At 41.7% G+C, this 72,089-nt stretch overlaps 2 protein-coding genes across 2 annotated transcripts; both read right to left on the minus strand.

The window, feature by feature from the left end:
• Positions 1–22,479: 22,479 nt before the first annotated feature.
• Positions 22,480–26,219, minus strand: LOC129761273 (uncharacterized). The gene is made up of 2 exons (XM_055758986.1): positions 25,437–26,219; positions 22,480–25,380 (listed from the first exon to the last, which is right to left on the minus strand). Exons 1-2 carry the CDS (start codon positions 26,217–26,219, stop codon positions 22,480–22,482), a joined length of 3,684 nt encoding a protein of 1,227 aa, XP_055614961.1.
• A 1,147-nt stretch (positions 26,220–27,366) lies between these two features.
• Positions 27,367–30,113, minus strand: LOC129761274 (uncharacterized). Its single transcript, XM_055758987.1, has 2 exons — positions 29,331–30,113; positions 27,367–29,274 (listed from the first exon to the last, which is right to left on the minus strand). Exons 1-2 carry the CDS (start codon positions 30,111–30,113, stop codon positions 27,367–27,369), a joined length of 2,691 nt encoding a protein of 896 aa, XP_055614962.1.
• Positions 30,114–72,089: the final 41,976 nt, after the last annotated feature.

A 72,089-nucleotide genomic window follows, 5' to 3' on the forward strand; every position in this document is an offset into this window, starting at 1 on the left:
GATGACTTGTTCCCAACGAGATGCCAACTTCATAATACCTCTGTTATAGAAGTTCGCTTCCTTATTGGCAAAAAACTCGGATAGCCAATTTTCACAGGCCTCTTTTGTGGCTAACTTCTGACTACCTAGCTCGTTCGCCATGGACAAAAACAGGTGGTAGTCACTTGGTGCAAGGTCCGGACTATACGGCGGATGCAAAAGAACCTCCCATCCGAGCTCCCGGAGCTTCTGCCGCGTCACCAAAGAAGTGTGTGGCCTGGCGTTGTCCTGATGGAAGACAATGCGGCCTCTGTTTATCAAAGATGGCCTCTTCTTCATGAGTGCTACCTTCAAGCGGTCCAGTTGTTGGCAGTACAGGTCCGAATTGAGCGTTTGGCCATAGGGAAGCAGCTCATAATAGCTTATTCCTTGACAATCCCACCAAACACACAGCAGAACCTTCCTGGCCGTTAATGAGGACTTGGCCACCGTCAGAGCCGCTTCAGCGGGCTTCGACCACGACCGTTTGCGCTTCACGTTGTCGTAAGTGACCCACTTTTCATCGCCAGTCACCATCCGCTTCAGAAACGGGTCGATTTTGTTGCGATTCACATGCGTCGATACGGTCAAAGATGTTTTTTTGCGTCAACGTGTGTGGCACTCATACATCGAGCTTCTTTGTGAATCCAAGCTTCTTCAAATGGTTAATAACGGTTTGATGACTTATCCCCAGCTCTTGGCTGATGCTACGGCTGCTACTATGCTACTATGCTTTCTCGGCTAATTAAGCGATTTTGTCGCAATTTTCGACGACAGGCCTTCCGGAGCGTGGCGCATCTTCGACGACCTCTACACCAAAACGAAAACGTTGAAACCATCGTTGTGCGGTGGAAATGGAAATTGTATCGGGTCCATAAATTGCACAAATTTTAATGGCAGCTTGAGATGCATTTTTGCCTTTGTCATAGTAGTACTGTAAATATGTCGGATTTTCTCTTTATTTTGCTCCATATTTGCGACACTATAACTCACGAACGACTTAACCAAACAAAACACTGTCAAGGACTATATAGCGCGCAAAAATACCTTTCCAACAAGCTATAGTATGACTCGATACAATGAATACAACTAGAACTACGCGCTTACAACGACACCTCGCGGAAATACCGCAGGACTTTTTTGACAGCCTAATATGTAATACGCCATTTTGGATTTGCATTTTTCATAAATAACTGTGATCTACTAGTCAATCCCTTTCATTTGATACCCATATTGATGGGGCTTTGAGAAAATATGTAATCCGTCATTTTGTAGCGGTCTCCATCTTGGATTTTCAATATCATGAAATATGCAGTTTTATAATGACTGCAGAGATAAAGCTATTTTCCAAATTTCAGATCAACCGGTCAACAGGAAAGGGGTAAAATTTCAATTAATGTGGTACAGCGCCATAGACAAACATGTAACATGAGCTGAAAACCCGTAATGTGTAGCATATAAACAATTGCTGAGGTTATTTCCTATCAATGTGTGTATTTGAAATCAAAATCCGTTCATTAATTGAGGAGGTATTAGCGTTCAAAAACTGAACACTTTTCACACCGAAATATTGAAATGGGCCCCTATATTGAAAGGTTAGACGTAGTCCTACGTCAAAATGTTGGGTGGCCTTTGGATATAAAAGATCGATGTATACTACAAACAAATCTACAAGAAAAAAATTTCGATTTTCTCGAGTACAAAAAAATCGAGGGGTTGTATCCAAGACACGACCGCTTAGGACGTAGGACTGTGCAATCTTGTTTTGTTGGTTTATTATTTCGGATATTATTTGCTAATACGCCGAAATTTAATAAATAAATCTTGAGTAAAAAATTTCGGGGACCCTGAGAAGGTTCAATGGCTTGCGTGGTTTCATAGAATCATTTCGAGCAGCAACGATTCTTTCTTGCCTTTGCGAGAACAATACACTAATTGGTCATATGTCGCAATTTGTTTCTTTATATCAATGCAGGCAATGCACTGAGTATATAACGAGAGGCATCTTCCGTGTATCGCCATTCAACAAGCATCAAACACGCGTCTCACAGATGCACACAGTTGCAGCGATAAAAATGAAACATCGAATCACACTTTATGTGAAATATTCGCTAGCGTTCACAGCTCTAGGGGAAACATGAAGCACAAAACGAGCAGAATAAGCGTCCTTTGTTGTTTCGGGCGCAGAAAGATTCTGAGAATTTTCCTCAGAAAAGATGCAACACATATACGCTAGCGACAGCTTACTTACTATGCAAAGGTGGAGTTTACTTCGCGAATATTCTCTTTTCGCTATCCCCCTTCGTTGCTTCTATTCTAGCGGCTGCATAAGTTGCCCGATATTGACAGCTCTGTGCGGGAAAGCACACAAATGGACAGAACAAATGTATGGTGAAATGGTAATGCTTCCAATTTTCATAAATTTCAACCATATACACACTGTGGGATTGCAATGTATAGCATATCAAACAAATCTTAGAAAATTCCGATTCGATTGGTATGCAAACCGTTAAAATCCGTTTGCAGCAGAAATAGTTATTAACGTTAACTTTATTTCATAAAAACGGGACCTGTTTTCTGATTTGACACCCTTAATGTAAGAAAGTCCTACGTCCTACGTCAAAATCCTACTTCAAAATCGTAGTCCTACGTCAAAATCGATCCGAAAAATTGGAAATCGGAATGGAAATGATCGATCTTCGAATCCTGGACTCCGTTTAAGTAGTGCGGATTCCAAATTACTGAACAATATTCCAGGGTTTAGCGAATTCAAGCACTAAACATAGATTTAAGATAGTATACATCGGTGAAATCCTGCGCATAATGGATTCAAAAATACGTAAAGTTTTCCCAACCACGTAGTTGACATGTGTTTTAGAGTTTAGTTTGCGGTCTAAATACAATCCCAGATCTTTCACGCATTGTGACGCATCAATAATAATAATGTGCATTTGCTTGCATACGTCATACGGTTTCCACGAAAATTTCTAATTATTATTAGATATACAGTCAATCGCAAAATTACCTGTATACCTCGTGTTGACAGGTAGCGTCAAATGTCCGGAGTACAAGAAAGCGACGGCGAGTTCGCAGTAATGGAGGTGACCCAGATCAACCTCAAACATTGCGACATATCACAGCAATTATTGTGGCAGTCAACCATGGAAACTAAGTGCGACGTTGCAATGGTCGCAGAACCATAGCGAGTTCCTCGCGACAAAGGTAACTAGGTGGTGGATAAAGCAGGAATGCAACACTGGTGATGGGAAGGTACCCCATCCAAGAAGTGGTAGAGAGCTCACAGGAAGTTTCGTAGTTGCTATGTACCCACAAGATGGTCAGCGGAGCAGTTTCACCAGATGCTGGACGAACTCACAGATAAGATCATCAGCCGAAAACATCATTATCGGAGGGGGTTGGCCTGAGAAATGAGGTAAACTAGACGCTAAACTTTACGTCACACTTCTGAACATAGTCACCAGCAGCACCTTTCGAAGGGATTGCCATGAGTCCATCATTGATGTAACTTTCTGCAGTCCATCACTGGTGGAAAACACGAAGAGAGTCTCGCGAGAGCAGTCGCCGAGTGTAGACGTGCTTTTCGGCCGCTCCGTCTTTTTTGACGTAGGATTACGTCTTTCGGGAACATATTGGGGTTCAAATTGAAAATCGAAAATCGAGTGCATCGTGAAAATTGTCCAATTTCAAACGCTTATTACTCTGTCATTTCATGATGGATTGATGAAATTTTTGAGTCAATCGATTTCGGCATTCCATAAAAAAAAATTATATTGAAGAAAATAATATATGTCATGAAACTTATTATCGAACAATTGAAAAATCTCAACCCCTATCCTAACGGAAATACCCACTTCTCATTGGTCGAAATTGACGACACATGCGGCTGGTCTCTAACGGAGACAATAAAACCAAGCTGCCTGGGGGAAATCGACCTTGCAAATACATGAAAATAGGGGAGCTATTGTTCCTACCGAAATGTGTTCCCTAACAGAGACATCAATACCAAGCTGCCTGGGGGAAATCGGCATTGCAAATATATGCAAGTCGGGGGCATTTTTGTGTTGCAAGTAAAGTGAGTAATAGGATTAATTCTAGCAAATGAAATTTAAATTTAGAACTTTAATGTTGGTTGCTTGGTGAAATTTCATATCAATGACCGATTGTGTATTGTGAAAGATTTAGCACAAGTGTAAATGTAATATTGTATATGGGAGCAGTTGTGTTAAAAATGACTTGATATATGAAACGATTTATTTAATTTTTTATAAATAAAAACCAAGGTATGTTCCCGCTTGAGAACGGATTGTTCGCTGTCTATTTTATGTTCATTTTCATCCAAGTAAAGTTTATACGGCGAGAAAAATTGGAAAAGTGAAAAAATATTAGAAAAGGTGATTTATCATATGCTCCACATATAGTATTAGATGTTGTTAGTCCAAATAAAATTCGCATTGGGTTGAATAAACACTCCGAAAGTAAACATTATAAAAGAAAATTATTTTTTCCATTTCAAATATGTTTTCTCTATATTAAAGTAACATGTTTTAACTGATGAGAAAAATTGATAATTGTCTTCGGTATTGGTAATTATCTTATATTACATTGGTGAGTTTTGTTTTTTTTATTTCATCCATACATATCACAGGAGGCATCTCGTCTAGGATCACAGAGGCCGGTTTTCATCATATCTCGTTCCAATTCGGTATCTTTTATCTGATACGCACCATCCAACGACTGTTTACCATCCTTCTGTCATCATCACTCGGTAAACACTGGTAGAGTGAACAAATAATACCCAACAACCAAACAAATCGACCCTTTTCAGGGCCACCAAATAATCATCAAAGAGTTTAACGATGTAATTCTTCAAACATATTCAAAATCAACAGATAACCTAACGAAATCCTACGTCAACTATGCGGTCGTGTCTCGGACACAACCCTTCTGTGCCTTTTTTTAGTTAGTTTTTGTTTCAAGCGTCTGCAGTGTGGAAAAAAATTGTAAGGGGTTGTATCTAGGACACGATTGCATATTTTTGAGTAGAACTACGCAATTATATTATGCAATCCACTTGTTTACCACTTCGAATATTTTTTTAGAATACATTGAAATGTTTGTAGATTATGTTCATGGTTACAAATATATTTGATGAACGTATTTTACGTTTGATATGATGCCTAGGTCTACAGAAATATGTGAACGGAAGAATTGTCAAACGATCATTGTATTTTACATTTCCCTCTGAAATTATTGCACATCTCATGTTTACGTAGTTCTTGAACCGCGAAAGTTCATTCACCTCTAGTATCTGAAATGGCGATTTTCCCAGGCTTCTCTGTTTTAACCGTTTGAGTGCGGAGCAAATTTTGTTAGCATATGCCAAAAATGCGGATGAGTTTGGGTATATTTAAAAAAATACTAAAGAGCTTAGACATCCTATTAGGTCACATAAGTTTTGTTAATATGAAAAAAAACACATAAAAAGTGAGGTTTATAAAATTTACTAACATAAACTCCCTTATAAATGTACATAAATAATTTTTTTTAAATAATGAAAAATAATATTTAAACAATTGCATTCAAAATTATGGTTTGCTGCACAAAGTGCGTGAAGTACTCTTGAAAAAATGTCCTCGAAAGACGAAATCCTACGTTAAGTAGTGCTGAGTCAAAAATAATAACATAGAACAAGAAAAGCGCTATCGCGCTCCCCGCACATTTCGCATACAACAAGAGGAGTGCTATCGCGCTCCCCCGTACTCAAACGGTTAAAGTTCGTTTTAGGGAAACATATTCCGGTCTGCATAACGACAAGTGAGTACAAAAGTACTCAACACCAAAAAATACCCCCGACTTGCATGTATTTGCAAAGCGGATTCCCCCAGGTACATCAGTTTTGAAGTCCGTGTTAGGGAGTTCAGTGGGAAAAAATACCCCTGACTTGCATTTTTTGACAAAGCAGATTTCCCCAGGCACATTGATTTTGAAGTCCGTATTAGAGAAACACAGCTCGGTGGGAACAGAAATACCCCCGACTTGCATGTATATTTGCAGGGCGGATTTCCACAGGTACATCGATTTTGAAGTCTGTGTTGGGGAAACCTTGAATCGGGACAATCAAAACTTGGCAGTTGGTTATTCAAGTGTTCATCTCATGAAAAATAACATTTTATTAATTGTGATAGACGCGTAGAAATATTTCCTATTAATTGATGCAAACATCTTTCTGATCTGTTAAGAAATGTTCGAGTTATAAGCATTCGAAATACGGGTAGGGTTAGCACACAAATCGGCAGAACAAATGCATGGAAAAAAAAGAAGTTCTTCCAGTTTTCTTGAATTTAAACCGTTTAGATATTAGTGAATTGTAATGTATAGCATATCAAACAAATCTTTTCGAATTTCGATTCGATTGGTATGCAAATCATGAGAATTCGTTCACAGTGAAAATAGTTATTAACGTGAACTTTATTTCATAAAAACGTGACCTGTTCTCTGATTTGGCACCCTTCCTGAAAGACGTAGTTCTACGTCAAAAAGAAGGCTGTTTCGAAAACAGTCCGAAACGTTTGACCGAAGAAACTTCGATAGGTTGTGAATATTCTATCGAGCTCTGTGTGTTAGATAGAATTCACTTTCATCTGCATTAGAGAATCAAGCAAATCTAAGTTTAACGTTTCGGTGTGCTGAGTAAACCAACGCTTGGCTGTGTGTGTGCAGATATTGGGCTGCATCGGAGCGTAAAATCCGCTCCAAGTTAACGACACGAAGAAAACAACAAGGATAAGTCCCATTACTCTATTTTTTCTCGTTTTCAATGTCTGTATTTCTATGCCTCTCTATCTCTCGCATAAAATGGAGTGTGGCCGTACGAGCCGTATATGGTCGTGGGATTGCAGCTGCATGATACATACGAGTACATACGATACTTTGATTGTACGATGGCTGGCGAGGGGAGGAATTTTTGACGTAGGACTACGTCTTTCATTTCTATACCGGGGTGTAAAACCAAACTTTCGAGAACGAAAGCGTTACGCCGGAGACCGAGATTTTGAGCGTTAATAGCTCCTAAACAACTGAACGAAATGGTATGATAAACACTTCATTTGAAAGATAAAATGTCTACGTCTACGTCTACGTCTACGTCTACGTCTACGTCTACGTCTACGTCTACGTCTACGTCTATGTCTACGCGTCATATACTTGTTACTTTTTCATCCAAAAACTTGTTTCAATAGTCCTAAAATTGCTTTCAAAACAGGCTATTGAAATCAAAAATCGGTATATAAGCGAGCGCCGCTCGTATACCCACTCAGTTATGATTGAACAGCGATTGGAGCATGTTGTCGCTGTTGTTGTGAAGCTAATTTCGTTTATCATGAAAGCGCTGATGAACGGTGTCACCAAGAGCCTGTTTGTGCAGCTAAGGCCAAAAGGGAATCCATCAGGAGGAGAGTGATGCCACGGTTCCGCTTGAAACATCGGAGCAGCCACCACACACACACACATACACGCGCGGAATTCTCGTTGCTATCATCGTTGCTGAAAAATAATCTGCCAGTTCCCCTGGGAATTGAAAAATACATTCATGCGAAATAGTTTATTTCAATATTTTCTATCCATATAACACTGCAACCAAATACATTTGGTTTTGTTATTTTTCAATCAATCGCAATTAACAGGAAAGCTTCTGAATATTTTTTTCCCCATCAGTGGAAATTTTCATATCCAATATTGGATGCATAACATGAAAAACGGAAAATGTTTCACATCGCGAAAATCAAGTCATTTTCGAGCGATTATTTGCTTTCTACTCATATAATGCTGCGACCAAATACATTTCGTTTTTGATCTTTTCAATCAAGTGCGATCAACGTAAGACCACGTCTTTCGGCAATTTATTAGAGGTGCAATGAATCTTTAGGAATTCCCGCTCTCGCGCACTGACAAACAATGTTTACTCAACAATTTCTCAAACTAGAAATGGGTGTTGTGAGAAAGGATTAGCGAACGCGAAAACGACAAACGGGAGAAAGATACGTTTGGAGGTTGAAGGAAATTGGCAGAAAACTTCGTCATTCTATCATTCAAATAATGTGATTAATACCACATCGTTTTGCCAGAAAGAGATTATTAATGCTCAAAGGAGGAATCGAGTCCTCCGAGGAAATTACCCAGCGCAAATTAGAGTCGACTATCGATTGCGGCATTCGTACACAAATAATTTTATAATGCAGTTTTACCAAAGTGATTTATTCGGATATATTCACTACATCATGTCATGTATTTCATATTCTTCATTAAGAAATCCATATCCATGGCACCTACCGGTAACGAATTATTATCGAAACCACGATTTTCGCTAAATGCTCCTTTCAGTTCGGCCTGTAAAAAACTTTTCTGTACTCTAATCCATCAAATTTGGAGCCCTGAAAAGGGCCGTTGATTATCTTTCGGTGGCAAGGCACCACGAAAGCAGCTCGGATAAGCGCATCAGCCGCAGGAAGCGTGAAGAAGCCACATCGCTATCGACCGGGAACTTTGCGTGAAATTCATCGCTATCAGAAGTCGACCGAATTGCTGATCCGCAAGCTACCTTTGCAGCATTTGGTTCGTGGAATTGCTCAGGACTTCAAAACCGACTTGCGCTTCCAAAGTTCCGCGGCTATGACGCTGCAGGAGGCTTATTCGAAGATACCAATTTGTGTGCTATCCATGCAAAACGCGTCACATCATGCCCAAGGACATCCAGCTGGCCCATCGTATCCGAGGAGAGCGTGCTATATTAGCTAAGCATATAATCAACGGCCCTTTTCAGGGCTCCAAATTTGATGGATTAGAGTTCAGAAAACAGGAAGTGGGTTATATCTATGGTATAACCGCAAGGGTGACGTAGGACTATCGTTGATTTAGAGATCATTTGTATGAAGTTGAATCTGAATTCATTCTGAATGAATTAATATTTGGAGAACTTCGAAAACGAGAGCGTTACGTTGGAGGCACAAGGTTTTATGCATCCAATATTGGATACGGAAATATCCTACTAATGGGGAAGAATAATCTTCAGAAGCTATCCTGTTGATTGCGATTGATTGAAAAATCACAAAACCTAATGTATTTGGTCACAGTGTTACATGGATAGAAAACATTACAATAAACTCTCTCATATGAATGTAATTTTAAATTCCCAGAGGAATTGACAGATTATTTTCAGTAACGATTAGATATTTCCACATTTTCCTCGATACTGGAAGCCCACCAGTGGTTAATGCTAACTCGATAACCATCTGTTAATAGCACTTGATTGAAACATATTTGGTCACAGTGTTACATGGATAGAAAACATTCAAATAAACTCTTTCACATGAATGTATTTTTAAATTCCTAGAGGAACTGGCAGATTATTTTCCGGATCTTTCTCGATCCAAACGGAAAGAATTCCGTGCGTGTATGTGTGTGTGTGTAGCGGCTGTTTCGAGATCTTCCCGGGGAACCGTTTGTAGCATCACTCTCCTCCTGATGGATTCCCTTCTTGCCTAAGGTGCACAAACAGGCTCTTGGTGACACCGTTCATCCGCGCTTCCATGATAAATGAAGAGCTTCACCACAACAGCGACAACATGCTCCAATCGCTGTTCAATTAGAACTGAGTGGATTTCCAAGCGTCGCTCGCTTATATACCGATTGGTGATTTCAATAGCCTATTTTGAAAGCAAATTTAAGACTATTGAAACAAGTTTTTGGATCAGAAAGTAACAAGTATAGAACGCGTAGTCATTTTATCTTTCGAATGAAGTGTTTATCATACCATTTCGTTCAGTTGTTTAGGAGTTATTAACACTCAGAATCTCGGTCTCCGGCGTAACGCTTTCGTTTTCGAAACTTTGATTTTACACCCCGGTATAGAAATGAAAGACGTAGTCCCACGTCAAAAGTTTTTTACAGGCCGAACTGAAAGGAGCATTTAGCGAAAATCGTAGTGTCGATGATAATTCGATACCGATAAGTGCCATGGATATGGATTTGATAATGAAGAATATGAAATATATTCTTCATTATCAATATATTGACATGTTGTAGTGAATATATCCCCATATCGAAGAAATCACTTTGATGAAACTGTTTACCGTTTGTCGTTTTTAATTGTTGGGAAAGGGCATTATTTCTGCTGACTAAATTCCTTCTTTAAGCGTGATTCATTCTGCCTCGGATCAACGGAACAGTATGATAATCATTTCATACAAAAGATAAAATGTCCAAGAGTTATATGATTGCTATTTATTGAGTCGAAAAATTGTTTCAATAGCTTAATGATAGCTTCGAAAATAGGTTATTGAAATCATTCGTATCCGTATGTAGCGCGCCCACTTGGAAACCCATTAATCTTATTGGAATGTGAGATGGGGAAGCTCATACTTACGTCTATGCATTATGCTGTACACTACAGACTTTTTTGACGTAGGACTACGTCTAACCGGAAGATATAGGGGGTGAAATGGAAATCTAGGCACTGAACAAGTAGGAAAAAATGCAAGATTTGGAACGCTTATAACTCGAGCATTTCTCAATAGATCGCAAAGGTTTTTGCATCAATTGATAGGAAATATAGGTGAATAGGAAAATAGATGCGTATCTATCATAACGAATAACATATCATTTTTCTTGAGATGAATAATTGAATAATTGTGAAATATCAAGCATTGTCCAAATGCACTATGTGCCCATTTTTGATTGGTCCATTTTGTGCTCCTCAAATCATACCGACCAAAACGGGCAACCAGAGCAGCAGCGAAATAGAATGAAGCACGATTGGAAAGGATTTTTGTGCACCCGTGGCCGAGTGGTTAGCGTCATAACTAACATGTGTTCGGGTTCGATTCCCGTTCTGGTCGGGGGAATTTTTCGTCAAAGAAATTTCCTCCGACTTGCACTGTGATCACGCGTATTTCTAGAGCTTGCCACTCAGAATGCATTCAAGGCGTGTTATTTGGCATAGAAATCTTAACTAAGTACTAATAAAAATGACGCAAGTAATACTACGTTGAGACGGCGAAGTTCCTCTAGGAACGTTAGTGCCATTGAAGAAGAAGAAGACGATTGGAAAGGAAAAAGAAAAAAAAATGAACGAAACATTGATCGCAGTCTCACACATGCGTAATTCTCGAGCCAGCCGGTCAGCTTAAAAATCCCTGCTCCGCTGCCGTAACGATCATTCTCATCCAAACCGTACACCACATCGGTTCGCATCACAACACATCAACAAACCAACCCAAGCAGCCATGTCTGGACATGGCAAAGGAGGAAAATTGAAGGGAAAGGCAAAATCCCGCTCGAACCGTGTTGATCTGGAGTTCCCCGCAATGGTAGCTAGGCCGAGTGCGTTAGTACCAGTGCACCAGTCCACCTAGCCGGCGTTATATAGTTTCGGCCGCCGAAGTGATCGAGTTGGCTGGTAAAGCTGCTCGCGACGATAAGAAAACCCTCATTCAGAACAAAACACATCAAGACAACAACAGGCAGTTGCAGCGAGTGGCGAGTGGCAAACGTAATCGCAAAACGGTAGCAGGTAGCAGAAGAAAAAAGTTTGTTCTTTATACAAACTGCTTTGGTGGCAAATCCAGAACAAGGCGGCATCGAGGGCGTTCGAAATGGTTTTTTTCAAAACCACGAGTACTAAGTTTTCTAAATTGGAACCATTCCATAAAACACGGCGCTTATCAGGGCCACTAAACCTTTCAAAAAAGAGTTTACGAAATACAGTTCAATGCTTTCTAAAATAATATCCAAAATAATAATAAAACACAAATTGATTTTTTCATAATTTGTTTGCCAGGATATGATGAGTATGTGAATTTGGCAGTTGTTCTGAGCTTATTGATTAAATTTTTTATTTTTTTAATTTTTTTATTAAATTTATCACCAATTCTTAAATTGCTTCTAGATTGAAAGTACAGTAATTTACACTTATCTCGACATTTAGCTAATTGGACGGACTTGTAATGCGACATATTTAGTTGGACATTTTTGTAAACATAGAGTTCGGGGTCCAAATTATGACCCCACATTGAAAGTCGACACTGTACCACTGTCATCGCAAATGTTCAATTACAGGTTAAAATTACCTCCAATCCGACACTGAAGCCGGGTTCAGACGGTGCGAGTAAGCATACGAGTCGGTCTAGTCAGTTGCTGCAGTGCAGCTACTCACACCGTGTGAACACATCATGCCAGTTAGTGTCATGTGTTTTCCGGCGTGCGAGCTACTTCAAAGTTTTTTGAATTCACTCGCACTCGCATCCCTCAAAACGTCAAAAACAAAATTTAGTGTTCGAATCAGGGATGCCAAATGTAAAGAAATGTCTCTATTTTTAAGATAATTGAAAATATACGAAGATATTTATAGACTTTACAATTATTGGAAAAATAAATAAAAATCTCATAGTTTCTAAACGAAATCGTTGTTATTTTGTTTTGCACGCTGGCGGGCACGCTTTCTTTTTGAGATAGTTTTCTTGAGAATCTCTAATATAGAATCATTATCAGGCACAATTTTCATTCAAAATTCACACACAACTTGCAAAAAAAAGTATTGATCTAAGAAACAGAATACATATTCGAATTAAAAAAGGACATTTTCATTCATTCACTTGCAAATCTACTATCATTTTTATTTCACGAATTGGTACAAGCTGTTGGCAAGGCGAAATAAATAAAATTTTAAAAAATATTTTAGACTGCCATTTATAGCATCACATACTTCCGGAATTATCTTAGCTATGAATGCTTTCGAGATTCTAAAACATATCGACAACAATCTGAACGATATTCCAGAAGAAAGCCACATCAATGTCGTTTTTTGATTTCACTCTTGCAGGTATAGCACCTCTCATGAGTGTATCATGGCGTTGTATTTTTGGACCAATGAATTCCAACAGTGTTTCCACTTATTCAGGTGTTTTTCTCAACACTGCTCTGTACTCTAGAGGATCATCATCGTAGAGTACCTTCAGTATTACTTTTGTTGCTCCTTTTCCTTGCATCCAATTCCTAGCCCAAATCCTTTTGCCCTTCTGCTTTTTCGGATAGTACCTTCAGTTCGAAGAAATTCAGCTCAAAGTGTTTTTATACACGGTCAGCGTGTATTTCGCGATAAAAATGTGTAAATGTGTAATAAAAAACTGTCAATAGAGAACTCGATTTGGGATCAATCATCTGACAAATTCGGACCTGATTGCTGTTTCTGACTATTTGATGGACATTTGAAAAATCATCTGGCATCCCTGGTAAGCCAATGCAGTAGTATCTAGTTTCTCGTCAGCAGCTCACACTGTGTGAACGGACAAGGCGAGTCAACCAATTGTCAAGCGAGTTCACCGGCCCAGTAGCTGCTCACTGTAAAGTCAGCTACTAGCAACGTATAAATGGGCCTTGAGTGGTGGTAATGCGACGTGCCATTGAATGTAATTTACTGTAAAATATGTCACAAGCTGGATGGGAAGAAATTTCCCAACTATGAAATCTGTGGCGAGTGGCAAACGCAATCGCTAAACAGAAAGGTTTAGTCGAACAAGATGGGGATATCGAGTGATAACAAAACAATAAACTCTTTAGATTGAAGATAATTTTGTGATCCTGAAAAGGACCCTTTTTAGCCTGCATGTGAATCCAACGAGCGAACAAATCGTAATGAATGTATTTTTCTTTCTTTCTTTCTTTGTTTTTAAGAGGCTTTAAACTTTGAAGTTCATTCGCCTCTAGCCCAGTGGAGAGCCACAATAAAACCAGCCCAGAGGGGACTGTCGAAAGGGAAACCAAAAAACGCAAAAACACAACGCCAAAGGTTCTTTTCAGAACCACCAACATGTTCATAAAGAGTAAACAGTACACTAATCCATTTTTCAGGTAGATAGGTAGGTATTCACGTAGGAGAAGAAAATAAAACAATATATTTAAAATATATATTTAAAAAAATATATATATTTAACAATATTTAACTGTCCCCTTTGTATAGTCCAACGTCACTCCGGTTATGTCCCGACATTACCCACCCGTCTTTTTCTCCGTACTGATTAAGAAGCCGACCGAACTATCGGTCGACAAGTCAGTCTGCAGTCGGCGGGGGCTCTTAATTTCGTTTTTGCAGGCCGAACCGAAAAAATTTCAGTCGAGTTAACTCTTTTTTACAGTAATGCTTTTGAATCCGGACACTTTGCATTACATTCAATATCATACCACAGCCATAACATTTTTTTCATGTTGAATTTATGCGATTAATAGTTGCTAATATAGTTACTGATAGTTTCTTGATAGTTACTAATCAATCGCATTAATTCAACATGCAGAAAATGTTGTGGCTGCGGTATGGTATTAAATGTAACGCAAAGTGTCCGGATTCAAATACATTACTGTATACTTACTTCGATGTTATTCGTTTCTCTCTCAGGGTAAGCAACGAATATAATAAGGGTGGGGTTTAGATTCTATACTTTTATGGTTTATAAAATGACGCTTCCTTTGCTTTCGTTCATTTCTTACTCTACTCTCGCACCGTGACGACTCGTTTGTTTGGGACCAAGCAGATAGCTAGTTAGTCATTCAGTGGTAAGGCACACGAAAGCAGCTCGGATAAGCGCACCAGCCGCAGGATAGATGAAGAAGCCACATCGCTATCGACCGGGAACTTTGCGTGAAATTCATCGCTTTCGGAAGTCGACCGAATTGCTAATCCGCAAGCTACCTTTGCAGCTTTTGGATCGTGGAATTGCTCAGGACTTCAAAACCGACTTGCGCTTCCAAAGTTCCGCTGTTATGACACTGCAGGAGGCTTATTCGAAGATACCAATTTGTGTGCTATCCACGCAAAACGCGTCACATCATGCCCAAAGACATTCGAATCCAAGGAGAGGGTGCTATATTAGCTTAGCATATAATCAACGGCCCTTTTCAGGGCTCCAAATTTGATGGATTAGAGTTTAGAAAAGTTTTTACAGGCCAAACTGAAACGAGAATTTTCGTGTGGATGCCATACAGCATCGAGAAAATTCCGGAAAGATCTAATCGTTGCTGAAAAATAATCTGCCAGTTCCCTGGGAATTGAAGAATACATCCATGCGAAAGAGTTTATTTTAATGTTTTCTAATTATATGGCGAACACAGCGACCAAATACATTTGATTTCGTAATTTTTCAATCAAGTGTAATTAGCTGGAAAGCTTCTGAAGATTATTCTTTCCCATCAGTAGGATATTTTCGTATCCAATATTGGATGCATAACATGAAAAACGGAAAATGTTTCGTATCGCGAAAATTATATAATTTTCAATCGATTATTGCTCAGTCGCCGAAATTTTCATACTCAGAGAGTTCATTCTCCTCTAGTTTGCCTTCCAAATTGCCATCGTAAACCACACCTTCTCTCGATTCAATCACGCACGAAAAGCATACTGAAATGATATTGTGGTGGTGAAACCGATTCATTTTTCGTGAGGCGTCGTGCACAAATTACGTAACGCGATAAGGGGGGAGGGGGTAGATGTTGCGTTACTTTCTGTTTATTAGAGATAGGAAATTGCGTTACGAAAGGGGGGGGGGCGGTGAGAGGTGGTTCAGAATTTGGATTTTTAGCGTTACGTAATTTGTGCACGACACCTGAGGACATCGACAAGACAACATCGTTACTGAACGAGCTGAACGGCGAGGGATCGAGGGATTCATTACCTGGCCTGACCTGACCTGAAATGCAATCAGTTTGTTTTAACTGTGACGGAGCGCAGAAAAGCCGATGCTGATACTCTCGTGACCAAGAGAGTATCAGCATCGAAATACGGTTCCTCGGGAAGACATAGAAGCAGCCGCCACACACACACACACATACACGTGCGCAACTCTTTTCGTTTGCTGGTTATCGAGAGGAAACCTGGAAAGAAATGATCGTTGCTGAAAAATAATCTGCCAGTTCCCCTTGGAATTGAAAATTACATTCAAGCGAGTTTATTTTAATGTTTTCTATCCATATAATACTGCGACCACATACATTTGGTTTTGTGATTTGTCAATCATGTGCAGTTAGCAGGAAAGCTTCTGAAGATTATTCTTCAGAACAAGGTTTTTTGTATCCAATATTGGATGCATAAAACCTTGATGCTCCAACGTAACACTCTCGTTTTTGAAGTCACCCAAATATTTATTTATTCATTCATTCAGGATGGATTTAGATTCAACTTCAAACAAATGATCTCTAAATCAACGATAGTCCTACGTCACCCTTGCGGTTATACCATAGATATAACCCACTTCCTGTTTTTTTACATAAATATATATATATTTATGTCATTTTATTTTTGTTTTATACAAAGTTTTTACAAGTTAAGTGAACATCTTATGCATTGCATCTTAATTCTAGCTTAATAAATTGCATTATTAATTGCTCGTTTTATTTGATTTTTTTTTATTTGAATGCTAGACATTCCTATTTCTTTTTTTAATTTTAAATACAAACTACCTACTTAACCTATCCTTAACCTAAACGTATGAAATTACTGTACAGATTCCGGACAATCAAATGTTCGGAATAGGAGCACCTCTCTCCAAATTTTTGAATATATTTATTTGTGGAATTTCACTTCCAGGGTATCCAGGCAGGCTCTTTCGTGAATCTCTGTTGTTCTCGTCCAGGGGGGCAGATTCAGAAGTATCTTGAGGAATGCGCTGGAGTTTCAGTTTGTGTGTCCGGGCACAGCCGTTCCAGACTGGAACCGCATATACAATTGCAGGATAAATGATCTGTTTATAGACAGTCATCTGATTCTGAAGAAGTCTGAAGACAAAGTTTAGAATTTCTGTCAATCAACGAATACAACGACCGGAGCAGAATATTACATTTCGTGACGATTTTATAATCGTGAGACCTAAAAATCAGATGACTGTCTAGAGTAAGTCCTAAGTAGATCACTTCTCTGGACCATTCGATAAGTGAGTCATTGAACCGAATTCTTACAATATCAGACGGAACAAGTCGACGAGATCTCGAATGGGGGTATAGAATAGCCTGAGTCTTCACCGCATTGATAACAATTTTCCAACTGGTATAATACGCTGTTAAGGCATCCAGCCCACCCGGCAATTTGCGAGTCAGAGCACCGATTAAGCGGCCTTGAAACAAAATCGCAGTGTCATCGGCAAATTGGGACAATATCCCATGACCGGGAAGCGATGGGATGTCCGCAGTATAAATGTTGTACAGAATGGGCCCAAGGATACTTCCTTGGGGCATACCTACATCTATATTGAAATGCTCTGAGCACACATTACGAAGGCATACCCGAAATGTCCTATCAGAGAGATAATTTCTGATGATCTTAATAAGATACATTGGAAAATTGAATCGTTGCAACTTGTACACTAGACCATCGTGCCACACATTGTCGAAGGCCTTTTCAACGTCCAAGAGCGCCATTGCTGTCGTCTTGGACAACTTGTTCCGCTGTATAATATTGGTAACTCTAGTGAGTTGATGGATGGTAAACCTTCCCTTACGGAAACCAAATTGTTCCTCAGGAAAAATACCATGCTCATCTGCAAAAGCAAGAATTCGACTTTGAATGCATTTCTCGAACAACTTAGAGAGTGCACAGAGCAAGCTGATGGGCCGATAGCTCTTAGGAATAGAAAGATCTTTCCCCGGTTTCAGAACTGGTATAACTTTAGCTAGCTTCCATACTGAAGGAAAGTAGCAAAGCTCCCAGCATCTATTAAAAATTTTCGCCACAAACACAAATGAGCCATGGCTCAAGTGTTTGAGCTCGATATTGAAGGTGTTGTCGAAACCAGGGGCCTTTATGTTCTTGGAAGATTTGATAAGTGCTTTCAGCTCATCAGCCGTGACTCTTGATTTCTCCGGAATTAAATTTTTCGATTGATCAACCATGGCAACCCCTTCAGCGATAGCCTGCTGATAAGGGCTAACGATGTTTCGTCCAAGATTGTGCGACAACATAAACTGTTGCCCCAACGCATTCGCTTTTTCAGTGGAAGTCAGCAAAAGACCACCTTCATGTGAGTCCCTTGACGAGAACAAGGGAGGAATTGGTTTAGGTCTCTTTTTCAATATTTTTGTTAAAGACCAGAAGGGTTTAGAGTGGGGAGGGATTTGTTGAAGTTTTCTATTAAATTCCTTTTTTTGTAAGATCTTTAAACCTTTCCCGGATTACCCTGGTCAAATTATTGAAAGAAACTTTTTTATCACTGTAGAGTTCTCCTGATGAATCCAAACATGCTATCACAAACTCCCAGTATATTTGCAGCCGCTCACACCGATTGTTATTGAATTTCTGTCTAGACAACCTCTCCTGCTTCGTTTGCTCCCTACACGTTGTCTCGCTCACTCTTGACCAATCTCTTTCCCCGGTCGTGCATGGTTTCCAAATCACCATTCATCAACTCTGTTTAGTGCAAAATAAAAACTGTTATTTTAAAAAACACTATTTAATTATAGCAAATAATTGTTTAATTTATAACGGAATTGATTGTTAATAAAGAGCTTAATAAAAGGAACCGTCTCGACGACGGACCGATCCCGGCGACGTGTAGAGAATGTACTGTCGGTGGATCAAAGTCCAAGCGATGTCCAGTCCAGCATCCAGTACGATCGACCTCGATCATGCTCGTAGCCTCACGTTCGTGAATTTTATCTCCCTCTCTCGATCAAGTCGGTATACCAGCGCAGCCGTTGACCACTCGCATTCGGGATGAACGCAGGCCTTCTTATGTGTGTGGGATGTCACATTCATAGACGTCGCGACGTCGATGACGAGTTGTTTCGACCGATGAGTGGCATTGTGGTCTATTTGCGTTTTATATGCAAACATCCTGCCTCCCCCAGAAATAGCCATTTCTGGACGTTGCTGCTGAAGTACGACGCTGCTTTACAGGGCTTAGTTCTGTCGCTGTTGCCCATGGGATGCTCGTAGATTCCGCCGTCGATGTCCGCCTCGGTTAGATGATTGAAGAGTACATGTAAAAAAATTAAGACCCGGTAGATCCGGAGGAAACTGGTAACGCATTGGACAGGTCCTTACCTTGGACCCAAGGATATTGGGCCTTGTAATTTCAATTTCTCTGGTAACTTTTCAGTTTCGCCGTCGTTGACGTTTTCTTCGTTGGATGAGAAGACAGGAAGAAGACACAGCTTCGCAATTGGACGAATGATGAACCCGCGAGCTGTTTGTAGCGTCACAACACGGACAACGCCGTCCTTGCCGGGGTGCAATTTATGAATTCGGCCGGTTGGCCATCGCATCGGTGAAATATTCTCCTCTTTTATGATGACAAGTCGGTTCTTTTCGATGTGTACCGGTGGGTTGCACCACTTGGCTCTGTGCTGCAACGTAGCCAAATATTCCAGGTGCCATCGATTCCATATTTCCTGGAACATTTTCTGTGTCTGCTGCCATTGAGTCAACCGATTGTACTGGACTGAGTCGAGATTGACATCTGGAACTGCCTTTAATTCCGAACCCACAAGGAAATGCCCCGGGGTAAGTGGAGCAAAATCGGATGAGTCGTCGCTTAGAGGAGTAAGAGGACGGGAGTTTAAGCAGCATTCTATCTGCGCTAGGAGAGTCTCCATGTCGTCGTACGCCAGTACTCGAGGGCCTAGTACCCGAGTGAAATGCTTCTGCGCCGATTTTATTGCCGCCTCCCATAGTCCGCCAAAATGAGAGCCATTGGGAGGGTTAAAGTGCCAACGGATGCCGTTTTCCGTGCACTCTCGAGCTACCTGACCTTTGTGCTCTGCGCTTTGCAAAAGGTGTTTTAGCTCGCCGGCTGCGCCCACAAAATTCTTCCCGTTGTCTGTGTAGACGTCCGAGCATAGACCACGCCGGAATACAAATCGTCGGAAGGCTTGTAGAAATTTTGCGGTAGTCTAGTTTGCAACGATTTCGAGGTGTACCGCCTTCGTCGTAAAACAGACGAATACGGCAACGTATGTTTTGATGGGTGCATCGCGTCTATGCCGTGGTTGAATGTAGATTGGTCCCCAAAAGTCTATGCTAACCTTTGAGAAAGGTCGAGACGCAGTTACACGAGCAGCCGGGAGCTCGGACATAAACTGCTCGATGAGCTTCGGTCGAGCGCGTACGCAGATGACGCATTTGTGTACGATCTGCTTAGCCGCCCCTCTTCCGCCCAAGAGCCAGTAACGAATACGAATTGTATTGATCGTCAGCTGCGCGGCAGCATGCAGAAGTTTCTGGTGATATGACAATAGTAGCAGTGTTGACAGATAATGAGAGCCTGGCAGCAGGATTGGGTGCTTGAAGTCTTCATGTCGTGTCGACTGTCCCAAGCGACCGCCGATCCGGATGATTCTGTCGTTGGGTGAGAGCATTGGGTGAAACCATTTTAGTCGAGAGCTTTTCAGAACTGGCTGTCCATTTTCCAACCGTTTCCATTCGTCGGAGAAGCATTGTTGCTGTAGTAATCGGATGAGCGCATGTTCGGCAGTCTTGAGTTCATCGGTCGTAAGGAAGGTAAATTTGCGAATTTTCGTTGGTATTCGCAGAAACGAAAAAAAGCGACGCCAATAGGCAGTGATTCGTATCATCTTTGAGTAGCTAGAGAATTTTGCTGTATATTCGTCGATGAACGAGAGTGTGGTAGTGGCAGTAGTGGAGATTGCAGCAGTCTTCCGTCATTCCGCATTGCTTTGATCGGTAGGTCCACAGTGTTGTCCGTTAACAGGCCAGTGCTCTTTTTCCTGCTGCAGCCATCCTGGACCCTTCCACCAGAGTTTGTTGAAGATGAGATCTGAAGCCATGCAACCACGAGAGATGACGTCAGCTGGGTTCTCCAGTCCGGCTATATGGTTCCAAGAACAGTGCTGCGTCGCGTGCTGAATCTTAGACACCCTGTTTGCGACAAACGTTGTCCAAGTAGACGGAGTTGCTTTGAGCCAATTGATGACTGTCGTGGAGTCAGTCCAGAAAACAGTAGAAAACGTAATCTGAAGAGAAGCGGCGATTCGCTGGTACAACTCAGCAGAGAGTAGAGCGCCACACAGTTCGAGTCTAGGTGTGCTCTGTTTCTTCAGAGGAGCAATTCTGGACTTTGACGTCAGAAGTGTGATTTTGATTTGTCCACTGTTACTGACGGACCTCAAGTAGGCACACGCACCGTATCCGATGTCCGAAGCATCCGAGAACAGATGCAGCTCAATCTCGACCGAGTTTGGGAGAAGAACATAACGATCGATACTCAATTCATTCAACGCAGGTAGATTTGAGTGGTAGTTGATCCATTGACCCCGTAGACTGGATGGAAGCTCTCGATCCCATTCCCAAATCGTTCCGCTCTCGTCCCGAAGCGTCCAGAGTGTTTGCATGAACGCCAGTACTCGAGGGCCTAGTACCCGAGTGAAATGCTTCTGCGCCGATTTTATTGCCGCCTCCCACAGTCCGCCAAAATGAGAGCCATTGGGAGGGTTAAAGTGCCAACGGATGCCGTTTTCCGTGCACTCTCGAGCTACCTGACCTTTGTGCTCTGCGCTTTGCAAAAGGTGTTTTAGCTCGCCGGCTGCGCCCACAAAATTCTTCCCGTTGTCTGTGTAGACGTCCGAGCATAGACCACGCCGGGATACAAATCGTCGGAAGGCTTGTAGAAATTTTGCGGTAGTCTAGTTTGCAACGATTTCGAGGTGTACCGCCTTCGTCGTAAAACAGACGAATACGGCAACGTATGTTTTGATGGGTGCATCGCGTCTATGCCGTGGTTGAATGTAGATTGGTCCCCAAAAGTCTATGCTAACCTTTGAGAAAGGTCGAGACGCAGTTACACGAGCAGCCGGGAGCTCGGACATAAACTGCTCGATGAGCTTCGGTCGAGCGCGTACGCAGATGACGCATTTGTGTACGATCTGCTTAGCCGCCCCTCTTCCGCCCAAGAGCCAGTAACGAATACGAATTGTATTGATCGTCAGCTGCGCGGCAGCATGCAGAAGTTTCTGGTGATATGACAATAGTAGCAGTGTTGACAGATAATGAGAGCCTGGCAGCAGGATTGGGTGCTTGAAGTCTTCATGTCGTGTCGACTGTCCCAAGCGACCGCCGATCCGGATGATTCTGTCGTTGGGTGAGAGCATTGGGTGAAACCATTTTAGTCGAGAGCTTTTCAGAACTGGCTGTCCATTTTCCAACCGTTTCCATTCGTCGGAGAAGCATTGTTGCTGTAGTAATCGGATGAGCGCATGTTCGGCAGTCTTGAGTTCATCGGTCGTAAGGAAGGTAAATTTGCGAATTTTCGTTGGTATTCGCAGAAACGAAAAAAAGCGACGCCAATAGGCAGTGATTCGTATCATCTTTGAGTAGCTAGAGAATTTTGCTGTATATTCGTCGATGAACGAGAGTGTGGTAGTGGCAGTAGTGGAGATTGCAGCAGTCTTCCGTCATTCCGCATTGCTTTGATCGGTAGGTCCGCAGTGTTGTCCGTTAACAGGCCAGTGCTCTTTTTCCTGCTGCAGCCATCCTGGACCCTTCCACCAGAGTTTGTTGAAGATGAGATCTGAAGCCATGCAACCACGAGAGATGACGTCAGCTGGGTTCTCCAGTCCGGCTATATGGTTCCAAGAACAGTGCTGCGTCGCGTGCTGAATCTTAGACACCCTGTTTGCGACAAACGTTGTCCAAGTAGACGGAGTTGCTTTGAGCCAATTGATGACTGTCGTGGAGTCAGTCCAGAAAACAGTAGAAAACGTAATCTGAAGAGAAGCGGCGATTCGCTGGTACAACTCAGCAGAGAGTAGAGCGCCACACAGTTCGAGTCTAGGTGTGCTCTGTTTCTTCAGAGGAGCAATTCTGGACTTTGACGTCAGAAGTGTGATTTTGATTTGTCCACTGTTACTGACGGACCTCAAGTAGGCACACGCACCGTATCCGATGTCCGAAGCATCCGAGAACAGATGCAGCTCAATCTCGACCGAGTTTGGGAGAAGAACATAACGATCGATACTCAATTCATTCAACGCAGGTAGATTTGAGTGGTAGTTGATCCATTGACCCCGTAGACTGGATGGAAGCTCTCGATCCCATTCCCAAATCGTTCCGCTCTCGTCCCGAAGCGTCCAGAGTGTTTGCATGAACGCTTTGGCCGTTACGACGACTGGACCGACGAGTCCCAATGGATCGAAGAGCTGAGCGATATACGACAGCGTTTGACGCTTCGTGAGCACGACGTTTGATGACAGAAGAAGCTCAATTTTATATTTAAAACGATCGGATGCTGGTTCCCAGTGCAAACCGAGCGTTTTGATTATTTGGTCACGATCAAGATCGATTGAGTGTTGAAGAGCGCGGTTCTCAGGCGGAATACCCTTAAGAACGGCCTCAAAATTAGATGCCCACTTTCTCAGCTGGAAGCCTCCACTGGAAAGCATGCCTTCGATTTGTTCCCGTAGCTTGATTGTCTCTGTCACGGTAGCAGCTCCCGAAAATAAATCGTCCACGTAAAAATCCCTTTCAACTACCTTCACTGCTACTGGGAAATTTCTCGCTTCGTCGCTTGCTAACTGCTTCAAGACCCGAGTAGCCAGATAAGGAGCCGATGCTGTCCCATACGTGACGGTTCGGAGAACGTATGTTTGAAGTGGTTCGTCCCGAGAAAATCGCCAGAATATGCACAGGTACGCATAGTCTTCGGGGAAGTGTAGAACTTGGCGATACATTTTTTCGGCGTCCGCTATGAGAACGATTTCATGTGTGCGGGAACGCATGATGATAGAGCGCAGATCGTCCTGCACAGTCGGACCGACGATCAGGGCATCGTTCAGTGAGATTCCCGAACTCGTTTTACTGGACGCATCGAAAACGACGCGCAGCTTAGTTGTTCTGCTGCTCTCTCGTATAACGGGGTGATGTGGAAGGTAATACTTCGGATGAATCTCATCTCCGAAGTCGCTGAGTGGCGTCATATGACCCAGCCCCAGATACTCGGCCATTAAGTCTCGATACTTCTGAACGATCGTAGAATCACGTGACAGTCGATTTTCCAGCAGGCGAAAGCGATGCAGAGCCGATTCCTTGTTGTCTCCCAATCGCTGCATTAGAGATTCCTTGAATGGTAGTCGAACCATGTATCGACCCGATGAATCGCGTGCGACAGTGCGCTGGAAGAACTCTTCGCAGGCAGTTTCGTCCGGGGAATGGTTGTTGGCGGATGGATCTTCCTCTATGTTCCAAAATTTCTCCATATCATTGTGAAGATCGGCTATGGTTGCAACGTTGCAGCGAACAGAAGATTGGCGTTGACTTTGGGCAGTTCGGCCTGACACTACCCATCCTAAGACGGAATTGGTGAGTGAAGGAAGAAAATCTCCAAGGGAAATGCGACCTGGGATGGAGAACAGGTCAAAAAATATCTCTGCGCCCAATATAATGTCGATACTGCTCGATTTGAAGAACGCTGGATCGGCTAGATCAATGTTGGTGGGAATGTTCCAATGATCGATGTTTACATCGACCGATGGCAAATCGATAGTGAGCTTCGGCAGAATAAGCAAATCGACACAAGAGGAATAGTTGCGAGTTCGGGATTTGATGACGGCACGAAATTGGTGCTTCACATTGGTCAAAGATTTTCCGATTCCGGCTATCGGCAGATCGATTCTCGTTCGAGTAACAGCCATCGTCTGAGACAACTGTGTGGTGGCGAAACAGCATTCGCTCCCCGAATCCAAAAGTGCTCGGGCGATATGTTCTCTTCCAGCGTCGTCTACTACAATCACCACAGCAGTGGCTAGAAGAACCTTGGATCTCGCGGACAGTTGTGAGTTACAGCTGCTCAAACCGGAGTGTGCAGCATTCAAAACAGGTGCTGGCGCTTGCATCGATGAGGATGGGGGTTGTTGATCTTGAAGGGTTGTACTGGTGGTGGAATGGTTCGAATTTCGGTTGTTATTTTTTGAACCTGCTACAGCGTTTGATGGTCTTCTAGCATTCGATGTATTTGTGCACAGTTGAGTGTGATGGCGAGATCTGCACTTCCAGCAGCAGTTCTCCGACGGACAATCACGTGCCATGTGGCCTTTTCGAAGACAGTTCAGGCACAGTTGGTGACGCTTGACGAGCTTCTCGTTCTCCTCTACAGGCATACGACTAAAGATGCTACACTGGTAGATGGGATGTTCTTCCGGACAGACGAGACACTTTCGACGATTCTCCTGAAATGCTCCGTGGCTACTAACACGATTATTCGTCGTTTTGCGAAATTGCGAAAGTTGTTGAATATCGCTTTGCTTGGAAGACACGTGCTGCAATACGTTGACTCTCCGCTGGATGAAATCGATGAGGTCCTTGAAAACAGCGTTGTCAGAGTAGCAGAAAATTCCTCCCATTCACGGCTAGTTACAGGATCGAGACGACTCGTGAGGAAATGGATCAGCAATATGTCCCAATGTTCGGTGCTTTCTCCAAGTTGCTTGAGCACCCTAACATTTGCTTCGAACTTTTCAACCAACGAATGCAGTTCAGTAGAAGACTCTCGACGAAGGACCGGAAAGTCAAACAATGCCTGAACATAATTGCGCTTAAGAACCTTCTGGTCTTGGGAGTGCTCGACCAACAAATTCCAAGCCACTGGATAATTAATACCACTAATCGGTATCGTCTGGATCAGCTTCAGTGCTTCCCCAGCTAAAGACGACCGGAGATAATAAAATTTTTGGATACTTGAAAGCTCCGACGACGAGTGAACAAGCGATACGAACAAGTCGTGAAAGTTGAGCCAACTCTCATAGTTGCCGGCAAACACCGGTAGCTTAACGTCAGGCAGTTTAACGTTGCTCGAATTATGACTTCGCGTGTGGGGGGCGGAAGAAGGCGCATTCGTAGCAGGGATTTGGCAGTGTTGCAGAAGAAAACCCTTCACTTTATAATACTGCGTCTCAAACTCGGCCTTTTCTTTAAAATACTGGTCTATCGCTTCAGGAGCTTCATCACAAGTTTCTAATTCCACTTGTATCTTGTTGAACTCCGTCCATTGCGACACGACCGCTTCCAGGCGTACGGGAACTTCTGCTCTGTCTCTTTCCTCCTGGTACGAAGAGACGAAGTTATTGATGAGAGTGAACGACGACAGGATACCACGACGTCTCGTTTTCAAGTGGCGCAGCTTCCGTTCAGCTCCAGACATGATGATGAATGGCGAATGTGATCTGTGAAATAAGACCAGGTAGCCCGGAAAAGGAGAAGATAGTGGATTGGAGCGGTAATTACCTCCTTGAGGCAATTCTTTGCCTTGAATATCAAAATATTCCTTCTGTTGAACTATGCTACGTGCTTGGAAGAATTAGAGATGCCTATCGATCAAAATCAACCGTGGAGAAATCGACCGTTGAAAATAGTCCTCGTGTGCGTCCTTGCAGATTACCAGAACGGCAAGGCTCTCAAAATTCTCAAATATTCTATTCACTTTCTCCCTTCAATGTTCAGTAGAATGGCTACTCGCTTCTATTGCATTTAGCAATGCCAAATAAGTTTAATCAGCTTTGTTCGAATAATGACCAATGTTGGATGGCGTCGGTGACAACATTGCAATGGCGATATCACGTTGAATATCCTATTCACAAGTATGCAGGAATGGCGTCGGTGCCATTTGCAGCGGCTTCACCGGTGTAGGGTTTTACAACCAGTATTTTTATTTAATTATACTTTATTTTATTTTAACTGAAAGTCACTCTTTATCACTGCACACCGTGTCCATCCGTGTTGCTCCGTAGCTTTCAACGTACTCCTCTCTCGCCTCGTTGATTTCCTTCATTCTCAGCCAGGTTGCCAGCTATTCCCCTCAGTCTATCTGTCATACAAGATCTGTAAAATATATAGGTAAGTATATTCCAATATAAACAAATCCTTAATGTAAGGTAAGATTCCAACACTGAACCCTACATCCCTACCTTTCATTAAAATGGACAGTAACAAAAGGATGTTAGTACGCTACATAATCCTCAAACCGACTCGGCTCTGCTCTTAGCCTCTTTGATCGCTCCTTTGTAGAGATTTCCAGTAGAGGGGGCGCAGATTCCGTTGTGGTTGGGTTTATATCCATTACGTTCTGGTTTTCCACATTTTCATCAAGATTATCGCTTTCGAAAGTATTCCGTGATATTCGTTTCAAATGAGCTACGCTTCTTCTAAATTCTTTCCCTGATGACTCTGAACGAATTGTAACATCTGTTCCATTCTTTTTAATTACGATGTATTCTTCAGGGGAAAAATCAGAGCTCAGTTTGTTCTCTTTTATGGTACGTTTCGCTAATACACGATCACCGATCTCGATGCTACTGGATCTTGCTTTCCGTCGACAGTCGGCCCGGAAAAGCTCCCGAAAATAAATCGTCCACGTAAAAATCCCTTTCAACTACCTTCACTGCTACTGGGAAATTTCTCGCTTCGTCGCTTGCTAACTGCTTCAAGACCCGAGTAGCCAGATAAGGAGCCGATGCTGTCCCATACGTGACGGTTCGGAGAACGTATGTTTGAAGTGGTTCGTCCCGAGAAAATCGCCAGAATATGCACAGGTACGCATAGTCTTCGGGGAAGTGTAGAACTTGGCGATACATTTTTTCGGCGTCCGCTATGAGAACGATTTCATGTGTGCGGGAACGCATGATGATAGAGCGCAGATCGTCCTGCACAGTCGGACCGACGATCAGGGCATCGTTCAGTGAGATTCCCGAACTCGTTTTACTGGACGCATCGAAAACGACGCGCAGCTTAGTTGTTCTGCTGCTCTCTCGTATAACGGGGTGATGTGGAAGGTAATACTTCGGATGAATCTCATCTCCGAAGTCGCTGAGTGGCGTCATATGACCCAGCCCCAGATACTCGGCCATTAAGTCTCGATACTTCTGAACGATCGTAGAATCACGTGACAGTCGATTTTCCAGCAGGCGAAAGCGATGCAGAGCCGATTCCTTGTTGTCTCCCAATCGCTGCATTAGAGATTCCTTGAATGGTAGTCGAACCATGTATCGACCCGATGAATCGCGTGCGACAGTGCGCTGGAAGAACTCTTCGCAGGCAGTTTCGTCCGGGGAATGGTTGTTGGCGGATGGATCTTCCTCTATGTTCCAAAATTTCTCCATATCATTGTGAAGATCGGCTATGGTTGCAACGTTGCAGCGAACAGAAGATTGGCGTTGACTTTGGGCAGTTCGGCCTGACACTACCCATCCTAAGACGGAATTGGTGAGTGAAGGAAGAAAATCTCCAAGGGAAATGCGACCTGGGATGGAGAACAGGTCAAAAAATATCTCTGCGCCCAATATAATGTCGATACTGCTCGATTTGAAGAACGCTGGATCGGCTAGATCAATGTTGGTGGGAATGTTCCAATGATCGATGTTTACATCGACCGATGGCAAATCGATAGTGAGCTTCGGCAGAATAAGCAAATCGACACAAGAGGAATAGTTGCGAGTTCGGGATTTGATGACGGCACGAAATTGGTGCTTCACATTGGTCAAAGATTTTCCGATTCCGGCTATCGGCAGATCGATTCTCGTTCGAGTAACAGCCATCGTCTGAGACAACTGTGTGGTGGCGAAACAGCATTCGCTCCCCGAATCCAAAAGTGCTCGGGCGATATGTTCTCTTCCAGCGTCGTCTACTACAATCACCACAGCAGTGGCTAGAAGAACCTTGGATCTCGCGGACAGTTGTGAGTTACAGCTGCTCAAACCGGAGTGTGCAGCATTCAAAACAGGTGCTGGCGCTTGCATCGATGAGGATGGGGGTTGTTGATCTTGAAGGGTTGTACTGGTGGTGGAATGGTTCGAATTTCGGTTGTTATTTTTTGAACCTGCTACAGCGTTTGATGGTCTTCTAGCATTCGATGTATTTGTGCACAGTTGAGTGTGATGGCGAGATCTGCACTTCCAGCAGCAGTTCTCCGACGGACAATCACGTGCCATGTGGCCTTTTCGAAGACAGTTCAGGCACAGTTGGTGACGCTTGACGAGCTTCTCGTTCTCCTCTACAGGCATACGACTAAAGATGCTACACTGGTAGATGGGATGTTCTTCCGGACAGACGAGACACTTTCGACGATTCTCCTGAAATGCTCCGTGGCTACTAACACGATTATTCGTCGTTTTGCGAAATTGCGAAAGTTGTTGAATATCGCTTTGCTTGGAAGACACGTGCTGCAATACGTTGACTCTCCGCTGGATGAAATCGATGAGGTCCTTGAAAACAGCGTTGTCAGAGTAGCAGAAAATTCCTCCCATTCACGGCTAGTTACAGGATCGAGACGACTCGTGAGGAAATGGATCAGCAATATGTCCCAATGTTCGGTGCTTTCTCCAAGTTGCTTGAGCACCCTAACATTTGCTTCGAACTTTTCAACCAACGAATGCAGTTCAGTAGAAGACTCTCGACGAAGGACCGGAAAGTCAAACAATGCCTGAACATAATTGCGCTTAAGAACCTTCTGGTCTTGGGAGTGCTCGACCAACAAATTCCAAGCCACTGGATAATTAATGCCACTAATCGGTATCGTCTGGATCAGCTTCAGTGCTTCCCCAGCTAAAGACGACCGGAGATAATAAAATTTTTGGATACTTGAAAGCTCCGACGACGAGTGAACAAGCGATACGAACAAGTCGTGAAAGTTGAGCCAACTCTCATAGTTGCCGGCAAACACCGGTAGCTTAACGTCAGGCAGTTTAACGTTGCTCGAATTATGACTTCGCGTGTGGGGGGCGGAAGAAGGCGCATTCGTAGCAGGGATTTGGCAGTGTTGCAGAAGAAAACCCTTCACTTTATAATACTGCGTCTCAAACTCGGCCTTTTCTTTAAAATACTGGTCTATCGCTTCAGGAGCTTCATCACAAGTTTCTAATTCCACTTGTATCTTGTTGAACTCCGTCCATTGCGACACGACCGCTTCCAGGCGTACGGGAACTTCTGCTCTGTCTCTTTCCTCCTGGTACGAAGAGACGAAGTTATTGATGAGAGTGAACGACGACAGGATACCACGACGTCTCGTTTTCAAGTGGCGCAGCTTCCGTTCAGCTCCAGACATGATGATGAATGGCGAATGTGATCTGTGAAATAAGACCAGGTAGCCCGGAAAAGGAGAAGATAGTGGATTGGAGCGGTAATTACCTCCTTGAGGCAATTCTTTGCCTTGAATATCAAAATATTCCTTCTGTTGAACTATGCTACGTGCTTGGAAGAATTAGAGATGCCTATCGATCAAAATCAACCGTGGAGAAATCGACCGTTGAAAATAGTCCTCGTGTGCGTCCTTGCAGATTACCAGAACGGCAAGGCTCTCAAAATTCTCAAATATTCTATTCACTTTCTCCCTTCAATGTTCAGTAGAATGGCTACTCGCTTCTATTGCATTTAGCAATGCCAAATAAGTTTAATCAGCTTTGTTCGAATAATGACCAATGTTGGATGGCGTCGGTGACAACATTGCAATGGCGATATCACGTTGAATATCCTATTCACAAGTATGCAGGAATGGCGTCGGTGCCATTTGCAGCGGCTTCACCGGTGTAGGGTTTTACAACCAGTATTTTTATTTAATTATACTTTATTTTATTTTAACTGAAAGTCACTCTTTATCACTGCACACCGTGTCCATCCGTGTTGCTCCGTAGCTTTCAACGTACTCCTCTCTCGCCTCGTTGATTTCCTTCATTCTCAGCCAGGTTGCCAGCTATTCCCCTCAGTCTATCTGTCATACAAGATCTGTAAAATATATAGGTAAGTATATTCCAATATAAACAAATCCTTAATGTAAGGTAAGATTCCAACACTGAACCCTACATCCCTACCTTTCATTAAAATGGACAGTAACAAAAGGATGTTAGTACGCTACATAATCCTCAAACCGACTCGGCTCTGCTCTTAGCCTCTTTGATCGCTCCTTTGTAGAGATTTCCAGTAGAGGGGGCGCAGATTCCGTTGTGGTTGGGTTTATATCCATTACGTTCTGGTTTTCCACATTTTCATCAAGATTATCGCTTTCGAAAGTATTCCGTGATATTCGTTTCAAATGAGCTACGCTTCTTCTAAATTCTTTCCCTGATGACTCTGAACGAATTGTAACATCTGTTCCATTCTTTTTAATTACGATGTATTCTTCAGGGGAAAAATCAGAGCTCAGTTTGTTCTCTTTTATGGTACGTTTCGCTAATACACGATCACCGATCTCGATGCTACTGGATCTTGCTTTCCGTCGACAGTCGGTATACACTCTCCCCTTTTCCTTCTGAATCCTATCGTAATCTCTCACTTCCTCATCATTACTGACTGCAGCAGGAATACATGGTAACTTGGTGCGTAAACGCCGACCGAACATCAACTCTGCTGGAGATTTTCCTGTCGTAGGATGTACTGCTGAGTGATATGTAAGTAGATATTGATGTAATTCTCTTCGCCAATTATGTCCCAATTCTTGCGCAATCCGAAGCCGTTTCAAGATAGACCGATTCTGGCGTTCTACCTCCCCATTCATTTGGGGCCAGTAAGGAATACAATTCTCCAGATCAATACCTTGTTCCTCACAAAATGCTTTAAATTCTTCTGATGAAAATTGCGGTCCGTTATCTGCACGAAGCGAATCAGGTAATCCATATCGTGAAAAAATTGTCAAGAGTTCATCAATTGTGGATGCCGTGGTCATATCACGCATTTCAATAACTTCTAAATACCTAGTGTAATAGTCAATGCATACAAGTAGATTCTTCCCATCAGGAAGCGGTCCCAAAAAGTCGATCGCAATTTTCTCCCATGGCCGAGAAGGAAGTTCTTTGCGGATAATTGGTTCTGGTGGTTTTGGTGCAGACACTAACGTACATCCACGACATGCTTTAACAAATTGTTCTATGTGCTGGTCCATTTTTGGCCACTAAACATTGGCACGCAAATGCCCTTTCATCATCCTAATCCCCGGATGACCCTCGTGAGCTAGGTTTAATACTCGTTGCTGAAGACCGTGGGGGATTATGATACGATCACCTCTGAGCAAGACATTGTTGATGGAACATAACTCTGATGATATCACCCTGTAGCTCAAGGGAAGTTCATTAGTTGTGCCTGAATTCAACGCCTCAATAACCTGGCGTATAATTTCATCCTCTCTACTAACGCTTTCGATTTCTTCCCACTTCAAAGCAACCGTTGATGCTCCAGCTATAACTAGTACTAGTACTACAAGTTCCTCTGCTTCATCGAATGGTTTTGGAGCGTTGGTAGAAAGTCGCGATAGGACATCAGCAATATTAGATTGTCCAGGGATGTGAATTATCTTGTATGTAAAACTCTGAAGGCGTAGAACCCATCGTTCAATCCGTGCACAAGGTCGAGAAGCTGGGGCGAACAGGAACGTAAGAGCTTTACAATCGGTGAGCAGACTGAACTCTCTACCTATGAGATAGACTTGAAACTTCTCCACACTCCATACTAGAGATAGAGCCTCCTTTTCAGTCTGGCAGTATCTTTTCTCGGTATCTGTGAGAGATTTTGAAGCGTAACACACAACTCTTGTGTCCCCATGATCATTTGTTTGAATTAATACTGCACCTAAAGCGACAGGACTGGCGTCCGCAAACAACGAAGTGTTATCTTTTGCTCTGAAGAATCCCAAGCAACTAGCTTCCGACAAAGAAGATTTAATAGCAGTGAACGCAATCTCTTCTGCTTCACCCCATCGAAACTTGTTTCCTTTTTGTATCAATCTTCTCAAAGGTTCATCTATTTCTGCTAAGTTAGGTATGAATTTGCCCATATAGTTAGCCAGCCCTAAAAACTTCGAACTTCACTCTCGTTTGTTGGACGACGAAAATCTAACACAGCATCACGTTTGATATCTGAAGGCATGATACCATCCGAACATATTTTGTATCCCAAAAATTCAAATTCGGTAACACGGATTTTGCATTTTTCCCAATTGAGTACTACTCCTCTGTTCTTGAATCTTCGAAGAACTTTGTTCAACCGTTGATCATGCTGTTCTATAGTGCTGCCCTCGACACCTACATCATCAAGGTACCAGTAGGCGCCCTCACAGTCTGCCAATATTTCGTCCATCGTACGCTGAAAAATTTCAGGCGCCGGAATTAAACCAAACGGAAGACGTTTGAATCGGTAGAGTCCTCGATGAGAGATGAACGTCATAATATCCTTCGTTTTATCATCAAGTTCCAGTAGGAAAAATGCATCCATGACATCCAAAATACTCCAAATTTTTCCTCTACCAATCCTTGCTAGAACGTCTTCAATTATTGGCATAGGATGACGTTTCCGGATAACCGCCTGATTCACGCGTCGCAAATCCACGCAAAGCCTAATCGAACCATTGGTCTTATTTACCACTACTAGGGGTGACACCCACGTTGCTGGGCCTTTTTTCTCTTCGATGATGTCTCGTTTTCGTTCGATTTTTTTTTTTCCAAAATATATATTTTATTAAGGCTCATATGGCGTCAGCCTAACGGGGCCGGGAGTTCAATATTTTGACAATGTTTGCTTAGACTATGTTAGTAATATGTAACCGATTACTCGCGGTTGACTCGAGGTTAGTATTACAAGTGTTCTCATAATTGGTATGTCGCAGTCTTCGATGCTCTATACGTGTGCCCGACACGGGATACTTCCTATTGGGATGCAGCTGACCATTAATCAGCAACGCCCCCCTAGTCTGTACCCCATATCTAGCGTGGTGCGTCTTCTCGACTCGAGGAATCCAGGATAGAATGGTCGCTAGCCGGCGCAATCATCAGCTCGTGTAGAGTTGTCATGAGCGGTACAACCTTTGGCTCTTGTTGAATCATCAGTGGACTGCACAACCTTTGGCCCGTGTATCTGTAAAGAGTGTGTGTATGTATTGCCGCAACTAAGTAAAAGTTTATAGATCGGATAGGATGGATATGAAACAGGGACACAACGAAGGAAACATCATTAAACGTTGACATCGGCGTTTCTGAGGAACAGGTATAGATGAAGCAGAAGATCAGGATCCCGGCTACCTAAGATATCCCGGACGGGGATATCCGATTGTCTGCCTTTTGCTCTCAGTGCTCTAGAGAGCTGAGAGCGAGCAGCATGGAACCGGATACACGACCAGACAACATGCTCGATGTCGTGGTAGCCATCGCCACAATCACAAAGATTGTTTGCTGCGAGCCCGATGCGATAGAGATGCGCGTTTAGGTTGTAATGATTGGACATAAGCCGAGATATCACGCGAATGAAATCACGACCTACATTCAATCCCTTGAACCATGCACTCGTCGAGACCTTAGGGATAATCGTGTGTAACCAACGACCGAACTCATCTTCACTCCACATGCGCTGCCAACTAACGAGTGTGTATGGTCACAGTGTTACATGGATAGAAAACATTCAATTAAACTCATTCACATGAATATATTTTGAAAATTCCCAGAGGAACTGGCAGATTATTTTCAGTAACGATTAGTTAGTTTCAGTAACGATTAGATATATCCACATTTTCCTCGATACTGGAATGCCAATTCGATAACCACCTGTTAATAGCACTTGATTGAAACATATTTGGTCACAGTGTTACATGAATAGAAAACATTCAATTAAACTCTTTCACATGAATATATTTTGAAAATTCCCAGAGGAACTGGCAGATTACTTTCAGTAACGATTAGTTATTTCCACATTTTCCTCGATACTGGAAGCCCACCAGTGGTTAATGCCAACTCGATAACCACCTGTTAATAGCACTTGATTGAAACATATTTGGTCACAGTGTAACATGGATAGAAAACATTCAATTAAACTCTTTCACATGAATATATTTTGAAAATTCCCAAAGGAACTGGCAGATTATTTTCAGTAACGATTAGATATTTCCACATTTTCCTCGATACTGGAAGCCCACCAGTGGTTAATGCCAACTCGATAACCACCTGTTAATAGCACTTGATTGAAACATATTTGGTCACAGTGTAACATGGAAAGAAAACATCCAAATAAACTCTTTCACATGAATATATTTTGAAAATTCCCAAAGGAACTGGCAGATTATTTTCAGTAACGATTAGATATTTCCACATTTTCCTCGATACTGGAAGCCCACCAGTGGTTAATGCCAACTCGATAACCACCTGTTAATAGCACTTGATTGAAACATATTTGGTCACAGTGTTACATGGATAGAAAACATTCAATTAAATTCTTTCACATGAATATATTTTGAAAATTCCCAGAGGAACTGGCAGATTATTTTCAGTAACGATTAGTTATTTCCACATTTTCCTCGATACTGGAAGCCCACCAGTGGTTAATGCCAACTCGATAACCACCTGTTAATAGCACTTGATTGAAACATATTTGGTCACAGTGTTACATGGATAGAAAACATTCAATTAAATTCTTTCACATGAATATATTTTGAAAATTCCCAGAGGAGCTGGCAGATTATTTTCAGTAACGATTAGTTATTTCCACATTTTCCTCGATACTGGAAGCCCACCAGTGGTTAATGCCAACTCGATAACCACCTGTTAATAGCACTTGATTGAAACATATTTGGTCACAGTGTTACATGGATAGAAAACATTCAATTAAACTCTTTCACATGAATATATTTTGAAAATTCCCAGAGGAACTGGCAGATTATTTTCAATAACGATTAGATATTTCCACATTTTCCTCGATACTGGAAGCCCACCAGTGGTTAATGCCAACTCGATAACCACCTGTTAATAGCACTTGATTGAAACATATTTGGTCACAGTGTTACATGGATAGAAAACATTCAATTAAACTCTTTCACATGAATATATTTTGAAAATTCCCAGAGGAACTGGCAGATTATTTTCAGTAACGATTAGATATTTCCACATTTTCCTCGATACTGGAAGCCCACCAGTGGTTAATGCCAACTCGATAACCACCTGTTAATAGCACTTGATTGAAACATATTTGGTCACAGTGTTACATGGATAGAAAACATTCAATTAAACTCTTTCACATGAATATATTTTGAAAATTCCCAGAGGAACTGGCAGATTATTTTCAGTAACGATTAGATATTTCCACATTTTCCTCGATACTGGAAGCCCACCAGTGATTAATGCCAACTCGATAACCACCTGTTAATAGCACTTGATTGAAACATATTTGGTCACAGTGTTACATGGATAGAAAACATTCAATTAAATTCTTTCACATGAATATATTTTGAAAATTCCCAGAGGAACTGGCAGATTATTTTCAGTAACGATTAGTTATTTCCACATTTTCCTCGATACTGGAAGCCCACCAGTGGTTAATACCAACTCGATAACCACCTGTTAATAGCCGCGCGTGTATGTGTGTGTAGCGATGTCTTCCCAGGGAACCGTTTGTGGCATCACTCTCCTCCTGATAGATTCCCTTCTGGGCTAGGGTGCACAAACAGGCTCTTGGTGACACCGTTCATCCGCGCTTTCATGATAAATAAAGAGCTTCACCGCAACAGCAACAACATGCTCCAATCGCTGTTCAATTAGAACTGAGTGGATTTCCGAGCGCCGCTCGCTTATATACCGATTGGTGATTTCAATAGCCTGTTTTGAAAGCAATTTTAAGACTATTGAAACAAGTTTTTGGATCAAAAAGTAACAAGTATATAACGCGTAGACATTTTATCTTTCGAATGAAGTGTTTATCATACCATTTCGTTCAGTTGTTTAGGAGCTATTAACGCTCAAAATCTCGGTCTCCGGCGTAGCGCTTTCGTTTTCGAAACTTTGATTTTACACCCCGGTATAGAAATGAAAGACGTAGTCCTACGTCAAAAGAGTTTACGAAATACAGTTCAATGCTTTCTAAAATAATATCAAAAATAATAATAAAACACAAATTGATTTTTTCATAATTTGTTTGCCAGTATATGATGAGTATGTGAATTTGGCAGTTGTTCTGAACTTATTTATGGTTGGGGACTTTCCCGATTATTCAATATTCATCAATTTTGAAATTCTTCTAGATTGAAAGTACAGTAATTTACATTTAGCTCGACATTCAGCTAATTGGACGGACCTGTAATGCGACATATTTAGTTGGACATTTTTGTAAACATAAAGTTCGAGGTCCAAATTATGACCCCACATCGAAAGTCGACACTGTACCACTGTCATCGCAAATGTTCAATTACAGGTTAAAATCGCCTCCAATGCGACACTGAGTGGTATTTCGGCACGTCGCATTAAATGTAATGAAATTGTAAATGTAAATGAAATGAAATGAAATACAGTTTGAATAGATAATAAAATATAGTGGTTTTGAATTTAATGGTATATAGTTGAGCTGAAAAATGGAGAGGTTTATTTAATGAATTTATCCTCCTTGGTGAGTGTGGCTGTAGAAATAGGAAGTTGATTAAAGTATAATGTAATGAATAGAAGATAGATGTGGGTATGAAAGTATATATTATATTATTTGTTATTTATTATTATTGAATGCGTGTATATACATGTATGAATTCCTTCCTTCCGACCCGTACATACATGTGTATACACACATAAACACGCATACATGACTGTGAAGTGGCGAACTTTAATAAGCAATTTCCAAGGTATTTAGTATTTCGATTTAGATTTTACCAAAGAAGTCGGTTTCTTTCAGAAACGCAATTAAATTGGTTTCTTGGGTCTCGTCTCTACTGAGGATATCTCGGAGACTCTGACCTATGTTGTGTCGGACTCGAGCATCTTTGGTATGTTGACATTCAAGTAAAAGATGGCTAACGGAAACCGGAGCTTCGTTGCAAGCACATTGGGGTTTTTCGGCTCTGCAGAACAAGTGTGAGTGGGTAAAGTTAGTGTGCCCAATTCGAAGACGGGTAAGGACTTGCCTTTCCCTACTATTGAGACGGTCCTCCCAAGGGAGAGTGGAATTTTTAATTTTATGAAGATGAGTGGGACGGCTGTTTATCCAACCTATGTCCCAACTTTCACGGACTTGCTGTTTTACCCAGCGGACAATGTCAGATGGAGGACAGGGCATGTCTGGGGGTTCTATTTTGCTGCCCTTGCCGGCCAGTATGTCGGCGGCTGTGTTTCCGCGTATTCCTGAGTGACCAGGAACCCAGCAGAAGGAGATGTTTTTATTTGAAGCAGCCTCTTCTGTTTGCTTAATCCATGGGTGTTTGCTGTTTCCACTTAGAAGATCGTGGAGACAGCTAGCTGAGTCTGAGAATATTGTGGTAGGAAGAAAATCATGGGTGCATTCTTGGGTAGCTATTAAAAGGGCGAAAGCTTCCGCACTGAAGATGGAGCATTGCGGTGGAAGAGAAAAGCTACCTATGTATCTACTCTCAAAAATTCCACATCCAACTCCATCGGCATTGACTGAACCATCTGTGTATACCTGGTGATTAATTTGAAATCCAATGAGGTTATTGAAGCAGGCTTTGACTTTTGGAGAAGGGTCTACCGCCCGAACTGCCTTGAGAAGTTCAAGGTTAATGTTCGGCGGTTTGACGTTCCAATTTCTTCCCGTCGCAGATGAACGTTCACATATATCGGGAAGATCTTTGTTCGTGAGATTTTTGAACCATGTTTTAGCCCTATGTATTAATGGGACATTGTGGTCGCTTTCGGGGAGTGACAAGTGACGGATGGCTTTATTGGTGATGGCTTTTGTTACCAGGTGGGTGAAGGGAAGTTGCCCCCTTTCTGCCATTACAGCAAGAGTAGCACTGGACGGAAAAGCGCCAATTGCGAGCCTAATTGCTTTATTGTAAATTGGTTGAATGGTGTTTAACACCCTGTCCCCTCCACGGCTGAAGGTGCCTATTCCGTAAAGGATTTGTAGGACCAACCAAACATTTACAACATTTAGCAGCGTCTTTCTATGACCAGAGGCTAGGTTGCCTGCGATAGCCTTGATGATGTTCAGTTTCTTTCTGGTGGCTATTTTGGTCTTTTGGGAATGTGATAGGAAGTTGAGTTTCTTGTCGAAAGTAACCCCTAGTATTTTCAATGTCCTCATTGTAGGGATCGGGATTTTGTTGAGCTGAAGATAGGTTCTCCTTCTGAGAGCTTTTCCGATATGTATGTGTTTGGATTTCTCCGGGGAAATTTTAAAACCTGTTTTTAGAGCCCAGTTTTGGATGGAGTCTAAGGTTTTTTGAAACCTCTTTCTCTGAATTAAGCCGAAGCAGCTCGTAGAGATAAGAGTGATGTCATCTGCATAGACTATGATGTTTATATGGTCCGGGATAATCTCGAATAGAGATTGCATGGCAATGTTGAAGAGGGTTGGTGAAAGTGCTGAGCCTTGTGGGAAGCCGTTTTCTGGGATTTTTAGAGAAGATTGGTGGTTGTTAATAACGGTTTTGAAAGACCGGTTTTCTAGAAAACTTTTAATGAAGAGACCTAATCTCCCACGAATCCCCCAGTCGAAAAGGCTTTTCAGCACTGGGTACCTCCATGCCCGATCGAAGGCCTTGGATAAATCCAGGGAAACAATATCAATGTGATGTGATTTTTCAGTTGCGTCGTCTAGGATTTTTTCGATTGCTACAAGGCAATCTTCTGTACCTTTTCCCGCACGGAAGGCGAATTGTCTGGGATCAATCAGCTTATTTGACTCTAGAAAAGTCGTTAAGCATCGATTGATCATTTTTTCCATGACTTTCCCAACACAACTTAGGAGAGTGATGGGGCGGAAATTGTCAAGAAGATGATGTCTGGTTTCGGGATACAGATCATTAAACCCTCTTTCCAGCAACTGGGGAGGGTTCCACTGTCCCAGACTTTGTTGAGGAGCTTCAGAAGTGCTTTTTTCCCGAGATGGGGTAGATTCTTAAGCATAGGGTAGCTGATGTCATCAGGTCCTGTGGATCCTTGTTTGACTTTGTTCAGTACCCAATCGAGCTCTTTGAGGGAGAGGTTTTTGTTGAAGTCAAATTCCACATCGGTATGAAAATCGATGGGAATTCTTTCGCATTCCGTTTTGTGGGTTAGAAAGGTTTGGTCGTAGTTTTGATTGGAGGAGGCGGAAGCAAAGAAATCTCCAAACGCCTCGGCGATGATTTTCCGGTCATTGGTGTATTGACCGTTAATTAGAAGATTATATTCTTTGCTTCTTTTCTCTCCATGAAGCCGGCCAATCTTACTCCATAACTCCTTTGGTGACGCGTTGGGATTAATTTCGCTGACGAATTTAACCCAACTGTTGTGCTTGGCTGTGTTGATAGCAGTCTTAGCTTCTTTGCGAGCCCTTTGGAACTCTGTAAGCAGAGTGGGTCTCAGTGGGCTGTCCGGATGGGCCTTTCTTAATTTGCGTAGGGCCTTACGTCGACCTTTGATCGCTGCCTTCAGCTCAGGCGACCACCATGGGACACATTTCCTGTCAGGGATGCCACTGGTTCTGGGGATGTGCACCATTGCAACTTCTAGGACAACTTTGGAGAATTCCTCGGCTGTCCAATCTCGTTTAGCGGAGAGGCGGTTTTCAATGTCAAACTGATAGCCAGCCCAGTCAGCGTATTCAAATTTCCATCTTGGCCTTGTTGAAAACTCTGGAGAAGTTTGGCCGAAGGAAGTGAAGATTGGAAAATGATCGCTTCCGCAAGTATCATCGTGGATGTTCCAAGAAAGTTTTGAAGATAGTTTGTCTGATACTATAGTGAGATCGATGGCTGAAGTAGTACCAGAATAATGGATTCTGGTGTGTTGGCCGTTGTTAAGAAGGAGAAGAGAATGGTCGGATATGAAATCCTCAATGATGGATCCTTTTCGATCGAGGTATGCACCTCCCCAGGCGTATGAGTGGGCGTTGAAATCACCCATAAGCATGATTGGGGCGGGAAGTTGGGCGAACAGATGGTTCAGTTGTCCGCGTAGAGTGTTCGGATCGGAATCATTAGTGATCTAGATGCTAACGACGGTGATTGGAAAGGGGTGTTTAATGCGCACTACCACTGCCTGAAGATCAGTGGTAATGGGAAGAAGATCATGTGGAGTGCCATCCTTGATTGCGATTGCAACTCCGTGTTTTGAGTGGTTGGGACCCTCTTTGAAATTTGTGATATATTTTGAGATGAAGTGTTTATTGAAGTTGTTTGGTGTCATAGTTTCTTGAAGGGCTATGACTGTGGGATTAGAGTTCGAAATAAGCATTTTCAATTCTAGAATATTTCGTCGGATACTTCTGATGTTCCATTGTATCCCGAATTTATGTGTTGGAGTGAATGTGTTGGTTTTTTTAACTCTAATTCCTAAGTCTTAATTGTGTGTATGTTTGAACTATTCAAAGAGAATTAGTTCGATGGTCCTTTACCCTTGGAAAGAGAAGCTTTCTTTGAGGTATTGGTGTTGTTTTTGTTTGGTGTAGAAGTCTTTGGAGTGTTTGTTGTGTTTGTGTTGTTTTTTGTTGAATGTGCGTTGCTGTTGTTGTTATTGTTGTTTTTTGTTTGATGTGTGTTGTTGTTGTTGTTGTTGTTGTTTTCTGTTGGGGTTGTATTGTTATTTGTTGTTGGTGTCTGTCTTTGTTCATTCTTAGTTCTTTTCTTGTCCTTGTTTGTTTGGGTCTCATCTTCAGATTTTTGATCTGACTCTGAGGATGATCCTTTAGTTATTTTTCTTTTGTTTTTGTTTTTGTTTGGAACATCAGACGTATCCATAGAAATGACTGATTCGCTTTCGGATTCAGTTGATGCACTACCAGTTGTTGAATCTGTCATGGTTGTATCGAATGTAGTGTCAATTGGGGGGGTGCTTTCGCGGCTAGAAGTGGCCGAATCGGCCGAGGCGCAGTTACATTTGCAGTTGCAGCTGGGTGCTGGCTTTTGCAAGTTGGATAGTCTGTCTTGCAGAACACTTGCGAATGTTGGAGCATTGTTTTGAAGTTGCAGCTGTTCCTTTGCCTCTTTGTATGAGATTCCATTGTCGATTCTTATTCTGGTGATTTTTTTTTCGGTTTGCCATACGGGACAATTCCTACTAGAAGATGAGTGGTTCCCTTGGCAGTTGACACAAAAAGCTGAAGCATCGCATACTTTGTTTGCGTCTGTTTGTTGTTCCGGATGTTCTTGGCCGCAGTTTCTGCAAAGCGGATTTTCGCGTTTGCATCGCTTGTTCGTATGCCCAAATTTGTAGCACTTGTAGCATTGCATGGGATTGGGATTAAAATTTCTAGTCCCGGCTCGAATGAACCCAAAGTAAATGAAATTGGGAACGACAGTTCCGCGAATGGTCAATATTAAAGTGGCCGTTGGCACAACAATGTTGTTGTCCTTTCTGGTGATGCGTTTGACGCCGATCACACCTTGAGCGGTGAGTTCTTTCACCAGTTTGGATTCAGGAAGGTCGATAAATTCGCGGCAAGTCACAACGCATTTGCGTTGGTTTAAAGTTGGGTGGAAGATCACTTCTACAGGGGTATTATCAATCAGTTTGGTAATCGAAAGTAACTTACCGACTGTATCCTCATCCCTGGTTGTCAAGATGTACTGGAGTTTCTTTTTATCGTCTCGCTGTGGTTTGGCGCTGTTGAATTTTTTTACAACTGCCTTGATGGTATTGCTGACTGTGAAGGGGTTTGTTGGAAGCACCTTGTCTCCTGTAGCTCTCAGAAGCAGTATCTGGAGATTACCGTTCGAGGGGTCCGCCCATAGTGGAGCGGTGGCTTCGGTGGGCCTGTCCTCATAGATATTTGTAGCCCGGCCTCCCGGAGGCCCGGAGCTACTTGAAGCCATGCTTCTGCTTGACTATACCTAGGTTATAGTCAGCAGGTACGGGTATAAAATCACTAAAATTCCTTATTGGGGGATATTCACTAAGGGGTATTTTCCCAGAAAATTACACTTTGTTCCAATAAAGCACTTTGAAAAGCCACCAATAGGTGTGGAAAAATTGCAAATTACACTTAATCTAATAATTGCTTCAGTCACTTCACTGTTTGTATGCGTGTTTTTTTTTTCTTTTTAGATTTTATTCAATAATTAAGATTCACTACTGGCACTACAATAAAACTGGCAACACTGCCCAAAAGAAAAAAGGGGGCGTGGCGTCGGTGACGCCGAAAAAGCGCGTGCTTTTTCCGGCAAGCCGGTGAGCGCCCGCTCTCCTTCTGCTGTCACGTCTAACCAATTGCAACAAATCTCCTTCCAAAATCGCCAGGGGGAACGTCCCAGTCCGTTGTCCAGAAACGCCAAAAATCCGAGCTGCTGAAAGAAAAATCGACCTTCTTGGTCGGAGGTTAAAATCAGTATGATGTATTTTTTGCCATCGCTGCCTTTTAACGCTCTTTCGTTCGTCTCGTTGGACTCGCCCCTTTGGCTTAGTCTGCTGATTTGTCTCTATCCTGTGAGTGTGTACCGCTAGAGTACAAAAGGCGCTGATCCGCTGAAAAATATATCATTCTCTTTATAACCGTAAATCAGTGTGGTTGTGTGGCATCGTTTCACATCACATCGCATCAACGGATTGGTGCCGGAGCACCAGTATACCTAATAGCGGTTATAGAATTTCGGCCGCCGGAGTGCTCGAGTTGGCTTGCAAAGCTGCTCACAACAATAAAAAAAAACCCGCAAAACCGAACAGAACAGAGCCCATTTGGTTCGGTGGCAACAACTAGTTTCAGCGAGTGGCAAACGCAATCGCAAAACGGAAGCAGGTAGAAGAAGGAAAAAGTTTGTTTATACAGACTGCTTTGGTTGCAAAACCAGCCACCGTAAAACACGGCGCTTTTCAGGGCCATTAAACCTTTCAAAGAAGAGTTATTGAAAGTTTTTCACAATACCAATGCATTCTAAAGAGACATAATATGACTTATAATATAAACTGATTTATTTTGTTTATCTTGTTCTTGAACTTATTGGTAGTTGGGGTCTTTTAAATTAATCATTCAGTTTTCACAAACCCATGCATGGTTTCCGAATTAAAAATGGCTTCAAATTACAACACATTGTATGCAGGATGGCATTAACGAATTTTCTCGGTAGCAAGAACTGCTTTCTTTGGTTGATAACTGATGTTGAAAAATGAATGACGTTACATCTGCATTGTATAGAAAAATAACTAAGGAGCAACATGATGAGCTATGTATTTCCTTATTCTTCTTTCGTTTTTAAGAGGCTTTGAACTTTGCAGTTCATTCGCCTCTATGTATTTCCCGCTGCTCTGTTCTTATTTTAAAGGGCTTTAATCCGAAGGTCATTCGTCCATGTATTTACTGTTGGTTTTTCAGAACGCTTATAGCTCGTTTATTTCTCGACAGATCGTAGAGTTCGTCTCCAAAACCTCAGTTCATTTTCATTTTTATTTACTTTGTTTGCGGAAACTACAAATCTTACAATTCATTCGTCTCCGAAACACGGAAACAGTTTAAGGTACGGTAATGTGCTCAATAGTGAAATATATGATAGTGAATGAGCTGATGACCACCTATGCATCCCCTATCACAGCCATCATTTTGATTGTACGATATGTGCATACGCCGAAAGATGCCCGGCGTTGAACATTTAATAAGTACAAAGCCTTCGGAAAAAAATAAAGAATTAACTATAAGACAGCGAGAAAAAATTGAGAAAGTTTGTAAAAAAACGCAAAAACACAACACCAAAGGTTCTTTTCAGAACCCCCAATATGTTCATGAAGAGTAAACAGTAAACTAATCCATTTTTCACGTAGATAGGTAGGTATTCACGTAGCAGAAGAAAATAAAACAATATATTTAAAATATATATTTAGCAAAAGCTGTCCCCTTTGTATAGTCCTACGTCACTCCGGTTATGTCCCCGACATTACCCACCCGTCTTCTTTTTTTTTTTTATCCAAAATATATATTTTTATTAAGGCTCATATGGCGTCAGCCTAACGGGGCCGGGAGTTCAATATTTCGACAATATTTGCTTACAACTATGTTAGTAATATGTAACCGATTACTCGCGGTTGGCTCGAGGTTAGTATTACAAGTGTTCTCATAATTGGTATGTTGCAGTCTTCGATGCTCTGTACGTGTGCCCGACACGGGATACCTCCTATTGGGATGCAACTGACCATTAATCAGCAACGCCCCCCTAGTCTGTACCCCATATCTAGCGTGGTGCGTCTTTCTCGACTCGAGGAATCCAGGATAGAATGGTCACTAGCCGGCGCAATCATCAGCTCGTGTAGAGTTGTCATAAGCGGTACAACTTTTGGCTCTTGTTGAATGATCAGTGGACTGCACAACCTTTGGCCCGTGTATCTGCAAAGAGTGTGTGTATGTATTGCCGCGACTAAGTAAAAGTTTATCGTTTGGATAGAAGGGATATGAAACGGGGACACAACGAAGGAAACATCATTAAACGTTGACATCGGCGTTTCTGAGGAACAGGTATAGATGAAGCAGATGATCAGGATCACGGCTACCTAAGATATCCCGGACGGAGATATCCGATTGTCTGCCTTGTGCTCTCAACATTAACATTAACCCGTACATCTGAGATATTCGGTAATATTTCATCGATAATACTACTTTCTGCGCGTATAAATATGAATATCATCAGGGAGGAATTAATCTAATTTTTCACTAATGCTAGAAATATTGAATTTAGAATTTACTCCTTCTATTGTTGTTGTTATTTATCCTGATTCTTCACCACCGTAATATTTTCCATTTTCCATTTTCCATTAACAGCATTTTCCAGCGACATAAATTTTTCGTTTGTATGCGCTTCGGTCTTCAACCAGCCTCGCATCTTTCATTGGCTTTGATATTCGCTCCGGACTTCTACCGCACTCGCATCTTTTATAATGTTAATGGGCGCTTCGGTCTTCAGCCGGACTCGCATCTTTTCTGGTTATGATGTGCGCTTTGGTCTTCTGCCGGACTCGCATCTTTTCAGGTATTGGTGTGCCATTCGGTCTTCTGCCGGACTCGCATCTTTTCAGGTATTGGTGTGCGCTTCGGTTTTCAACCGGTCTCGCATCTTTTCTGGTTATGATGTGCGCTTTGGTCTTCAGCCGGACTCGCATCTTTTGTGGTATTGGTGTGCACTTCGGTCTTCAACCGGCCTCGCATCTTTCCCACTACAATTTTGTGCCTATGTGAAACTGATTTCGCCATCTTGTCTTTTTTCTTTTCTAGCTCAATTTACATCACTTTTTGTTTCAGTATTTACACTTCCTCTTCCAAATTGCACTTAACAAAACACGTGAACCAACATTCACCTCTCAACTAAGAAACGAAAAGCAGTCGCTAACCCTCTGTTTGAATACACGTCAACTAAGGATTGTTAACCGGTTTTACCGTTACCGGTTTTACCGGTAATACCGGGCCATTTCTCATTACCGAATCACCGGTAATTTTACAATCAATAACCTGTAATTTCGGTAATTTTTGTTTTCACGCCATAAATAATATTTGTCTTTATGCCGCTCGTATATGATTAATCATTCTGCTTGTGGTCGTGACACAATTATGGAGACTTTGGCGTTTTCTATCAAACTTCGCGGACTACATTTAAATTGTTCCTGACTTGATCAACTTTGACGATGATTATATTGATTCAATAGCTGAACAACAGGAGGAAAAAAAATCCACTGGACGATGGGAAACCTGCAGAACAGTTGAGCGTCAAATTTGAACGGCGATTGCAACAGTCAAAGGTATCAACGTCCAGCCCAAGCTCAACGTCTATAAACGGATTGATGAAAACTCTCACACAAGAGTTTTTGTACAGAGGGCATCAGAGGCAAATACATGAGAATGGTGTTCGATACTCTTCTACCCAACATAATTGGACTCTGAACGGGCGTTTTCCTCATCTGGAAACTTTGTTAAGGTGGTATTCTAGTGTAGAGACACGAATTTCCGACATTTCTCCGAGCTCCGTAAAAATAAAAGAAAGAATATTTTTACTATCCATTATATCATCATTTGTTCATCTATCTTTTAACAAAAAACAAAAATTGTACGGAGAAAAAAAATAGTTATGAGCTGATGAGGTGAGAGGGTTAAAAAAAGTTGTGCCTTGGCGTACACGATTCCAGCCCTTCTGATTATCTGAAAAAAAAAATCGAACAGATTCTTAATTAGTAAAGATGCCGCTATCGCATGAACCTCGGACAAGTCAAAAACTTTTTTTTGACAAAATGGCGGCCGTTTGAAAAATAAAATGCGGTTTAAAACGTTTTTTTTCTTACGTCTCCAGATTTTTTAATTAACTAATATTTTAAAAAATATCATTTTCTAAATTTTCTAAATACCATGTGATAGAGAGATGCCTGTAGATTGTAACCATATGAATACGACATGAATCGGTTAAGTAGAACTTGAGATATCGTGAACGCCAGTTTGAAAAAACTAGTTTCGAGAAAAAACGCGTTTGAAGTTCATTGTTATGGCCGTACCAGGTTAGATATCGCAATACCAAAATGGCTCCAACTCGGTAAATAATAGGATTTTCGATAAGTCCTTTCTAGGGTACATTCTTGAATGCCTAAACTACAGAAATATGAAGAAAAAAAATTTTGAATTTTTTCAAATTTCTAGACTAGAATACTCCATTAATGAGATCCGATCTACGACAAAATAAACATTCTCTGTGTCCTTAAGTATTACTTTAACCAGCAAAAACTTGTAAATTGTTTTTTTTTGTAAACTAATCATTATAAATAAAAGCCGTTTCTACAAGAAAATGGTTTATTTTAATGTATGCTTTATACCGGTAATTTACCGGTTCTACCGATAATGAAATTTTCATTACCGAATAACCGGTTATTGCAATTTTGGCACGGTAATGTGCGATTCACATAGAACGTTCCGGAGAAGAACGTCTACGTTCCATCAACGTCTCCACCAATTCACACATGCAGTCAATACTTCCACCAACCCGTCACGTCAAATGTCAAACGAATGATTTATTTAATGTTATTCATGGTGTCGCCATCTACAACAATTTTAAATTGCAATGCCCTCTTTCGAATCAGCATGCCTAGAATCAGTCCTAAATTTTGAAAAATTCAATGAAAATCATTGAATTAAAATGCTTGAGCCCCGTAGTCCGACCCTTATTCAACAATAATAATATATAGACTATTTCTCTCAGCTAGGCGCGAATGATTTTCACTCCGAAATTCGGAACTAAGAGATATGTTGGCATAAAAAGTACAGTATGTTACTTGTAATGCGACATGCCGAGACATCATTTAGTGTCGCATTGGAGGCAATTTTGACCAGTAATTGGACATTTGCGACAGGTGGCGACTTTCAAAGTGGGGCTATAATTTGGGCCCCGAATGTTTACAAAAATGTCCAATTAGAGGTAAAATATCTAATTAAACGTGTTGCATCACAGGTCTGTCCAATTAGCTAAATGTCGAATTAGATGTAAATTGCTGTACAACCAAAATCAAAAAACAAAAGCCGTGACACAAAGCCCAGACAAAAACCAAACGAGCCGTCCGTCTCCGTCAATTATTCTTTTCTACAAATCCTGCCGGTCGTTTTCGTTGAACGTATGCTGACGGGTCGTTACGTTGCCGGTGTATGTGAATGTTTTCATAATAATTGCATAGTAGAATAACTGTGACGTGACGTGACGTGACGTGACGTGGATGTTGTATGTGAATCGCACTTAATGCAATCCCTAACGTCAACACGTCAATTCTATTCAGGAGCGCAAAAATAAATGCTATTTCATCCGCTCCTCTGTCCAAAAACAAAAAAAACTTTTTTTATCCTTTCGACTGCGCCAAATTGTAGAGTTCTTCTGATGTCAGAATCCAAACATGCTATCACAAACTCCCGGTTATTTGCAGCCGCTCACACCGATTGTTATTGAGACAACTGTCTAGACAACTTCTCCTGCTTCGTTTTTTCAATTGCTCGTGATCATGCGGTTCCGGTTCTACAAATACCGGTAGTGCCTCGGTATGTCCAATTAGAGGTGAATCACTGTAGCTATAATAGTTTTAGTGTGTTAATTTATATTATAATGGAGGACGATTGTTTCTAGATGACTTCTCCTGGTTACCTTCTCAGGTTTCCCAAAGATAATCATCCGTCGCCGTGATTGGGTTAAATAAAGACTACGCGCATTGAATAATGGAATATATCGCTGGCCCGATTGGTTCGAGAGGAGTTCCCTCGGTTACCTTCTCAGGTAACCCATTCAGAACCTTCAGGGGTTACAATAGAGTACTCTCCACGACCATTGCAACATTACCACCAAACGACGTGCAACAAAATATAAACCGACAAAACAAATCCCTCACTCTTCAATGCTAAATAGTTTATCAGAGTGTGTGACGAACAAAGCATGTTGCAAGTCAGTGCCCTATGACCGTCAAGACGGGAAATACAATGTCACTTGATGTAATGGAATTTAACACGTTTACCAGGGTGCATGGAATTTTACACGTTTACCAGGGAGCATTTGTTTACGTTGGGCTACCTGAATACCATTCGTATATATAACGCTAAAACCTCGAGGACTGAAACTAAACGGATGTTCAAAAACGTCAATTTGGATCTCGGGCAGAAATTTCAACGAAGAGATAAAATTCTTCATTATTTCAGCATGTAGAGATTTTCCAAGCTTCGGTCAATTATATTCCGTTGCTCGTTCACACGTTATCGCGTGTTCGACATAGTATTTACTTCAATAAATACAAGAGAAGCCACACTTCCGTTGAACGTCATAGACGATGGCAGGCCAGCTCCATGGCGCTGCTCGTTCACAAAATTCCAAAACTGCTTTGGGCGTGATTTGAGTTTGCTTTGTATTCCACGCTGATAATGCTGGAAAGATTGCTTAGCAATACGTTTGTATTCGTGGTTGATTCTCGCATATTGGCATTGAAGGGTTTGTTTCGTTGTCTAGTGAACCTTCTCAATGCGGCCCTCTTTAAAGATTTCATTCGTCGTAGTACGCCAGTCTGCCATGGTTTACGGAATGCCTGGGGCGCTTCTTTTTCGACACATGTCTATCGATGATATACGTCAAAACGTTGGATAATGTTTGAGCAGCAGACTCGACATTATGCGTGTCTAGTATGTCATTCCAATTAAAGCTAGAGAGTATCTGGCTGATGCTACGATGATCGGCATTACGGAAGTCATTAAAAACGGCTGTGGCTGGAATATCCCGTAACGTCTTTGTGCCTACGGTAACCAGAAGGGGTGGATGATGAGGAGTTAGTTTTACAAGAAGGAGCAGCAGCCTCGAAAAAAAATGGGGCTGTGTCCTGAGCACTCTCAAAGCAGTGATCCAGGATACGGCCATTCTGATTGGTAACGTAATTGATAATTGTAATTGAAGCAGTAGTTGTCCAACAGGAAAGAAGCGTTTGGATGGAAGGACGAGTAACCCAAATCCGGATAAAGGAAACCGTTGCGAGACTTCTTCCACGAGATTCCTGGAAGATTAAAGTCGCCCATCATGATAACTTCGTCTGATGTTTTGGCGATTTCCAAAACGGAGAAAACCGACTGGCAGTGGATCTCGAAAATTTCGCGTTCTCGTATTCGGTCAGGAGGAATATACAATGCACATAGATATAGAGTACGATCGCCGTCCATACCTGCTCTAAGCAAATACATTTTTGGTTTTCTACAGCTCTCGCCTCGAGTCTGGAGTTCACAGCCACTAAAACCCCTCCGCCTCTAGCTTTACGGCTATTATCGGTATTCCTATCACATCGGAAAACTTCATAGTCGTAGCCAAACACTTGGTGAGGAAGCGTACGTGAGTCTAACCAAGTCTCCGTGAGTACAACGATATCGTAGCATTGGTCAGAGATAGAACGTTGGAGTGCGGGGTAGAAGTAGCGGAAACTACGGGGGTATCGGAGATCGGAACGGCATCAACCCCACCGTTGACGCAAGCACTGCTATTAATGGTACTGATATCAGGAAGCGAAAAAACTGGACTGTAATCGTAATTGCCTGAGATGGCAGATTGGAAAACCCATACCAGCTCCGGACACAGGAAAGGAATGTCTTGGATGACAGGAACGGTCAGCAGGGAGACGACGACGGTGCTCGACTGTGCTGGGCGTTTGGGAGCTTCCATCATGCTGTTTTGCGTGCATTCTGTTGGTAGTGACCGAGGATGACCGGAAACAGCCAGCGGCGACAGTGAAGATATATGCTCTGTTTCGATTGCTGGCCAGCAAGCAGCAGAAACAACGGACCCATCATAGTTCGATACGGTATCAGCCACACCGTTGATGTAGGAAAAACTATTAATTGAACCAATTTCAAGGGGTGAAGAAACTGTACTGTGGTCGTACTTGCCTGAGAAAGCGAGTTGGAAGACTTCCACACCAGCTCCGGACACAGGAACGGAATGTCTAGAATAGCAGGAACAGTCAGCAGAGAGACGACGGCGGTCCTCGACTGAGCCGGGTGGCTTGGGAGCTTCCATCATGCTGTATTGCGTGCATTCCGTTGGGTGCGACGACGGACGTCCGGAAATAACCAGCGGTGACGGTGATGATGTATGCCTGTTTGGCGCTTCCATAATGCTAGCAGGCGTGCAACCCGGTGATGTCTCGTCAAATGGTCGAAATACTAGATATATGCGAACCACATCACTAGAATCGGTGGATATTAAAGTGCGAGAAGTGTTCAAAAGATGTGTGTACTTACCTGATATGAAGGTTCGGAAGACCCCATCACCATACTCATACTCAAAACCGAGATGACTGGTGATCGATGGTATAATTGGCTCGACTGAGATGGAGTGGTTTTGGTCTTCCATAATACCAGCGAGTTTGCATCCCGGGGGTGGAGTGATGATTGGTCGAGATATGCAATTGGTGGGATCGAAGTCTGCCTGATGTGAGCATTGTCTAAGCACTCTTATTCGTTGGACTTGCATGTCAAAATTGAAATTGAGCACCTAAATTCATCTAGCAAATTCGCGGTTCAAGATAACAAATTCGCGTACAGAGATACAATAATTTCAGAGGGAAATGTAAAATACAATGATCGTTTGACAATTCTTCCATTCACATTTTTGGTAGTCCTAGCCATCATATCAAACATAAAAGAACGGTCATCAAATTTACTTGTAACGAAGAACATAATCTATTACAATGCATAGATTGATCTTACATGGCAGCTTCAATTGAATTCGTAAATTGTTTCATTCAATCAATACAAATAAATGTTCACTAAGCTAACGGTAGTCCCATGTCAACTTTACGGTTATATCATAGATATAACCCATTTTTAAACTCAATTCTTTATTGCATTTTCACAAGTCCATACAATGTGACTTTGTGTTTATCATATCGGCAAGCGTTGGCATTAGGGGTGTTCATTTCTTACATCACCGTTGAACTTTTATTGGAACTTTTTTTATTTTCAAATTACACATAATAACAAAAATTGAAATAAATAAAATTTTAAACAATAACTAATATAGAAATATAATTTCTTTTACTAATTTATATTTTCCAAATTATTATATTCTGTTCATATCGAACAGTTGTCTACTTCTTCGTTTTTATTAATATGGCAGAGGGCGGGGAGGATCCCCCACCCACGCCAAAGAATATATCAGATAATGAACCTCCTCCTGAAGAGCAGGAGGATGAAACAGAAGATGAGGAGGAAAATTCTATATACGAAATAGAAAGCTCTGAAGATGAGGAAAAAGACGAGAAGCAGGATTTTCATCTAAAAGAATACCCTGATGGCGCCAAAGGCCCATTTATCGTATACTTTAGACGAAAATCCAAACCTCTTAACGTCATTCGCATCTCAAAAGAGTTGACACAGCAATTTTTCGAAGTTACCGAGATTACTCGGATGGTGCCAGACAAATTACGAGTTGTCGTCTCCAGCAGAACCCAAGCGAATGAAATAACGCGCTGTGATCTCTTTGCGATCGAGTATCGTGTATACGTACCCTGTTGCAACGTTGAAATAGACGGTGTAATAAACGAAAAGGGTTTGACTCGAAAAGAGATACTCGATGGTGTCGGTCGCTTCAAGAACTCTTCACTTAAAAGTGTGAAGATTCTTGCATGCGATCGACTGAAATCTGTATCACTTAAAAATGACAAAAGAGTTCTCAATCGGACAAACTCTTTTCGTGTGACATTTGAGGGTTCCGCCCTTCCAAACTACGTTGCAATAGGTGCACTTCGTTTACCTGTTCGGTTGTTTGTACCCCGGGTAATGAAATGCAACAAATGTATGCAACTCGGTCACACGGCCGCCTATTGTTGCAACAAAAAACGTTGCGCAGATTGTGGAGAGAGCCATGATGAGAATCCTTGCCCGAAAGAGCGCAAGTGTCTTCATTGCGGCGGGATTCCTCATGATCTTACTCAATGCCCGGTGTACATACAACGAGGGGAAAAAATCAAGCGTTCCTTAAAAGAACGTTCCAAGCGGACTTATGCAGAAATGCTTAAGAGTCCCGTTCCAACGACTCAGGACAATCCCTACTCCATTCTGCAGAACGACGAGCCTGTTGCTGACGCTCCCAATGCAGGAAGTTCCGGTACATCGCAGGGTGCCATCAGGAAAAAAAAAATTACTTCTTTTCCATCACTCCCCAGAAAGAAAACCGAAACTTCCCAAGTTGGAATGAAAACTCGAATCGAACGTGCTGAGAATAGACCGAAGCAAGTACCTCCTGGTTTAAGCGGTTCTTCTACGCACCAGGGGTCCTCAGCACTTCCCGGAGCAGCACCCAACACGTCTGCTCCTTTTTCGCGGTCGAGGCAACAGCCACAATTTGGCTTGCTTGCGCTTTTGACCTGGTGGACAACATTTTAAATGCTTTAAATATAAACGACCCTCTTAAAAGCATAGTATTATGTTTGCTTCCGATTGTGAGAACATTTTTGAAAGAAAAAATGTGGTTTTTTGGCAGCGTTCATTTTTTGGCAGCCCTGATTCAGGGCAAGAGGTCAAGGATTTGACCACTGTAATATAGTGGAATTGCAGAAGCATCATTCCTAAACTAGATCAGTTTAAAATTTTAGTTCACAGCTCTAACTGTGATGTATTTTCTCTCTGTGAAACATGGCTTTCTTCAGCCGATGAGCTGAATTTCCACGATTTCAATATTATTCGCCTCGATCGAAATGATTCGTTTGGTGGCGTACTATTGGGGATTAAAAAATGTCACTCCTTCTATAGAGTCACTCTCCCATCGATGACAGGCATTGAAGTTGTTGCTTGCCAGACACAAATCAATGGCAAAGACCTCTGCATTGCTTCGATATATATCCCTCCCAGAACTACGGTAGGCCGCCATCAGTTCTTGCCGGAGCCGCGGTTAATCTTAGGTGATTTCAACTCCCATGGAATAGCATGGGGATCACTCTACGATGACAACCGTGCCACTTTGATTTATGATCTGTGCGACAACTTCAAATTGACAGTTTTGAATACTGGGGAAGCAACCAGAATATAGACCGTTCCAGAAAGTATAGGCACACTGGAAGAACGCTGCCGTTCAATTGTAAATAGTTTTCTGTGACCGTGTTTGGATACGTCCGATTGTTTACACTCTCTGCTTCATTTTGGTGCAAACACAGTCGATTTTTATCACATCCTTTCAAAATGCGAGGACTTTCCGCAAAACATCGTAAAAAAATTGTGCACAAATGGATTACAGTTCCTGGATTGTCCCTGAGAAAACTGGCGAAACGGGAAGGCGTAAGCGTTAAAGCTGTTCGAACTGCGATCCGTAAGTATGGTGAGGAGAATTCCTTTCTGGATCTGCCGAAAACTGGCCGGAAACGTGGTCCAGTATGCCCAAAACTCGACAAAAAGATACAAGAAGTATTTACTACCAAACCTTCGGCATCGGTACGCGACGTAGCAAAAAAAGTGGGAACATCTACTTCAAATGTTGTGCGTGCTAAGGGAAGACTTGGCCTAAAGACATACCGGAAGCAACGGAAGCCAAAGAGAAGTTCACAACAAGCCGCATCAGTGAAACCAAGGGCCAGAAAGTTGTACGACAGTATCCTGAGCAAGAATAAAAACTGCATTATAATGGATGATGAAACCTATGTAAAACTGGACTACAAAACTTTGCCGGGACCGCAGTTTTATACGGTAAAGGAAGGGAAAAGTCTTGAGGAAACGGAAACATCGATTTATACCGAAAAATTCGGTAAAAAAGCCATGGTGTGGCAAGCAATATGTCAGTGTGGTAAATTTTCCCAACCTTTCGTCACAACTGCTACTTTGAATACACAAATATACATCGAAGAGTGTTTGCAAAAAAGATTGCTGCCTCTGATCCGTCAACACAAGGATCCAGTAGTTTTTTGATTTGGCATCCTGCCACTACGCCAAAGCTACGCTGCAGTGGTTTGAAGATAATGAGGTCAATATTGTTCCGAAGCACATGAGTCCTCCAAATTGCCCGGAAATACGCCCAATTGAAACTTTTTGGGCTCTAGTGAAGGCGTACCTCAGGAAACATGTTAAGCCATCGACTACAGTGACTCAGTTTCAAAAAGCTGGAAGAAAGCAGCCGCAAGCGTCGGAAACTCATCTGTGCAAAAGCTTATGGCGCACGTACGAGGAAAAGTTCGCCATCTTGGATATGATTGACAAATGAAGGTTTTGTTATTATTTTTTGTATCTAGAGATAATAGAGAACATATTTGCTGAATAAAGTTTCTTCATAAAACGTAAAATACGCATGTTAGAGTCATTTCCAAGTGTGCCCATACTTTCTGGAACGGTCTATAGCCAACCCTCCTGCACGGGCAAGCATGCTAGACATATCTCTATGCTCTTCTTCGTTATCCCTGGATTGCATGTGGAAGGTAATCCAAGATCCCCACGGTAGTGATCACCTACCAATAATTTTATCGATCGCTAATGAATCAAGCTTTCGTGAGTCAGTCAATATTTCGTATGACCTCACGAAGAATATTGACTGGAAAACATTTGCGGAAATAATATCTGAAGCAATTGTTTCAATGCATGAACTTCCTCCACTCGAAGAGTATAACTTTATATCGAGTTTGATTTACGAAAGCGCACTTCAAGCTCAAAAGAAACGTGTACCGGCTACCACTTTCCGACGTCGTCCTCCATCACTTTGGTGGGACAAGGAATGTTCAAAGGTCTACCTTGAAAAATCATCCGCTTTCAAAAAATTTAGGAAAACTGGATTAGTGGAATGGTTTCTAAAGTACCAAGCTCTAGAAGCCAAACTAAAAGGTTTGATTAAAGCAAGAAAGCGTGGATATTGGCGGAAGTTCGTCAATGGTTTGTCAAGGGAGACCGATATGAGCACTCTTTGGAATACGGCTAGGAAAATGCGTGGCTGGAACCATACAAACGAAAGTGAGGAATACTCTGACCGTTGGATTTTTAACTTTGCAAGGAAGGTTTGCCCCGACACCGCTTGTTACTGTTTCATTTTGTAGGCTCTAGTGTATATTTATAAACATAATGATAACGCTCTGAAACAGAACTATATATGCAAAGTAGGAAAACATTTTAGTACAACACACAACACACACAACACACACACCTACCTTCTGAAAGCTGCAGTCCCTGATCCACGAAAAGAACATCGAAAAGAGAATATAGATGGTTAAAGAGGAAATTAAAAGCTGTCGGAAAAGAGGAAGAAAATTATAAGTAACTTTACTTGGTAGGAAGAATTGTAAAATTCTGCCATTTCCTGGTTGAGTTCAGTGCTAGAAGCATTAAATTAAAAGGTGTATTGTTATATTCCACTTTGTATAGAAGAGTACTCTAGAACAATAGTGTGTCTCAGGATTATTTGAATCAGGACCCGTAATTTTATCCACTGGAAAGCTCCTGTGAACCACACGCGCAATATTCCTCGCTTAGAACGCCGAATGCTGGAAACCAAGTTTGCTAAAACTGGTCCGCAGCAAAGCTTCGGCGATCGTGCCACCGTCAACCCGAGAAGAGCTTAACCGTCAGGACATCGAGATCCCGCCACCGCGTGCATCCGCAGCAGCAGCAGCCGGCCGGCCATCACCACACTCTATACACTCCCACAGCAGCCATTGTAATTAGGTAACAATAAACGGAAAAAAAGATATATTTACCTGTTTTATATTGGTGATAATCCGAGCCCTTGACACGCTAAATCACCTGGATCACGAGGAAAGCCGACCCTGAGAGCTACAGGCCTCAAGCTCGAGCTAGCCACGAGAAAAGAGGCCTTGAGAGCCCAACCTCAACGATCCCCGAGGCTCAGACCAGGGATCGAGGTTTAGAGGGAGGTCCGTCTGACCCCTATGAGAGTAATAATTGGCGCCCAACATACAAGATTGAAAGCGGTCAAGAGCTCAAGATTAACCAACATTTTCGGAGCGTTGTAGGTGTTAGGTTAGGTGCAGGTACTCTAAAGTGAGCCTAAAGTATTCGGATAGTGCATGAACACTATTTCTCGGCAAATATACATTTCTATTTAAGAAGTGCTTCCTAGTGCGCGTACGTTAACGAAAGTGAACTGATTAGCGAGGTTAGAATCAAATAGCGGATGTTTTTTTCGGAGAAATTGAGTGAACGAATGAAAGAGTGATTAACGGGGCTTGATTCAAATTAATTCACCAAATATTACCTTGTTTCGGATTGAATTAAAATACAGCGATTCAAATATCATTTATTCAGATTTTCATACAAAAGAATCGTATACAGAGAGTTGAGTGATCACAACGCATTACTTACACAATGGATCTACAAACAATGTACAAATACATGGATGTGTCCCATTGATGAAGTGTCGATTGATGAAGTGGAACATGAATTATTGATTCGGAAGATGTTGATTGATTTAGATCAACACGAAAGCGTTAAGAGGAGAAAGCTGAAGGATCGCATGAAGTTAGAGAGAGAAACAGAAGAGTTTGTGGTCTACCAAAGTCGGAGAGCGGTTAGAGAAGAAATGTCCATCATTGCGACTAAGCTTCACGTAATAGAAAAGGTGCTTGAAAACCCAAAAGTTGATGCCCGCCAAAGACAAAAACTTAAAACTAGACTGGTGCATTATCGTGTGAGAATTTATTTACTTTCTCTATCATCAGAGGCAGCGAAATACTCGCATGAAATTTCAAAAATGGGGAAACGAGCTTGTCAGATTTTCGTGAAATATTTTCCGGAAATACAAGGGGGAAAGGGAACTTCCAAAGCGGGGGCAAAACAATCGAATAGTGAGATCAATCGAAGAATTGAAGAGGTTAGGAACGAAATAGGAATGCTGAGCGAAACGATGGAAGGGAATGCTCTGGGAGAAGTAAAAGAGAGTCAACATGAAAATGCGGTGGATGTGGGAAATGTGTCCATAGAATCGAAGGAAAGTGAGATAGAATCATCAGTGAGAAGATCAGATGAAATGATGTTATATTTAAAAGATTTTGAGGAGGGAAAATTAGAAAACGCGGCAAGTTTAGTTGAAATTTTCAAATCGTTTGTGGTGCAAACAACAGAGCAGCAAAAGTTCATGAGAGAGAAAGAGATCGAGGCAGAGAGGAAAAGAGAACGTGAGGTCAAAGAAAATAGAGATCGGAAAAAGCGTCTCGAAAAATTGCTAATGAATTTGAATGAACAGTTAAGAACCAATATCAATACACATACGCAGAATGAACCAGATCGAGCTTTGAAACAGACGATGAGCATAAAAATTGAATCCGATGAAGAAGAGCTTTCGAATACAGATAACGTAGAAGGCGAAACTGGAGGCAGATTCGAGGAGATTAAAAAGTCTGATAAGAGATTGGAACAGATGGAAAAATTAGCATGTCAGAAAATTAAAGGAATGAATCTGAAAAAAGGCAATACGTTTCTTTCGGAAAAGAATAACGATAGACGTCACAGAGAAAATAGATATTCATTGTATTCATCTAGTGGTACAGATAGCCTAGACTGGGACAGTTCGAGTACACGAAGTACCTCAGAATCCAGTCTGGATAGGAAAAGCAAGAAAAATATCAAGAGAGGGAAGCAAACATTCGACAAACTGAAGAGAATTCCAGTGTCGGAGTGGAGGGTTAAATATGACGGGAAAGATCAGGGGAGACGAGTGGCGGAATTTCTAAAGGAAATTGAACTGAGAAGGAAATCGGAAAAGATATCTGAGCGGGAATTGTTTCGAGGAGCTATCCACTTATTTACAGGGAGAGCAAAAGATTGGTTCATGGAGGGGTACGAGAATCGTGATTTTCGAAATTGGCATGAACTCAAACGAGAATTAAAGCGTGAGTTTTTACCACCAGATCTGAACTTCCAGATAGAAATTCAGGCAACCAACCGTCGTCAAGCTCGAGGAGAAAAGTTCGTAGACTATTTCCACGACATGATAAAACTTATCCAGTCTATGACAAGACCAATGTCAGAGAGAAGAAAATTCGAAGTCATATGGCGAAACATGCGATTTGACTACAAAAATGCAATGATTGGAGCTGGTATAAGGTCATTGCCAAAATTGAAGAAATATGGTCGAATGGTAGATGAAAATTATTGGAACATTTATCAGAAACCAACAGAAAATCAATATCGTTCAAAAACGAATCAAGTTAATGAGATATCAGAAATGCCCACATCCGATTCGTCCAATTTCAAAAACAATTCACGTGTTTTCGTTCAAACCAAACATAAAGTTGAGCAAAACAAAACCAAATATCGTCCAATGAAAGAGAATGAGAGAAAGGAAGAAACAAAGGAACAATCTATAGATCTAATGGAAGGTTCAGCCAGGGGGACGATGCAGGTTTTAGTCAACCAATATAAGCGCCCCGCTATTGGCACATGCTATAACTGCAGGAAAATTGGGCACCACTATATTGAGTGTCCCCAGCCAAAGCAACAGTTTTGTAGACTTTGTGGTTTTCCTGATGTGATGACTTCCCAATGGGAACATTGTTTAAAAAACGTAAAGAATTCAGCTTAAGGGGGCAAGTTGAATTTTCGAGTAGCATGCCTCCGAATCAAATAACTGCAGATTTGAATTATCATGGGTTTCAGCGATTTTCCGATCATGATTACATTTCGGAGAATGACGTAGAGGAGCTTTTCGTGAGGGTTCAAAAAGATAATCGACCATTTGCAAAAGTTTCCGTGATTGGAAGAGAGATAGTGGGTTTGTTGGACAGTGGCGATGAACGAACAATTTTAGGAGCAGGCTGTGAGAAACTGATAAACTCACTCAAGCTTAAAGTGTATCCGACTGACGTATCTTTGAAAACGGCTTCAGGAACTCCTATTGAAGTTGAAGGGTATGTGTACTTGCCCATCACATTTAACAATGAGAATCATATTATCAAGACACTCATTGCACCAAAACTCAAACACAAATTAATTATGGGATACGATGATTTCTGGAAAGCTTTTGGAATTCATCCAGCAGTGCTTTCAAACAGCTTACCGAGGGAGGAATTTCTCGAAGAGATCTCCGAATCAAATGAAATAGCATCGAAAGGAGAGAAAGAAGAGGGAATAGTGCTATCAGAAGATCAAAAAGTGCAACTCGAGGAGGTGAAAGCTCTTTTTATAGCAGCTAAGGATTGTGAAATATTAGGGTTCACTCCATTGATCTCTCATAAGATAGAGATTAGGGAGGAATATAAAAATGCAGCACCTATTAGAATTAACCCCTATCCAACTTCTCCTTTGATACAAAAAAAGATTAGTAATGAGATTACAAAGATGTTGAAACAGCAAGTGATCGAAGGAAGTAAAGCGATTTGCGTCTCAGTACTGTCCCCGTGATTAAACCTAGCGGAGAGGTTCGATTGTGCTTGGATGCGATCGAACTAAGAAAGACGCTTATCCTCTCCCACACCAAGACCGTATACTGAGCAGATTGGAATCTAGCAGATATTTGTCAACGATTGACTTGACTAAAGCATTCTTGCAAATTTCGTTAGATTCAGATTCGCGTCAGTTTACGGCCTTCTCGGTGATGGGGCGAGGGTTATTTCAGTTCACCAGACTTCCCTTCGGCTTGGTTAACAGTCCAGCAACGTTAGCCCGTTTGATGGATCAAGTCCTAGGCTATGGTGAACTGGAACCGAATGTGTTCGTCTACCTCGACGATATTGTTGTGGTAAGCGAAACATTCGATGCACATGTAAAAAATTTTAAAGAGGTGGCTCACAGATTAAAATCTGCGAATCTTTCGATCAATTTGGACAAGTCCAAATTTTGTGTGGATGAACTTCCCTATCTCGGCTATATTCTCACATCGGAGGGCCTGCGACCCAACCCCGAGAGAATCGAGGCAATCGTGAACTATCAACGTCCAACTTCTCTTCGCTCACTTCGCCGATTTTTGGGAATGGCGAACTACTACAGAAGATTCATTCCTCAATTCAGTGAGATGTCTGCTCCGCTCACAAGCTTATTGAGAAACAAACCCAAAACAATTACATGGAATCCCACAGCCGAACAAGCTTTCGCTCTTCTCAAAGATAGCTTGATCGCAGCACCGATACTAGCTAACCCTAATTTTGAATTGCCTTTTTTCATTCAAACCGATGCGAGTGATAACGCAATTGCAGCGGTACTCACCCAGCATCAGGATCAGGGAGAAAAAGTGATTGCATATTTCTCGCAAAAGCTCTCACCAACTCAGCAATCCTATGCAGCCACTGAAAAGGAAGGCTTAGCGGTGCTGAGTGCCATTGAGAAATTCCGACCATACGTCGAAGGAACACATTTTGTAGTAGTAACAGACGCATCTGCTCTGACCCACATTATGAAGGGGAAATGGCGTACATCCTCGAGATTGAGTAGATGGAGTATCGAGCTCCAGGGATATGACTTTGAAATACGTCACAGACGAGGTAAGGATAATATCATCCCTGATGCCCTGTCGCGTTCGTTGGAAGTTGCAATTGTGGATGAAGTAGAAGATTGCTGGTACACCACTTTACACAAAAAGGTTCAACAAAGTCCTGAAGAGCATCTCGATTTTAAAATTGAGGGAGGGAAACTATATAAATTCATTCCTGTCAAAACAGCAGTCCTAGATTTTCGTCACGAATGGAAACTCTGTGTTCCAGAGAAACTAAGAAATCAACTTATGAATGAAGCACATGACCAGTCATTGCACATTGGCTATGATAAAATGCTCGAAAGAGTACGTTTGAACTATTTTTGGCCAAAAATGGCATCATCCATTAAAAAGTACGTTTCGCAATGTCAGACATGTAAGGAATGTAAACCGTCATATGTGTCGCAGCATCCTCCAATGGGGAATCAGCGCTTGGTAACGAAGCCTTTTCAGATTCTGGCTATGGATTTTATCCAGACGTTGCCTCGCTCTAAATCTGGAAACATGCATCTCCTGGTTCTCCTCGATTTATTCTCGAAATGGACACTTTTATTTCCGGTCAAAAAGATTTCCTCAACATCCGTCATTAAAATCCTGGAAGAACAATGGTTTAGGCGATATTCGGTGCCGGAAATAGTCATTAGTGACAACGCTACCTGTTTCCTGAGTAAAGAGTTCAAGTCCTTTTTAGGGCACTATAAAGTCCAGCACTGGACTAATTCGCGGTACCACAGTCAGGCCAACCCCGTAGAACGGGTCAATAGGAACATCAATTCGTGTATCCGGACGTACGTTAAAATGGACCAACGTCTTTGGGACACAAAAATCTCTGAAGTCGAGTATATCCTAAACAATACAGTCCATTCTTCCACGAATTTCACACCCCATAAAATATTGTTTGGTCACGAATCACTCGTAAGTGGCGAAGATCATCTTTGGGATCCGGACATCGACGAGAGTTCTATAAGGGATAGAAATCATCGTCATATGAAAGTGAATCGCGAAATTTACGACATTGTGGTTTAAAATTTGGCAAAAGCACACGAGAAAAGTAAGCATACTTACAACCTTCGTAGTCAAAAAACGGCCCCAGTTTATAAGGTAGGCCAAAGAGTTTTCAAAAGGAATTTCACTCAATTCTCGGCAGCCAACTCGTACAACGCTAAATTAGGTCCGTTGTATACGCCATGTACGATCGTTTACCGGAGAGGATGCAGCTCGTACGAGCTCATAGATGATCGAGGCAAAAATATTGGCATTTTCTCGGCGGCTGATCTCAAGCCAGGAAATCCAACATAATTTAATTTTTCGGAGTTTTTCCTTATTTTATTATGTCTAAAAAAAAGGAAATAAATGAGAATAAAAAGTAATTTTGTGTATACCTTGTAGAGCCATTGTGATGTGTTGCGTCGTTAAGAGAGATCAATTCAATTCTGATCGTTCTTTGTGGTACACGTAGCTTTTATGGTAGAAAAGAGAAGTAACGCGAATTTGACGGTTGTCGACATACAAGCCGAGTTTCAAGAGAGCTTTTTAGAACATTTTGCTATAAAATAGAATTATTTAAAACCCAATAGAAAATCACAGATCGAACAAATAGGAAGCGCATTAGGAATGCCACCGATCAAGGAAATAAAACTAGAAATGTAAAATTTCCAATCGCTGTTAGTAGATTTTGTGAACCGGTTCAATTTACACTATTTAGTTCGGAAGTGAAAAACCAGAAAAAAACAATCCATTTTCTCAATTTTCATACACCATATTATTTCGGCATTACTCGAAATACCAACCGTTGTTAATAATTCGCGATGATAAACATATTCTCTCCCATATCCAAGGATATGCTTGGAATATTGGTTTGAAGAGAATGTTTGTTAAACACTCCGAATTAGTAATACGCGTGTAAATAGCATATCATTGAGAAATCAATGAAATCAACTATTTGATCAAACCATGCTTTAATGTTCGTTCTTGTTTAGATTATAGGCACCAAAGGTTATAATTTTTTTTTTTTTTGAGAGAAGTGGGTGGTAGTATTACTGTTTCATTTTGTAGGCTCTAGTGTATATTTATAAACATAATGATAACGCTCTGAAACAGAACTATATATGTAAAGTAGGAAAACATTTTAGTACAACACACAACACACACAACACACACACCTACCTTCTAAAAGCTGCAGTGCCTGGTGCGCAACTCGAAGATCATAAAAAAAAGGAATATAAATGGTTAAAAAAAGAAGATAAAAGCTGTCAGGAAAAAGAGGAAGAAAAATCAAAAATTACTTGGTAGGTGTAATTGTTACAAGCTGCCATATCCTGGTTTAGATCCGTACTGAAAGCACGATTTTAAAAAGTGTATTCTAGTATTCTACAGTTATACTACAGAATACTTTAGAACAAAAGAAAGTGTGCTTAGGAAAATTGTAAGAATCAGGTAGGATTCCAAAAAGGACCATAGAAGATTTAATCCAGTTAACAAACTAGCAGCAGTAGCCTTATACCTCCCTCTTCGTTAGGGTCCGTTATATCATCCGCTGGAAACCTTCAGTTAACAGCACGGGTGAAATCTCTCGCTTTTAGCACGGAGTTTAAAACCAAACTTGCTTTAGCTGGTCCCCAGCAAAGCTTTGGGCGATCGTGACATCGTCATCCCGAGACCCGAGAGGAACTCAATCGCCAGGACATTGATACCCCGCCACTACGTGCATCAGGAGCAGCAGCAGCCGGCCGGCCGTCCCGACACACTACACACCCACACAGCAGCCATTGTATAATAGGTAACATTAAAAAAAATATACTTACCTGTTTTATATTGGTGATAATCCGAGCCCTTGACACGCTAAATCACCTCGATCACGAGGAAAGCCGACCCTGAGAGCTACAGGCCTCAAGCTCGAGCTAGCCACCAAAAAAGAGGCCTTGAGAGCCCAACCTCAACGATCCCCGAGGCTCAGACCAGGGATCGAGGGTTAGAGGTCCGTCTGACCCCTATGAGAGTAATACGCTCCAGCACAATACGTCGTACGCGACATTCCACTTCAAAGCGATTATGAGAATTTTTCGATGGTGGAATTCTCAATTGCCCTTCTCTCATGTAACAATTCAGCTCCGGGGTCGGACAAGATTAAATTCAACTTGTTGAAGAATCTTCCCGACTTGGCAAAACAGCGTTTGCTGAACTTGTTCAACAAGTTTCTGGAGCTGAATATTGTCCCGCATGACTGGAGACAAGTGAGAGTGATAGCCATACGGAAACCCAACAAGCCGGCTATGTTATCCTGTATTCGTAAATTGTTAGAGAAAATGATTCTACTTCGTTTGGACAAGTGGGTCGAAACGAACAATTTGCTGTCAAATACGCAGTTTGGCTTCCGCCGAGGTAAAGGGACAAATGATTGTCTCGCGCTGCTATCTTCTGAAATCCAAATCGCATTTGCTCGCAAAGAACAAATGGCTTCCGTTTTTCTCGATATCAAAGGGGCATTTGATTCAGTTTCCATGGAAATTCTCTCAGAGAAGCTTCATAATCGTGGACTTTCACCAATTCTCAATAATTTCCTGTACAATTTACTGTCAGAAAAGCACATGATTTTCTCTCATGGCAGCTCGAAATCTTCTCGTTACAGTTTTATGGGCCTACCACAAGGCTCCTGCCTAAGCCCCCTCTTGTACAGTTTTTACGTCAATGATATGGATGATTGTCTAACTAGAGACTGCACGTTGAGACAACTTGCAGACGATGGAGTTATTTCCATCACGGGTACTAATCCCGTCGTTCTGCAAAAGTCGTTGCAAGATACCCTGAACAATCTGTTCACGTGGGCTCTCAAGCTGGGTATCGAATTCTCTACGGAGAAAACTGAAATGGTCGTTTTTTCTAGGAAGCACGAACCCGCCCAATTCCAGCTTCACCTATCCGGCAAAACGATCCAACACTCTATGTTTTTCAAATACCTGGGTGTATATTTTGATTCTACGTGTACCTGGGGGAGACACATTGCGTATTTGAAACAGAAATGCCAGCAAAGAATCAATTTTCTCCAAACAATTACCGGAACATGGTGGGGTGCCCATCCAGGAGACCTCATTCAGTTGTAAAAAACAACGATATTATCAGTGTTAGAATATGGCAGTTTTTGCTTCCGATCAGCTGCCAGGATTCATATTCTCAAGCTGGAGAGAATACAATATCGTTGCTTGCGTATAGCCATGGGGTGTTTGCATTCGACACATACGACGAGTCTCGAAGTTTTGGCAGGAGTACCCCCGCTTACTCTTCGGTTCACAGAATTATCCTACAGATTTCTCATCCGTTGCAAGATCATGAATCCATTGGTGATTGATAACTTCGAAAATCTACTCCAACTGACTCCTCAGTCAAGTTTTATGTCTTTATACCATGAGTACCTTACCCACGACGTGCACCCTTCACCAGGCATCTCCAACCAAGTTTGCTTCCCATACTTCTGCAATTCCTCTGTCATTTTTGTTCTGTCCATGCGACAAAAAATCCATGGAATCCCAGATCACCTACGCTCCGATTCTATTCCGCCGATATTTTCAGCAGAATATGAGAAAGTTAGATCTGATAAAATGTTCTTTACTGACGGTTCATTCATAAACGGGTCCACTGGCTTCGGCATCTTCAATGAAAATTTCAGTGCCTCTTTCAAACTCAAAGATCCTTGTTCCGTGTATGTCGCTGAACTGGGTGCGATATATTACGCATTAGGGATCATTGAAACATTGCCCATCGACCACTATTTTATTTTTTTCAGACAGTCTCAGCTCAATAGAAGCAATCCGCTCAATGAAAGTTGATAAATGCTCATCTTATTTCCTAACAAGAATAAGACAACTATTGAGTGTTTTGGTCGAAAAATTATTCAAGATTACCTTAGCATGGGTTCCCTCTCATTGCTCGATTCCGGGGAATGAGAAAGCGGACTCGCTAGCTAAGGTGGGCGCTTTAGAAGGCACACTTTTTGAAAGGCAAATTGCTTATAATGAATTTTTCCACATTCCTCGTCAGTATACGCTCGTAAGTTGGCAGCGCATGTGGAGTGAAGATGAGTTCGGTCGTTGGTTACACACGATTATCTCTAAGGTCTCGACGAGGGCATGGTTCAAGAGATTGAATGTAGGTCGTGATTTCATTCGCGTGATATCTCGGCTTATGTCCAATCACTACAACCTAAACGCGCATCTCTATCGCATTGGGCTCGCAGCGAACAATCTTTGTGATTGTGGCGATGGCTACCACGACATCGAGCATGTTGTCTGGTCGTGTATCCGGTTCCATGCTGCTCGCTCTCAGCTCTCTAGAGCACTGAGAGCACAAGGCAGACAATTGGATATCCCCGTCCGGAATATCTTAGGTAGCCGTGAAGCTGATCTTCTGCTTTATCTATACCTGTTCCTCAGAAACGCCGATGTCAACGTTTGATGATGTTTCCTTCGTTGTGTCCCTGTTTATATCCCTCCTATCCGATCTTTTACTATGACTTTTACTTTGTCGCGGCAATACATACACACACTTTTTACAGATACACGGGCCAAAGGTTGTGCAGTTCACTGATCATTCAACAAGAGCCAAGGGTTGCACCGCTCATGACAACTCTACACGAGCTAGTGACCATTCTATCCTGGATTCCTCGAGTCGAGAAGACGCACCACGCTAGATTTGAGGTAGAGACTAGGGGGGCGTTGTTGATTAATGGTCAGCTGCATCCCAATAAGAAGTATCCCTTGTCGGGCACACGAACAGAGCATTGGAGACAGCAACATCCCAATTACGAGAACACTTGTAATACTAACCTCGAGCCGACCGCGAGTAATCGGTTACATATTACTAACATAGATAATAAGAAAAAACTGTCAAAATATTGAACTCCCGGCCCCGTCAGGCTAACGCCATACGAGTCCTAATAAAAATATATATTTTGGAAAAAAAACAGTTGTTTTAGTCTGGAACGTTTCTAGAGGCTCTAAAAACTGGCCTTGAGACAGATTCTCGCTCGAGAAAATACTGGAAAACTTTTCAAAAAAGAGGTTGCAAATTTCCTATATGACAGACGCTTTTTATTCATCGTGAAACATAGATGACGGTTGTACAGACTCCTTGCATTGTTCATCGACGTGTTTCTAAAATAATTTAGAATTGCACAAAAGCAGATTGCATGGCATCGTCTGCTTGATCTTCGGTATTGATGGTTTAGTAGCAGTTGTTGTTGTTTTAATGATGGGAGACGGTATTACGAGTAACTGCGAAGTGCACCCCTCTTAGCTGTTTGGAATCGGCGAAGCTCAGTAGTCTGGCACGATTGGTGAATGGATGAGCTGTTCAAAAGTATCGCGACTTGTGGATTTCCGCGACTTACGTATATTCGATTTTGGATTTTCTTTTTGTGGTGCTCTATTGGAACTCATGGTTCTCACTTATGCTAACAAGTTCGGCCATTTTGAAAGACAGCTGCTTGCCTGCACGTGTTTCGGCTCGATCTTTGACTAGGTATTTTAATTCAACCGCTCCCAGCTGTTGGTTTCCTCATCATAACCATAAACCCATAATTCGTCACCAGTTTCTTTTTTCCCCTATATTGGCGTTAAATCTCTAGAAAGAAGGGATCAACAATAATGTCACCATAGAATCATAATTCGGAGAAATCGACCTGTATTTCCAAACATGTCCAAAAATCATCATCAGATTTTCACTTTTATGACACTCATGAATCACACCAACTGGTAGGGGAAAACGAATCTTGCATCACAACTGAATTTAACGAAAATCAAATATTTCAGGTTTTTTATGGGCTCTTCAATTTAGGCGGTCGATTCGAGACCACTTTCCCCTAGACATGTAATATTCTAATGAGGTGATGCAGTGAATTCTGCCAACAAAAATCATGCTGCATGAGAGGATAATATAACGTGAATATTTCCAGTTAGTGGCATCGTAAGCTGATATATTAGTGTGATGACGCATAGTTCCTTTTATAAGCGGTTAAACTGATATAAAACTCATATGCTGCATACAAGGTATGGCGAGTTTAGCTTGAGGATGTACATTAGAACGCTGTACAAATTGGTTACTCATTTGCTATTGTGTGAAAAAACTATGACTGGAGAAAAGTTTGTTAGTTCATCTAACCATTACTGGGTATGCCAATTGGTACCAAGCGTATTATCTTGGCGATTGATAAAATATTGTACAGAGGGTAGACAAAAATAATGAATTTCGAAAAATTTTGGCAATAGTCTAACAGTCCGTTCGAAAAATATGCTAGTTGCATTTCAGCCATTCCATGCCAAACCGAAATAGTGGGGTTTGCGTAAAGGGACAAAACTACAACTTTTCACGAAAATCTAAGAACCACTATATCGGTTTGGTTGTTTATTAACCTGTTCATGATCTTGGGGAGGTTAGCGAAAATTCCGGAAAAGATTCTTTTATTCCGGACTGGCCAAAATTGATTCGAAAGTTGAACATAAGTGTATTAAATTGCATGTCAGCAGCCAATAATTTGTCAATAAAAGTAGTTGTCGAGAAATCTTTGGACTTCACATGCATAAGACGTTTGTATCAAAATATTCAAAACAAAGATAGACACTGACAGTTAAGCTTTGTTCTTGAACATGTGGTATGATAACAACATTTTCTTCCCTACAGTTTAATATTAAGAATACATTTATTCGATACTTTTGATCATTATAATCCAAAAATTCCATAACGTCCATCGTAATGACCACGTATCATATGCATTTTATATACATATATGTTATCGAACTTGATTGCACGGTATAATTATGCAGTATTCCAATGTTTGGGAACAATCCAAGGTACCAGCTTATACCGAATCTTATGTTTCTTTGATTCGCTAATCTCCTCTTATAAAATCACTGTTGGGTGAATCGGGCGGTTTGAAGTAATCATGATTATCATCGTAAAGTTTACGCTAGTGCTATTATCCCAGCATCACTTGAGGAATTTAGCGGTGAACATATTTTGAAGATATAATTAAATACTCTTCAACACAGCTTACCTTTTTTACGCTGTTCACAATATAAACCTCTTATTCACGTCCAGTAAATAAGGAGAAGCGTATAGTGGATATATTCCATTATAGAAAAAAAACCTGCTCAATGACTAAATTCATCTTCGCGATGTTTTCAATAGCACGTGCGATTCCTGCCATCATTTATGTAAAATTCCTAAATGATTAGCAACTTCTAGAAAAGTACATCTCCATTAAAAGTCCCATGGCTCAGTATCTCTTCAGTTGTTGTTCAGGGCGGTAGAGAGTGGAGTTTGCGTAGTATAATTGGTCAGTGAGCCTCAAACCAGTATAGTGAATCATTTGAAATGGTCAATTACAATGTAAGATTTTGTTTTATTGATGATTAAAAATCGTATTATAAACGGTGGATGCAAGTGCAGTTCTATATTAATGCGTGCAGTAGTCAGGTTTGAGATATCGGAGATACATTATCAGTGTTATATTGAGTAATAGATCATCATCAGGTGATGATGGATTTTGATTTTTGTTGAGTATATTACCTCGGTTCTATGACAATTGTTGGTGGTTTATTTTGCATCGATAAGAAAAAATATTTCTTATTTCTAAATGAGATGGCCAGGCAAATTTTGAAGTGCTAGAAAATACGCATTCCATGTGATCATTTTCGTAGCATATTTCTGTTCCAGATTTCAAGATGACATCCAAGTTTAACATTTGTCAGAATATAAGGTTATATTCCTAGAATCGCGAAATGCATAACCTTGTAGTTAATTCTTCTACTGTGTTGCAAATCCTTTGAACCAGTTAAACGATCATTGACATTCACCCGTACAATCCTGCTCCCTGTTCTTTTGGAACAGTTCTTTTGATGAACTTTCTATAATGGTGTTAGTGTTAATCAAGGAACGAACGAGGCTTCGACATATTCTGTATGAATGCTGGGTATTTTTCATATCATTTCGATCGATAATATGCCCAAGATATTTCGCTTAAGTCATGTAAATGTTGCACTTTTCGGTTTACAGACGAAATCCATAGTCTGGAATCCGATGAAGTGTGTGTTCTAAGAACCTACCGTGTTCGCCGTGCCGTGTGATTCTACTTGCTTATGCGAAAGATCCTTTCTTTTCTTGGATTTAGCGTTAACTGTTTTCAGATTTTGGTTTGGACTCACTTTAACCGTCTAGTCAGTCATTCAAATCCTGATCGCCGATTCCTCCTGCAAGCTCGACTGTGGAACCATGAACTGTCATAAACTGTGCCATAGACACCCTTTCACCGTTCACTAGAATCTGTAATCATCATTCTTCCATACTAATGGAATTGAAGATAAATCCGCAACAGCGTTTCCAGGACACTATGAGAGCGTTTCTTACGATTTCAGTAAGTCCAACTTCGATGGCATGAACGATGGACATGAGTCCAGTAGAACGAGGTTTTCCAAGGATGTGACACTAACCTTGCTGCATAGCCCGTTTCTGGTATCCTGCTTTATGCTATCGACAAATTCGTCCACGAGAAGTCTAAGACCAATTTGTTTCGATTACCGACATGTTCCTCTCTCAGTTCAGCAACGTCTTTACCCACAAGAGCCCACAACAGACGTTACACGGTGAAGTTGTTCAACGTTGCGTAGAATTTGCCCCGCCCGTCTGTTCTGAATGGCCCACAACAGCGCCTGTATCCCAGCCTCTCTCAGAGGAATTGGTGCAAGAGCGGACTTTTAGTCAATGGGCTCATCAGGTAAACCGAACGGTGTACAAAACACGCAGCACAAGAAATCACCACGCAATGCCGCATCTGCAAAACGAATCGGTGATTGAACCACGTCAGTCACTCACATTGACAGAACGCCAACGACAGCGAATCATGTGGACGAGGAAGTTGAATGAATTCTTTTGTTGTCATTATTTATGTTATGTTTCGGCTCGATCTTTGACTAGGTATTTTAATTCAACCGCTCCCAGCTGTTGGTTTCCTCATCATAACCATAAACCCATAATTCGTCACCAGTTTCTTTTTTCCCCTATATTGGCGTTAAATCTCTAGAAAGAAGGGATCAACAATAATGTCACCATAGAATCATAATTCGGAGAAATCGACCTGTATTTCCAAACATGTCCAAAAATCATCATCAGATTTTCACTTTTATGACACTCATGAATCACACCAACTGGTAGGGGAAAACGAATCTTGCATCACAACTGAATTTAACGAAAATCAAATATTTCAGGTTTTTTATGGGCTCTTTAATTTAGGCG

This window comes from Toxorhynchites rutilus, chromosome 1 (genome assembly GCF_029784135.1).
Source record: "Toxorhynchites rutilus septentrionalis strain SRP chromosome 1, ASM2978413v1, whole genome shotgun sequence".
Lineage (NCBI taxonomy): Eukaryota > Metazoa > Arthropoda > Insecta > Diptera > Culicidae > Toxorhynchites > Toxorhynchites rutilus.

Excerpts from the sequence above, each read along its gene's own strand:
- LOC129761273 (XM_055758986.1), bottom strand. The coding sequence starts at position 26,219 with ATGTCTGGAGCTGAACGGAAGCTGCGCCACTTGAAAACGAGACGTCGT. Across the intron at positions 25,381-25,436 it reads TCACGAGTCGTCTCGATCCT|GACCTCATCGATTTCATCCA; the intron begins GTAACTAGCCGT and ends GCTGTTTTCAAG.
- LOC129761274 (XM_055758987.1), bottom strand. The coding sequence starts at position 30,113 with ATGTCTGGAGCTGAACGGAAGCTGCGCCACTTGAAAACGAGACGTCGT. Across the intron at positions 29,275-29,330 it reads TCACGAGTCGTCTCGATCCT|GACCTCATCGATTTCATCCA; the intron begins GTAACTAGCCGT and ends GCTGTTTTCAAG.